This window comes from Chironomus tepperi, unplaced genomic scaffold, assembly GCF_022539635.2.
Source record: "Chironomus tepperi strain 1889 unplaced genomic scaffold, CSIRO-AGI_Ctep_v1 contig_158, whole genome shotgun sequence".
NCBI classification, from domain to species: Eukaryota; Metazoa; Arthropoda; class Insecta; order Diptera; family Chironomidae; genus Chironomus; species Chironomus tepperi.
Window position 1 is genome coordinate 104952 of NW_027226280.1, and position 70061 is coordinate 175012.

The following is a 70061-nucleotide window of genomic DNA, read 5'->3' on the forward strand; positions in this document are numbered from 1 at the left end:
AAATACAATCCCAACTTCATTATCCCTTTTGTCATGCATGTCGGTATTAAAAAAGTGAGACGTTTATGAATGAAAATAATATTATGATTATAATAGTAATTACAGTCAACCCTAGCTGGAACAAAGAGAATTCATCTCAAATATTTTTGTGTTGTGTGTGAGGGGAAATGGAAATAAAAATTTTGTATTTTTTATAGTACTAGAATGTAAGGGTGATAGGCATGGTGATGATAATTGAGATCTATGATGATGATATTTAGTTGGATAATTAAAAATAAATCTAGTCGGATAATTGAAGCAAAATCTAGTTAGTTCTAGTCAAAATTATGATTAAGTTCCTCAATTTTGAGATTATTTTTCTCAATTTTGAGTTTATGTTGCTTAACTTTGATGGTGAGTTGCTCAGTTTTGAGTTTGAGTTGCTCAATTTTGAGTTTGAGTTGCTCAGTTTCAATCTTTTTAGTTGCTCAGTTTTGAGATGAGTCGCTCAGTTTTGAGTTTGAGTTGCTCAGTTTTGAGATTGAGTTGCTCAATTTTGAGATTGAGATGCTAAATTTTGAAATTGAGTTGCTCAATTTTGAGATTGAGATGCTAAATTTTGAAATTGAATTGCTCAATTAAGAGATTGAGTTGCTCAATTTTAAAGTTGAATTGCTCAGTTTTGAGATTGAATTGCTCAGTTTGAGATTGAGTTGCTCAGTTGTGAGATTGAGTTGCTCAATTTTGACATTGAGTTTTTAATTTTGACATTTAAGTTGCTCAATTCTGAAATTGATTTGCTCAATTTTGAGATTGAGTTGCTCAATTTTGAAGTTTAGTTGCTCAATTTTGAAGTTAAGTTGCTCAATTTTCAATCTTTTTAGTTGTTCAGTTTTGAGATGAGTTGCTCAGTTTTGAGTTTGAGTTGCTCAGTTTTGAGATTGAGTTGCTCAATTTTAAGATTGAGTTGCTCAGTTTCGAAATTGAGTTGCTCAATTTTGAGATTGAGTTGATCAGTTTTGAGATTGAGTTGCTCAATTTTGATACTCAGTTGCTCAATTTTAAGATTAAGTTGCTCAATTTTGAGATTGAGTTGCTCAATTTTGAGTTTGAGTTGCTCAGTTTCAATCTTTTTAGTTGCTCAGTTTTGAGATGAGTCGCTCAGTTTTGAGTTTGAGTTGCTCAGTTTTGAGATTGAGTTGCTCAGTTTTAATTTTGAGTTGCTCAATTTCGAAACACTGTAAAATGACAGACAATGTATGAAAATAATTATAAAAACCCCAAATAAAATGCATCTCACATTGTGTGATTATTTTTATAGCTCAATTTTCAAACGAAAAAAGAGTTTCTTCATGCAATTAATCACGCAATTACACGCAGCGCGTGACTACAAACTATACATGGAAGAGAAAGAGTCAAGAAAAATTTAAATTTTCTCAGTTTTAATATTAAAATCAAATTATGTAACGCAATTAAGGTCAAAAATCCGAAAAAAAACTATTTCTTGAATGAAATTATATTTTTAAATTATTTTATATCACAAAATTACTAAGAAATGATGATCATTATGGAGTCAGGTCTGAGTTGATTCCAACAATGTACCTAAAATGTTTCTGTCGCTAATTAAATTGTCGGGTTTTGATCTTCTCGATGTTGCTTTATATCCAAAAAAAAGATAATAACAATCATCATCATTTCAAGACTGTTGTGGATAGCATAATCAGCGACAAAGACAGAGTGTATCGACATCGACCACGACTAAGTTGAAATGACTAAGTTAATAGAATTGGACATAAACGCGACCGAACTCTTACCCACAATTTGTTAATCATGCAAAAATGGAATAAAATGATGAGATTTAATTTGATTCTTAAATTTTCTCTTTTTTTACTTTACTTTGTGTTGTGTGGCTTAGATGTGTGAGTTTTGGTATGGACAGCTATTTTGTGGACAATTCAGAGGTGGATCAAGGTTAGAGAAAGTGAATGTAAAGTGGAATGGACTACGATTGGTATTATAGTAGAAGTGAATTCATGGTTAATTTCCTGAGACCTGAGAAGTTCATAAAGGCGCCCCTCGTTGGAGTCTTGCTTATACAATGGCAAACTTTCAATCGGAACAATAAAATCTTTCATCCAGATAATATTTAGTGGCGATGCCTTGCCTAGAATTACAAAAAATTTTGGCAAAGACCAAGCTCTAGTGATTGCTGTCAAGATTACCCGATGTATCGTTCTCAGTCCTGATGTATCAACAAATTCTCGAGACCGAGACTGTCTAGGAAGTTACAGTCCCAGTCTCGACATTGGGAACCCATCAAATGGTTCAAAATCATCGAGCAGAAAGTCATATTAAGGATCCTAGACTCTTTAATATCCATTACTAATAGATTTAACACCCACGCGGCAATGGGTCTATCCGTTACCGTTACTTAGACCGAGATGATACTTCCCGGATAGTCTCGATGTCGGTCTCGAACTTTATTGAGACTGAGGGTTCAAAGAATTTCTTTATAGTCTCCGTCTTGGTTTCAGTTTCGTCTCAATTCCGGTCTCGGTATCGAAAATTCGTTAAAACTGAGACTTCCTAAGGAAGCCGTAGGAGTCCCAATATTGATCCCATAAAAATGTCGTGGTCGGATAGCTCAGCACCGCAAATGAATCAAAATTCCGATCCCAGAATGACTTGACTCTGACTTGGTGCTGAATCCGGTTTAAATATGACAGCATTCTAGAGTCACACAAATCTAATGTCACTTTCTGAATCGATCAACGAACTTGTGATAATTCCAATTGATTCCGACAAAAATCTTCTTCCCACTAAAAAATCCATCTCTTGATGCTCTCTTTACTTCATTCCTCACATTCACGTTTCATTCTTTTTTTCTATTTTTTTTTTCAATTTTAAGCGATCGCCTCAAAGGCAGCACGAGCTTTGCGTGCTCAAAAGAATTCTTTTTTGTGTCTTTCTTTCGCCGTGGCTTTGACTTTTTCAACTCTTTTTGTGTATGTGTGTGTCTTTATTTATGGTCTCATCATGAGTAATTTTTTTATTATTGCTTGATCTACTATGTTTGTAGCCTTTATGAGCGTCTATCCAACTCTTCTTTATGCCTTTATCACCTATAATTAACCCGAAAAAACTGACGAAGAAGAAGACAAATGAGAAGAAATCACATCAAAAAATCATTTTTTTATACATTTTATTTCGGTTAAAGATGAGAATGAAATTAGAAGAGAGTCGCAGAGACACCCTAAATGAATATGTTGTGTATGGATGATATATTTATGAAATGTTATAAACAAGTAAATATCAAGAAATAACTTAAATAAAAATGATTAAAAAGAGAAAGAAGGAAGGAATGGAAAGGAAAGGATTAAATTCAGGGATTTGGGGAATGTTTTTGATTGATGGTGGCGCTTAATTGATGTACATAACCTTGAAATTATTTAGAATCTAGTACATAACCACAAATTGATTTGAAATCTAGTACTTAACCTCAAATTAATTAAGAATCTATATCATAATCTAAAAATTAATACAAATTTCAGTAAATAACCTCAAAAATTGAGATAAATTCTAGTACATAACCTTAAAATTGATTCAAATTCTAGTACATAACTTCGAAATTGAGACAAATTCCAGTAAATAACCTCTAATTTGAGACAAATTCTAATACATAACCTCAAAATTGAGACAAATTCTAGTATTTAACCTCAAAATTGAGACAGATTCTAGTACATAACCTCAAAATTGAGACAAATTCTAGTACATAACCTCAAAATTGAGACAAATTCTAGTACATAACCTCAAAATTAATTCAAATTCTAGTACATAACCTCAAAATTGTGACAAATTCTAGTACATAACCTCAAAATTGATTAAAATTCTAGTACATAACCTCAAAATTGAATCAAATTCTAATACATAATCTCAAAATTGAGACCAATTCTAGTCTATAACCTCAAAAATAATTAATAATCTAGAACATAACCTCAAAATTGAGAAAAATTCTAGTACATAATCTTAAATTTGATTCAAATTTCAATACATAACCTCAAAATTGAGATAAATTCTAGTACATAGCTTCAAAATAATCTAGAATCTAGTCCATAAACTATAAATTTATTTATAATCTAGTATTTAGCCTCAAAATAATTTAGAATCTAGTACTAGATTCTAGAATATTTTCAGGTTATGTACTAGATTCTAAATTATATTAAGGTTATGTACTAGATTCTAAGCCATATTAAAATCTAGTACTAAATTCTAGAATTTTTAAAGATTATGAACTAGATTTACAATCATTTTGAGGTAAAGTACTACATAACCTCAAAATAAACGACAATCTACTACATAACCTCAATCCGAGCATCCAATAATCCCAATAAATCCACAAATACCATCCTCAACCCCTGCTAACGATCAAAACTAGAGCCACAAAAACAAAAGAAATAAAAACAAAAAAAAAAATCACAAAAAAAAGGGCAAATCATCATAAGAAGACGATATCTATGGGACGTAACACGAGGGTGGAGTGGATAGACGAAGATGATCTCTCTCCGAATGATGATGAATTAATGGTACGGATTATTAATCAAACACTTTACACATGATAATCAACCACGTCTCCCTTTGATTCCGGACCAGAATTTCTATGAAAAATTTTTTTTTATTTTTTTTTTTTTTTTTTGATGCCAAAATTGATGGTTTGGCCGAGGCTGTTTGGTGCTTGCTCTTTAGAGACACGAAGACTCGACGAATTCGTGCTAATTTTGCTTCTTTGAACTCGTTTTGCGATTCCTTTCGTGGGAGTTTTTTTTTTTTTGTTGTTGTGCCTTTTTTTATGCTGAATGCGATTTATTTATTGGGAAATTCATGTTGTTGGATATGCCGCAATAGAAGCACTTTTAATAAATTTCACTCAATTCACTATAATTCAATATTTTATAAGGAACAGAGAGAGGTCGAAGTTGATTACTGTGCGGATATTATGCAGCATCAAGCATAAAAAAAGAGAAAATCCACACGAAAAGAAATTATAAGGAACTGCCAAAAATATGAAATTATGAAGCGTGTGGAGTTAAGGAAGACATGAAATAGACAGAATTGGATTAATTTGTGGGATATTTTGAGGAACTTTGAGAATTTAGTTCAAACTTCCAGGCGGCAATAGGCTTATCTCTTATTAAAAGTAGGTTTTGAACTATAAATTAGGTTTTCATACTTCCATGCGGCAATGGGTCTATTTGTAACAAATTGAAGGTTTTGGAAGATAAATTTGGTTTTCAAACTTCCGCGCGGCAATGGGTCTATTTGTAACAAATTGAAGGTTTTGGAGGATAAATTTGGTTTTCAAACTTCCGCGCGGCAATGGGTCTATGTGTTACCTTACCTTCATCCCGAACATTCCCCCATCCACATCCACAATCCTCCACACTCCATATCAAATTCATCATGCATCATTATAATTAGTATTGCATTTCATTTCATCATTCATTGCAAGTTGAATTGCAATATTTTGTGCATCAGCATAAAGGAATAAGTGAAAGATAAAAAGGAAGGCAAAGAAGCCAATGAGAATAAAACATCAAAAGAGAGATGGAATTTGAAGAAATTTAAAAAAGAAATTCTTTTGGCATTAAAAAAAGCCACAAAATGAATGTTGATGTGATGGACATGGCTTGGTGGTGTTGGGTGAGGTTGATGACTGGATATTGAGGAATTTGGGATGGAAAATTGGGAATTTTAACAATTTTTGGACTTTAATTTGTACTCCTTGATAAGGCACTTGATCCAAGAAGGGGAGGGGGTAGGGGGGTCAGGCTGATCCCACAATACATGACATAACCTCCAAAAATTCCCAAAAATTCACCAAAATCAAGCACATAACCTCAAAAGTTACACAATCGGATTCGAGTATCAAAACTGCTAATCCGACCCCCAATTCCTCTCCCTATGAGTCATGTAACTTCCGAAAATTTCCCAAAATTCCCAAAAATCAAGCACATAACCTCAAAAGTTACAAAATCGGAACTGAGCATCAAAACTGCAAACCCGACCCTCAACCCCCCCCCCCCCCCCCCCCTCTCTATGGGTCACGTAACTCCCGAAAATTCCCCAAAAATTCACCAAAAATCAAGCACATAACCTCAAAATTACTTAACATCCTCAACTGCCATTTCCCATAATTCATTAAATTCATTTATAGAATTGAATTATATAAGCGACCATTATGGACGGTCTTAAACTAGTTTATTTACTTTTTTTTTTGTAATTATCGTTTTTTTTTTCATTATTATGTGATAGCTTACAGCGTAATTCCTCACTTACTAATTCATTTCTTTGATATTCTTCGATATTTTATTTTATTTTTTTTTTATATTTTTTTTCTGTAAAATTGAATTCTTTTTTTTTTTGCATGTTGAAGAACTTGTTTTTTGGGTTATTTGTTCAGGTTATTAATATTTAAAATTGTAATTTGGTAATAGGAATATAAATGCAGTTGTGGATTGTTAAATAATGGTGAAGGTTGGCTGGATTTGGTTCCGGATTTTTGATTTTTATTGTTTTTTAATTTTTACAAATTTTTTGTTAATTTTTACAACTTTTTAATTTCTATTTTCAATTATTGTTAATTTATAAATTTTCTTAATTATTCTCCTATTTTTTCAATATTATTTTATATTTTTCAATTTTTTTTTAATTTTTTAAGATTCATTAAAATTTTCAATTTTTTTTTAATTCTTAAAAATATTCAAAATTTAATATAATTTTCAAATTTAATTCTTTAAAATCATTGAACTTTTTAATTTGTTTTTTAATTTTAAACTTTTTAAAATTTTTTTTTTTAAATTTTTTTAATTTTTTTTATATTTTTTTAATTTTTTTTTTTTAATTTTTTTTTAATTTTCATTTTTACTTTTTATTTCAATGATTTTAATTGAATTTTTTAAAAAATTTTTTAAAAAAATTCATTAAAATTTTTAATTTTTTTAATTTTAAAAAACATTCGAAATTTAATAATTAAATTTTTTAAAATTATAAAACTTTTAAATTTGCAAATTTTTTTAACATTTTAATTTTTTTTATTTTTTTAAATTTTTTGATTTTCTTTTGATTTTTTTAAAGATTTTAAAATTTTTGTTTTAATTTTTTTATTTCAATTAGTTTTTAAAATTCATTTATATTTTAATTTTTTTTAATTTTAATTCATTTATAAATTAATTTTTTTTAATTTTAAAAAATATTCAAAATTATTTAAAATTTTTAAATTTTTTTTTTCAAAATAAATTTAAATTCAAATTTATTAAAATTTTCAATTTTATTAAAATTTTCAAATTTATTAAAATTTTTAAATTTATTGAAACATTCAATTTTTTTTTTTTAATTTTTTATTTAAATTTTCATTTTTTTTTGAAATTCTCAAATTGTATAAATTTTTTAAAATTTTTCAAAATCATAATATAACCTCAAAATCCCAAAAACCACTTTTTATTCTATATAAAAATTCAAATTTTCCATCAATAACTTCACAAATTCCACCTCTAAAATCCCACATGCAGTCAGCATGAATAATTCACTCAACAATTAAATCGAACATTTCATTACAAATTTCCTTTATTTTTTTCTGTTAAGTTTTTCACAAATTAGCTGTGAATTAATAAATAATCGTGAGTAAGCATGTAAAGTCATGTACTTAGTAAATAATAACTGTCAATAGTTATTAAATCATCTCTAATAAGCCGTAAAAATTCACATTGATCTAGCGAATGCTGTGCATGGCTTATTATCATGCAGTGACATTAAAAGCATGCGGCAATGTAGCTATTATTGCTGCTTTTTCAATTTTCTTATGAATTATTCGTAGGAAAGAGTGTTGGAAATATCCTTAAGTTTACAGGCTTAGCAGGCTTATAGGTCATGTCTAGTTATAAAGGATGACAATTCGGATCACGACGGGATTATGAGATTGAGAATTAAAAGATGACAAATGCCGTCGTGACTTATTTTGATTGTCCTTATAGCTTGTCAAATGAATATTTATCCCGGAAGATTGCAACGGGCCAGAGCCGAATTCTAAGCCTTGCCTTATCTCTGGAATGGTCTCATGTACTCCAAAGATAAGGCAGCAAATGACTATATAATTGAATTAAGAATCAATACACACAATTTCATGCAATATTTTAAGAAGTTTTTGATAATGTTAATGCATAACATCAAATGCGTCATTAATTTCAGTATTAAAATGGTTCCAATGAATTTTATGCTGTTTAATTCAAATTAAATCAACAAAGAGGCAACTTAATAAGAGACAAGACACGCAATTATACTACAAAGTAAGGGCAAGTTTATTTGGCTTTTGGATAGGTGTGTAGGATGCACCTCAGTGTATTCTACAGCTTACTTATCTTCTCTAAAATAACCTTTTGTACTTAATATTAGATATTCTAGAATTACTAGAGTAGAATAAGTGGGGTGTACTAGAACATTCTAGGAAGGAATGGTGAGAAATTATAGATTGTCCTACCTACTCAGTAAAAGTACCTCGAGTAACTCTCGAAACCGAGCTCGGATTTATGCATAAGACAAATTGTGTCGACTCGACTTAATGCAAAATTCAAGTAAAGTACACGGCATGTGAAAAAGTCTGAAAATAGCTGACTTAATTTTAGATTCTAAAATACTCAAGTTGCAGCGAGTTAAAAATGCATTAGTATATCCATATAGCTGTGCAGAATTGGAGAAATGCAAATAACATCATTCATGACAAATCATAAATTACAAAACACAAATTAAACATATCGTCTGGATCTCTTCATTCATAAGTAACAAATTGTTATCAAAGAACTAATATTAAGATGTAATAAGCTGCTGCTTGAACTCTTAAAAAATATATTATAATTAATTAATTAATTAATTTTCCTTCTCCTATTTATTATTATAGTATAACCATCGATAACAGATAATGATTCATTACATTATCTATACCTTTATAGATAAGAAATCTAGTATATAAGTTTAGAATTGCATAACCAAAAAAGATAGTTCTATCTTGGCTTTGGTCAAGAATAGTCCCACGAATAATAATAGATAGGTGTCTATTTACCATAAAGGTATTTAACAATCAAATAGTTTCTGATATAAATCTAAAAATAATGTATTAAAAAAGACAGATTTGTGGTCAGACACTTGTAAATCACGTCTCGAGACCATTCCTAATTTGGCCGTTATTATATATTCTTGTAACTAATGTTATAGGAGAGAAATCAAAGAATTGCCTATATACTTAAGTATGGTTAACCTGGTAAACGTAGAAACTTGGTTCAATGGTCAATATCAACAAAGAATTTCGAGTCTATTAAATGTGGAATTCAAATTTATTTCTTGAATCATATGAAATGAAAAATCTGAAATTAGTGTCTTCTAGTTGTCATGACTCAGATTTTGAGTAGAATTTGACAAAATCTTGCCTCACTCAGAGTCACTCAGGACTGAAGAAACAGTTTTTCCGACTTTTTCACACCAAATTTCATTTACGACTTTGAACGGTTCCACAATGTATTGTTGTATTTCAATAAACTACAATTAATTCAATTTACTTACTATTTTATATGCTGTCAATCTGGAAATCAATACCCGTCTTTTAATTTGTTGGTATTTACAATATCAATTATCTACACTAAAAGGCACAATAATTCATTTAACTATGCACAAAATCTACAAAAAGTTTGAATTGGTTTATAATTATTTCCTATTGATCCACTGTCAATTGTAGGATGTCGGACATAAAGCTTAATTAATATTTTCTCAATTTTGAAGCAAAAATTCACTTTTTTAACTATTTTTTAATAATTATTTATTGGCAATTTAGTCAAAATTATTCAATTTTTTAACAATTTAATTGTAATTTTTTTCATGTAATTTTTTGAATTATTTCAATGCTTAACCAGTCTGAATCAGTATGAATCAGTATGAATTAGTCTCCAATTAAAGTTAAATTTCAATCAAATTTTTAATGTCTTTTTTTATAGTTTTATTGATGAGTAATTCTTATTGATCCACAGTGAATCTTACAGCATCAATAATATTTTTACAGTTTTAATTTGACTTTAATTGTCATGTAATTTTCAACATAATGTCTACATCTACACTACACAAATTCTACACAAAAATGTCCACAAAACATGTTCAATTCAAAAATTTGATTTTAAATTTGCAAAATTCAGCATCAATAATCAGCCATAGAGTCAAAATATCCCGAACCAACAACAAAAAAAAAAAATCAATAATTTTCGCAAAAGCTTGAGGACAGGCAATACTTCACGTCGCAACTGAACGATGTAATGTATACATAATGAATTGATATTGCTGGAAATGTGAAGCAGCAAGCAGGCAGGCAAGCAGCAAAAAAAGACCTTTAAGCAATAAAACAAGAAAATCAGGCACAAAACACAAAAAATTGTGAGAGAGCCAAAAAAAAGAGAGTAAAAAATTGTGCTGGGCGGAGTCTAAAAAAGCAGCAACGGCAGCATCATCAGCAGCAGCAGCAGTAAAAAAAAGTGGGAGAAAAAAAAGTAAATAAAAAAAAAGAATTTTGCCAGAAAATATGAAAGGCTGAAGGGAATTTGAATGTTGCTGATGCTGACTGTCGCTCGTACTCGAAATAATGTTCTCATTCCATATAGGCATAGGCAGGCATCAACTATACATAGAAATGTAATTAAGGTAGAAATAAAGCATAATAAAATATGAAATCGGACTGGGATGGAATTGAAGGGTTTTTTTGGGGTTTAGAGCGCATTTTTTGGGGGGATTCGACAGAATTTGGTTAACTGATCCTATGTCCTGCACCAAGTCAGTGTGACTTAGGGTCAGTGCTGGGCAACCATGTATTTTTCACGGTATACCATGGATTTAAGTCTCAAACAAAACCGCAAATGGCATACAGATTGTAGTATTTTCCAAATACGTCAAAAATTGTGTCGCGGCACACAGGTTGCTCACCACTGCTCCAAGTCATGGCGTAGTATTTGAACCAAATCCTATAATAAGTATGAGTCAAGTCGAACTGTGACAGTATTTTTGATCGACTGATTTGTGAAACTCGTGTGAGATTTTTGATTGAAAATTTGGATTTAAGGAACTGAATTTGGTCGTAGCTCATGGAATTAAACGATTTTTGGTCCGAATTTTTGGCAATTTTTGACAATTTTTATCGTTTTTTAGTCAAGGAAAGAATTTTTGACTTTTTGAAAAATCGAGACATTTTGAGGCTTTTTCGTGACACAGCAGCAAGGGTAAAAAGTACAGTAGTGTCTTGGCAAAAATACAGCAGATGGCCGCCCTATTTTAAGCCAAGTTCTACAGTTTATTCGGCAGATTTTTGGGTCATTCTGCCATTTAATTGACTAAATTCTGTCATTTTTTAGTCCAATTTTTCTGGATTTTTGTCAGAATTTCAATTATATAACAGAGTTTGTCAGAAGCCCAGCATCTATCAGCATTCTATCATCATTTTTTGGCCAAATTTTGCAACTTTTTTGCCAAATTTTCAACCGAATCCTACAATTTTCCCTAACAGACAATGAGCATATTCACCTAAATGAGCGTTCTTATGAGTGGACTTAATCATGTGAAAATGAGATTTCTTCAATTATTTCGCCTAAATCTGTCGTTTCTTTCGAATATTCCTAATCGAATCGTCAAAATTCATTAATTTGTTTGTCCAATTTTCATCCGAATTTTCGAGTTTTTGAGCTTAATTTGTGCATTTTATTTGGCCGATTTTCGGACAAATTCTAGTGGTTTTGGATGAATTTTGCCGATTTGTAGTCGAATTTCGGTTTTTTTGGACTTAATTCTGCATTTTTTTTGACCAATTACATGAAAAAATTTGCTGATTTTTGATCGAATTTGTCCTTTTGGCTAAAAAAATGCAGAATTAGGTCCAAAAATCATCATTTTTTGATCAATTGTATAAAAAATCTGCTGTTTTTGGACGAATTTGGTCGCTTTTTGTCCGAATTCTCAGCAGCTCCGCTTTGAGGTCAGTTATGTCACTTGATAGTTCTTCCAATTATTATAAATAAGGCTGATTCATACGAACCTTTTCCATACAATATCACAGTCTAATAGAATGTCAAACAATTCACTCAAAAACGTCAATTCCAGTCACAAAACTCAATCCACAATCCACAAACCAAAACACCCGACAAACTGCCTCTCAAACCCTCACAAAAAAATCCAGCTCACCATTTCACATTTTTACTTTTTTTTATATATTCACAATGCAAATGTTAGGAGAACAAAAGCAGCTGCTGAAACATTGTCAGTTGTGCCCTCGAGAAATGTTTTCTACTCTGCCTGAGCTTGCCTGCTTTTTGTTGCTCCTTCTGACTGTCACTATTTGCCTAAATGCAAAAAAAAATATGAAATGTAAAAAATAAAGGAAAAAAAGTTTAATAAAAGTAGTCATTGCAAAGTGAATGGGAAACTGTTGTGGATGTGAACAATCTTGGGGTGAAATGGAAGTTTTTGTTGATGGCTGTTGAGGATTGTTATGCGGATGTGGTGGGGTATTGGTGTGGATTGTAATGGATGTTGATGGATTTTTGGGTATATTAAATCGAAATTTGGTTCTTTAAAGTTTAAATTTAAGGAATAGTAAGCCAAAATTGGCAGGAATCCACTTTTATTGATTTTTGAGCTTCCAGGTGTAATGAACTTCCATCACCCAATTCAAATTGTTTCAGAAAAGTACAAATTTAAAATAGAAAAATCATTTAAAGTTAATTAAAATCTGTTGTCAAGTTGTTTCCAAACTTCCAGGTGTAAAGTCGCCTTATTCAAGACAAAATTGTGTCAGAAAAGTTCAAAATTAAAGGACGCAAAACATTCAAATTTAGGAAATATCCATATTTTCGAATTGTCCGAACTTCCAGGTGTACAGCCGCATTACTCTAATTGATTTGAGCCAAAATAGTTCATATTTAAAAAAGAAAACATTCAAAATTGGGAAAAATATCCATTTTTAAATATATTTCAAACTTCCAGGTGTAATGTAGCCTTACTGAAATCAATTTGTGTGAGAAAGTTCAAATTTTTAAAGACAAATCATTTGAAATTGACAGAAATCCACTTTTTATTGGTTTTTTGAACTTCCAGGTGGATTGTCGAATTACTCAAATCAACTAATGCCAGAAAATTTAAAGAAAATTGTTTAAATTTATCAAAATTCCATTTTCTACTATAATTCAAACTTCCAGGTGTAAAGCCGTCTCACTCAATTCAAATTGTATCAAAAAAACTTCAAATTATAATTAAAAATCATCAAAAGTTTACAAAATTTAATTTCTCACTCCTATCCGAACTTCCAGGTGGTCACCAGCATCTACTTAAATCGACTTGTAGCTACCCCATTAATCCAGTCAATATACTTAGTCACATCCGTAAATACCGAATAAGTATCAACATTACATTCACGATTTGCATTAAGTAACGACGATGACACAACACCACGAAAATAATAAGCACTTCCATCAGTCACAATCAATCCACTTCCACTGTCGCCATTACAAACTCCAATTCCAGTTCCAGTTCCACCACAAAATGTTCGTCTGCTGGATAATTTAGCTAATAAATAATTGTTAAGGAAGCAATCCTCATTTTTATGGATTGGAACTTCAATTATTTTTGGGATATTTTCGTGGACTTTTGTGTCATCCTCACTTTTGCCATATCCAACAACAAAACCTATTTCCACTGCTGTAATGTTTGAGTTAGGAAGACAAATCGGCTGAATATTTGTTCCAAAAATTACTTCATTTTCCAGCACCAAAACTGTTATGTCAGCATCAAATGACTCAGCATGTGGATTCCAATCAGGATGCATATTGATGCTTTGGACAGAGAAAATACCACGACCTGGTTCATAGTGATTGTTAAGGTTATAGACACCAAGCAAAACTAGCATATCACGAGCAAGAAGTGGACTGCTGATTCCTTTGTCTTGAATGCAGTGAGCGGCTGAAAATGGGAAAAGATTGAGGTTATAGGTAGGGTTTGAGGTAAATAGACTAAAGAAGTGCAGTCTGTTGATGCTTTAGACTGTAGACCTGTAGTTTTGGACGAACTATTAATTGCGGCTGGGAATTGCAGAGTTTACGCCAAGGATCAAGTATTCCAGTGTACAGTACTGTACTTACTGTTCTTTTTAACAAGTACAGTGAGTAAATACAGTAGGTACAGTAAGTCATAAAAATTTAACAAGTACAGTAAGTACAGCACAGTACTTTTGGAATGTCTGACCCTTGGTTTACGCATCTAAAATTCAGAAAATGAAAGTCTTCGGTTCTAAACAGAACCAGCGTTATAGATATATTGCTAGATGTATGTATATAGAGATATAGGACGCCATGGTGATATGTGTGCATGTCAGATAGATACGTTAGAGACATGAATGGACGCATATTCATCACCATGCCTTTCATATATCTCTATATCTACACAAAGGGTGCTAAACTGATCGTTTATATTTTTGACTAGTTCTACATCCTTGACCAAAAGACATAGACAACATTTGCACTATGCAGTATGCCCTGGGTTGCGCAAAAATTGTGCACATATTGCACATATATTTCGCACGTATTAAGCACATGTTGCGCATGAATTGCGCATAAAGTTTACATGCATTGCGAACAGGCTAGGCACCTATTGCGAACATGTTGCGTACCTAAGGCGGACATACATTACACACACAGCATTACCAATTCAGCTATTACCTGTTACAACTTTACGATTTGATACCAAAATTCCACCACAGAAGAATCGTCCATCTGATAAAACTAGAGCTGCATTCCTATCAAAACATAGAAAAATTATATACATGCTTAAGTGGAATAGACTGCGATTAGTGGACCGTAACTCTAGTTATATTGCTTAGATTTGTTACTGGATGTACGGTCGACTGTCACTTACCACGGAAAGTCACCACGCTTTGTATGCATGCCGCCAATAATGTTGCCATATCCAGTGACTTGCTTACCACATGACTCAGCATTCTTTTGACTCAAACTTGTGTTTTGAGGCTTACTAATCCTTGGTTCATAATTATCAAAGCACTTCCTCAGTTCCAACTGCGCAACATTCCTAGCTTGCAGTTCCAATGGACAACAAATGTTATTTGTCATATTTAAGTACGACACGGGTGACTGCTTCATGAATTTCTCATCAATTGAGTTGATTTTGTTGTCCTGGAGCCAAATTTTAGTCAACAGCCAGTGATTGCTGAACGAGTCCGAGTGGATTGTTGTCAATTTATTGCCGGCCAAGTTGAGTCCCAAAAGACCCTTAAGCTGACTAAAAATGCCAACTGGAAGTTCCGAAATTTGATTATTTTTAAGATTAAGGTTCTGCAGGTTGTAAATGCCATAAAAGTTGTCAGCATGTAAGGTGTCGATGGCATTGCCATTAAGCCACAACTTTTCTAGGCTGTACATTGTTATGAAGGCTTTTGATGGAAGTTCCGTAATTTTATTATTTTCAAGGCGTATCCAGCGCAGATTTTGTAAATTTTTGAACCATTCTGGATCTATGGACAGCAGCTTGTTGTCATTAAGCATCAAAGTTTCCAGCTTTTTTAGGGATTTGAAGATGTTGCTGGGCAGGAACTTGATTTGATTTTCTTGGAGTTCCAGGTGGGTCAGCTCGGTTTGGTGCCGGAATGAGTTTTCAGGCACAGTCGTCAGTCGATTCTTGTGCATCCAAATTCGAACCAATTTTGAATTTTTTGTCAATAAATTCTCGGGAAATTCACGAATTTTACAATTATCAATGTCAAAATTTTCCAAATTTTCACAATTTTCCATCGAATTTTCATCAAGATGTTCAAGATTTGTGAATGCAATTCTGACTGCTGCCAAATTTGAGAACTTCCGGCAAATCACCGACGTCAAATTTTTCACTTTTTTGTCCGCTAGCAGTTCCAGAAATTTGACTTTACTGTCGTCATGTCCATCAACATGCTGTCCATTAATGTCCTTAATTTGTGCATTTATATCCGCGGGTGTGATTTTGAGGTCGCAGGCATAGAAGTTAATTGCTGTCTTAATGCCATGATTCCAAAAGTATTTATTTTTATATTCACAATCAGCTGTTTGCCGTTCAGTCACAGCACATAGGAGAATTACAACAACAATGTGAAATCTCATCTTCACGTCTATACACAAAATTGAGAGAAGCTTCTCTTTTTTAAGCAGAGTTGCTAGCCAAGGATCAAAAAAGGTCAAGTTTATAGATTAGAAATTCAGATTTTTGGAGTTGACGGCAATCAGGTGACTTGAGGAGAATTGGATTTGGATTTGTGGCATAGATAGTCAACTCTGGATGGATATTAATGGATATTCTCTTATAAAAACAACAATTCTGGCCTATTTACTCAAAAATGTTCATTTTTAGGCTTCACTAGGTCACTTTTACTCAATTTAATTACACTAACTTGCTTTTAAATTGTCACAATTCTTAAATTCGACTTTTTATGGATCTTTTGGATGTAAAAACTACAAAATTTATAATTTTTTAATTTGATCACGATCTTCAATAATCTGCATACGTAGCAAATACTGAGAAAATACTAAAAAGTTGCAGAGAGTAAACCTGATTTTGCTGTCAAGAAAAAGAGAAGAAAAAATAAATGCCGTAAAGCTGGATAAAACCTCACTATTAAGCAGGTATTGTTAAAGTCCTATTAAATAAAAGGTAAATTCAGAGATAAATTAGCATTTAAAGCAAAAAACCTTTTTTCAACTGTCATTTTTTATTTGAAAAAAGTGTTATTTCGAAATTTCGATTTCGAAGAATAAGAACCAATTTCGAAGAATAAGAACTGTCGGCAGCCATTGGGTTAAAGTGTTTACATCAGGCTCAGCGGTAACGCTCTAGTATACTTTTCTAGCATATTAATGTACCGCGGTATACAGGTTGCCCACAACTGCTCTAACAAATTGATAAATTTTGTTCAAGTAAAGAGTATTCAGGCTCCTAACCAGCATAATCTCAGTATAGGACCTATTCTGTTAATTGCCAGGCTGAGAAACTAGGCGGTATTGGCGGTATTTATTTGGAATACCTCGGTATTTGGCGATATTTAGATGTATTTGTATGGATACAGCAGAGTTTCTCAGCCTGTTTTAGTTGACCCGAATTCGGGCATTAGACTTGGGTGACTGTACCTTAATGCCGGATTTAAATCGAATCTAATACTAAGTCAAAGTCTTATCAATCTAATCAATAATTGGCAAACAGTTGCCAGCAATAGAATCAGTTTCGGACGCAAATAGGACATGGATCATGGATCTAAGACAAGCGAATTAAGTAAGTAATTAGCCAACGTGTGCTATTTCAGATGTCTGACCATTGATACTAGAGCTTGAAGTCGACTCATTTCTATTGAGTCCTAACAGACAAAGAGCATGTCTTCAACAACTTCCTATTGAACCTAAATGTTAAATTAATATTATATTAATGTCCATAAGAAGTATCAATGTGATGAATATGGAGCATTTAGGTTACATGGGTTGCTCAAATTAAATATAGCTGAGCACGATCGCGAGCTTTACTTTCAGTTACTTGTTCAGCTTGCTCTTGGGAGCACCCCTTTTGCCTGCTAGGGAAGTCGAGTCGATTTTTCCTTACAAAATCCTAATCGACTTCAACCTCTGATTGATACATTCTTTCAAAAATATAAAACAGACACCAAACCAGCATATGACGAACATCTTCTAAGTCACATTCACAAACATATTTCGTAATGAAGTTCTTATCAGTAACCTGCGTTTATGATAACTGCTTGTTTTCATTTCTTTGCATTATTTTGACAACAATAGAAATGCACGAGCTATGTAAACAATCATGATAAGAAGCCGGTAAGGGGGACAATAAGTCAAGAGTGTGGAAATGATCAAAAATGGTCAGATAAGTACCAATTGACGGTTCGTGACATTTTCAATACATTTTGGCGACACACTAGTGTACCATGGCTCATAGGTTGCCCACCACTGCTCTGAACTATCTTCCTTTGCTGGTCTTACAGTTCAATTGTAATCCATGGTTTCAAAGCTTCTAAATGCATGCTGATAAGAACACTATGGCTTTAAATGCGTTGATCAGTCGGGGACAAAAGTCGCCCTGAATGCAAAGCGATGGGAACTGGCCGCCTGATATACGGTTGCCTATGGCCGAGTGCCGTTGTAGACATCAGCAGCCGGGGATATCGGCCGTCTATGAGCATCATCTGCCGTGGACAGAAAGTAGCGATGTACAGCCACTTGCCAAGACTGGTCCCAAAGTCCCCCATAAATAAGTGAACAATCAATTCAGAAATCATGCCTCAACACTCATCTGCTGTTCCCCTGTTAAAAGCAATCTTATCAAAAAGTACAGCAATAAGTTGTCAAAGAACCTGAAATGATAAGAACTTAATAGACCAATTTGTTATGTTTTTTGTCTATCTTATTCCCATTTTTACTGACTTGTTTTGAAGCTGAGGAAGCTACTGCACGTAAAATTAAACTCTAAAGACATCAAATTTAATTGAAATAAAATGGATATCCATTGCACATACCAAGAACTTACGTACGATACCGACGAGACATTCTACCGTTGTGTCATCTCCAAGCAGCCAATACCCGAGGAAGTCTTCAAACTTGTCGGCAGCCACAAAGATGATAAAACGAATGATGACGTCACATACATCGAGTTCCGTTACTGTACAGTCACACGTGTCCCTCAAGGACTCACAAAAATCTTTCCAAATTTAAAGTTTCTTGAGATTTTTGAGTCACAGCTGCACACAGTCACCAAGGCTGACTTGATTGAGTATCAAAATTTGGAGAAATTCATATGCAGGAACAACTTAGTCGAGTTCCTGCCTGGTGACTTATTTGAAGGATTCAGTAACCTCCAGTACATCTCATTCAATGGAAATAAGCTGCAAATTGTCGAACCAAACATCCTGGACGGTCTGGACAACTTGAAGCATGTCGATTTTTGGCGGAACTCCAACTACGACAAGTGCTACTCAATCTACAATAATACAAATGCTAATGCAACTCTCGATGAGGTCCATGCGCAGCTTTTTGAGAAGTTCTTCTCATCAGATCCGGAAAATGTTAAGAATTTCATCGACAAGCCACATCAGCCGATGGTAAAAATATTCAAGGAACTGCAGCAACTTAAAAATGCTGAAATTAAATTGAATCAAGTTGTTGAGGATTTAAAGAAGGATTTGGAGACTGTAAAGGTGGATAAATTGAGTATGGAGAAGAATTTGCAGGAACAGATTGATAAGTTGGTGGAACAGATGAATGGTGGGAAGGTTAAGGAGGCTGAGGAAGCTGAGGATGTTAAGGAGGTTGAGGAAGTTAAGGAAGCTGAGGAGGTAAAGGCAGTTGAGGAGGTTAAAGTAGCTGAGGAAGTAAAGGAGGTCAAGCAGATTGAGGAAGTTGTAGCAGCAGCAGACGAAAATGAGAGATTGTAAAATTTATAAAATTTTGTAGTTTAGTGACTAGTGGATATCCAAGTGGATTAGAGCTTAAAGACTAAGAGTTTCTGATGCCGAGACCAAGATCGAGACTTTCAGGGTAATCTCGAGAATTTGTCGAGACCGAGACTCAGGGAATCCTTAGATTATGCTGTGTATTAGTCAATTGGACGACCTACTACCATATAGGCAAAGAGACCGATTTTTAGGTACCGTAGTGGTCATTCTGTACCATAAAAGGATACTCTTTGTCTGTTAGGATTCATAAATGTTCTCAAGACCGAGTCCTATCATGGCCTCTTAAACTCTGTCTGTAGATTCTTTGCATTGTAGCCTCGGTCTCTGTTCGGGTTTTGGTTCTGGCGTTGATCGTGGTCTTGGTCCCGGTCTTGAAAATTCGTCGCAACTAAAGTCTTCAGGAAGTCTCATGTCTATGCCTTATTCATTTGAGTAAATTGGCATGAATTGTAAGGTCTGCAAGATATCATCCAGTCGACTAATTGCAGCTTAATCCACTAAAAAATTGTATAAATTTGGTGATGGTAAATAAAATAAAATTCAATACAAAATGATAGCAAAATGTTGAATTTCTTGAAGATAATAGCGATTTAGCTCAAGCATCAAGGAACGTAGTAAATGGAAGAAAGAGGATCCTCCTTCTATAAGAGCGTTACATAATTCTCTACTTGACTAGGGCGGTCATCTGCTGTATTTTTGCCAGGACGATGCTGTACTTTTCAGCCTTGCTGCTGTGTCCCGACAAAGCCTCAAAATGTCCCGATTTTTTGCGAAAATCCTCTGGCCACCCTATACTTGACCGGCTCTTTTTAGTGCTTTTGGAGGTAGATATGATCTAAATGCTATAGCTGAGGTGTGTCATATCAGTATTTTTTGTCGACACCTGACGTCATTGTTGATTTATCTTAGACATGATTTTACGACATGACTTTACGTTATCAATGAAATATTCTAAGATATTCACTTTTGTCACTAGATATTGATTCATTTTCTTTATCTTCAAATTTTTTTTGCTGCGATTTACAATATTTTTTATCAAATTGTGATAAAATATTTATTTTTTGTCATTAAATGTCATTTTTAGTGAGTATTTCAGTAAGATTTGAGGTATTTTTATTGTTGGAAGACGATTGTGATTATTTGTGGCTAATATTTTAGATCATTGTCAACTTACTAAAGCTATATTCTTGTGTGAAGCATAAATTACATCATAAAGCCTTTTCTGGATTCTGTTGCAGCCTCTGTCAACTGTTATAGATCATTTCATACATAAAAAAATACCAAGAACATTGAACAGTAAGTTTAAATAAAATGATACAATTGTACATTAGGTATGGCAATGTTGTATATCAGTGGTGTATCAATGGTACACTGGTGGTATGGTACTGAGATTCGATGGCATGCTATTGATGCACTATTGGCTAGTTCTATGGCAAAAGTAATACGGAAAAATTGAACTGTATTGTTTCATTTGTTCCTTACCATTAATACATTAATACTGTACAATCGCATAACTTTGCCTTAACACTAGCATCTCATCGATCCTGCATAGATAAACGTCTTTACCATACCAGGTGATCCATTGTTCCGTACCAATTGTGTACCTGTGGTGTACCAGTGGCGTATACCGTACTGCGTATACCGTGCTTTTTCGTCTTAAAATCTGAAAAATTGGCCCTTGAGGTTGCAAACCTTATTTTTCTTTGATTGACCTATTTGTCTCCAAGTCGACCTTCAGAGTATATTGCCAACTCCAGAGTTGTAAAACGTCCTGATTTTATCGGTCGACCAAAAAACGGAGGCAGATAAAAAACGGCGAGCGATAAAAAACAATGGCTAATAAAATCAATAAACGACTGGCCGATTCTCTTGGTCGCCGACATCAGCCATGACAACTCTGGCCAACTCCAGATAAAAATACATAAACATTAGCTTTTCAGACCTAAAAATCCATAGCTGGACGTTTATATGCATTTCATGACTATTGAATCAACAATCTCTAGAACCAACACTAACTAATCCTGTAATTTCCTTCATTTTTAGACTATGGAAGTTGAATGTACATTCAGTGACTGTGACTGGCCGTTCACCACAACAAAGTATTATCGCTGCTGTATCGAAAAATATCAAATTCCCGACGATATTGAGCTTATAATTAATGGCAAGCATAAGCTGCGAAAAACCCTCAATGACGTCACTTATGTGAAATTCTACGACTGTACAATCACTAAACTTCCAACTGGAATCATCAAAATATTCCCAAATTTAAAGATCCTCGAAATAAATTCATCAAAATTGCAAAAAATCACCAAAAATGACTTGACTGAGTACAAAAATTTAGAGAAATTTGTATGTTGGGGAAATGAGGTTGAGTTCCTGCCTGGTGACCTTTTTGAAGGCTTCAAGAGCCTCGATTCCATCTCATTTTATGGAAATCGACTGTGGATCATTGAGCCGAACATTTTCGACAACCTGGACAGCCTTAAACGGATCCAACTTGAACATAATCCAAATTATGACATTTTATACTCGGCATATTCAAAAGAGAAGGTCAGCACAACTTTGGGCGAGGTCAAAAATATTTTAGTCGATAAATTCTTCGCGTCCGATCCAAAAGTCATCAAAAATTTCATCCTTAAGCTTCAAAATCCAATCGATGAGCTTAAAAATTACACAAAACGTGTCAAAAGTGCCGATAAAAAATTGGAAATAATGGAAATAAGAACTGAAGTCTTTGAGGAACTGATGGACCGTAAATTTGAGAAGCTTGAGAATATAAATGCATCACTAGCCATTGAAGTCCACGAATTAAAGTCAAAATGTGAACTGGAATCAATCCTAACCTCAAATTTACAGCAACAAGTCAACATCCTTACATCCGGCGTCCTTGGTGACCTCAAAAGCTTCCTACAGAACCAAAACATCAGGAACATCAACATTATCATCGACGGACAGGAGTTCCTCGTCCACAAGCTCCTTCTAGCTGCTCGAAGTCCAACTCTGGCTGAATTAATCTTCAACAATCCAGCTGTGGACAGGCTCAACTTAGTCGACATTCCAGTTGACATTTTTAAGATAATTTTGAAATTTTTCTGCACTGATGAACTTCCAGGTGTAGATGGGGTGAACTACTTACATCTTTTAGCTGCTGCTGGACGACTAAAAGTCACGGAACTCCAAAATTATGCAGCCAAAAGATGCCTCAACGATGTCAATCCAGATAATGCATTTGATGTCTTCAACATTGCTAACAAGTACGGGAGCGATGAGCTGATCCAAAAGTCATTTGAGGAAATTAAGAAAAAGTATCCGTTGGTTGAGTTTAAAGACGAATGGAATAAGGAGCCTGAAAAAATGATCAAAGTCATTGAAGTGCTGAGGAGGAAAGAGGAAGCGATTAGGAAAATTGAAGAGGAAGTTGAAGGGTTGGTGAGGTTGGATTAGGGATGGAGGGCATTATAGGCTGAGTATGTCGGATGGCACCATGACGTCAACTTGAAGTCAACTTGATGACAACTTGACGGCACAACTTGATGACAACTTGAAGGCACAATTTGATGACAACTTGAAGGCACAACTTGATAAAAACTTGACGGCGCACCATGACGACAACTTGATGACAACTTGACGGCACACCATAACAACAACTTGACGGCACAACTTGATGACAACTTGACGACAATAAAAATTGGTTAAAATCGGCTTCCAAGACACATCCACATCTAGCCGTCAACATGGCAACATAGCGTCATCCTAGTCACTTCCTTGTGCTGTTCAAGCCCCACCAGCTCTCACCCAACGTTCCTTACAACACAACATAAAATCCAATTACCATTAAACTCTTGTTCATGTCGCTTAAAATCGTTTAATTAGCAAACCAAGCGACAGCCATGCATGCACAAAAACCTTCACAATTTCAATAACTCACAGCAATTTAATAAAAGTAGAAATACGTTTAAATGTAAACAGAACAACACACACACACACACAAGACTGTAGAGTAAATAAAGTAAGAATCGAAGCATAAAATGAAGCATAAAATCTGAGAATTGAGTCGGACTTGTTATTATTAAACAGCATTAGATGGCAAACAACAAAGAACAGATTCGTATTTATTTGCACAAAACTGCTATGCTGTGCTGTATGTGTGTGTGTGTGTTGTTTTCAGCTTTCATTGCTCCTTCAGGCTATATTCGATCCAATACTTCTTAAATTTTCTCTTTTTCTCCTTCTTCTTTGCAATTTATATGCATTGAACTTTGGATTTGATTCTTTTTTTTTTTTGTTGTAAGATTTGAGGATCTTTTATTTGAAGATTTAGATATGATGTGCTGTGGATGGGGACCTCTTCTAACCCCAATTTTGGTGAAAGGTTCTTGATGTGCTTTGATGTACCCAAGATGCACCCCATCCTGATAAAACAAAACGAGGAAATGCTGAAATAAGAACGAATCCAAGGACAGTCAACTGTTTAGTTAATGACGCTTGCAAGGAAGCTGTAAGCTGAGTTAGAAGCAGAACTCCAATGTGAAAGCGCATCCCAAAGAAAAGTGGAGTCGAATTCATTAAGGTCCGGACTCCATGAAGTTTTCCACTTTTTTTTTGGAAGCGACTTCATAGTGGAGACGCCTTTTTGCACTTCCAGACTCCCAAAGTTCTGCCTACTCTGGCGAACTAATCCCAAAGTCCATCTCAACTTACAAACGCTGAAATTGGATAAAATAGACAACTGAGAGTTAGATGTAAGGGCTTTCATTGTTATTCAGAGCTACTAGGGTCGATAGCTAAGATCAGTACTGTGGCACATCAAAGTGTGTCTTTTTTACTTACTTACTTCCTTGGCTGTAGCCTTTTGCCGTGCGGATAGAACATTTAAAACCGACTGTATCCTTCTATCTGTATCCTTCCGATCTTCAAAAGGTGGAGAACGCGTAATATATGCTGATGTAGCCGCGCCTAGCTTGACTCCACCATGCACCAACTTCACCTTCTCGCGGTCAAGACCATTAATCCAAGCCACATAGTTAGGCGGAGTCAAACGAGGCTCTGGTTAATAAAGGGTGCGTTGGCCTAGCAAGCCGCCACCTTTAACAACATTCTAAGAAACCAATGGGAGGTCATGGATCACAACTGATCTGTACGACCAGCGAAGTAAGTAAGTAAGTATCCTTCTATAACGTCTGCTTGTTCGGAATCTTAAGGACTTGAACGTCCATTTCTGCACATTCAACACATGAAAAGTGTCTTAGCTCAAAATGAATTGGACAACACTAATTAGGATGGTCATCAAGCTGGCAATTAGTCAATTGCTCATTTTTTAATGCTAGCAGGTCGAGTACCAACTCCAGAGTTTTCTTTGAGATTTGTTCCTGCTGGATACAATTTCTAGTTCCTTTTCTTGAGTAGACAACTTGACGTAATGTCTAGTTAATAACTATGTTGATCTTAGGTCAACTTATGACTCTTTGTCTAGAGCATGCTATCATGTTACAACCTACTATCGTACCTAAAAGCGGTCATTTTCCCTGTTTGGGTTATTAACTAGACATCATGTCAAGTAGTCCACTAGGGATATTGAGATTGATTAGTTCCCAGGGTAAACGAATAGAAAAATTGACCGTTAACTTTGTACGGTTTTGCACGAATTTGTACTGTTTTTAACACCCGAAATTTGAATAAAAAGTTAACGTTAAAAACATAAAAATTTTTAATGTTAATTTTAATTGATATATGCTGAATTAATCAAGTAAATTGATTTTATTTCTATAAATTATCAACTAATTAACGTTAAAAATTTAAATTTGTGTTTTAAATTCAATTAAAAATCAATTAGATTGTAATAATTTCTAACGGTTTTTGAAAATTCAAACATTAATGCTAAAAGCAGGACACTGACCGTTTAACCTGGATTAGTTCAAAAGTCCACAATAACCCATCCAAAAAAACCTTCAAATTCCCCCTTATTCTTCCTCTCACTGCAAAGTAACCATAAGAACCGAAATAATTTTACATTCCTTCATCTCATTTCATTTCATTTTGCATTTTTTATTACTCGATTTCTGATTTCAGCATTTTTTTCATTTTTTTATTTGGTAAATGCCTTGCGGGAAATGAAGGGGAACAAAAAGAAGATGGAAAGAAAATCTTTAACAAAAATAAAAAAAGAAGAAATGAAATTGGAAATCAATATGGAAATGTAAAATGAAATCTGTAAATTTAATCAAATATTTTTAAAAGAGATTTGTTGAGAATTGAGACGTTGAGGAAGTTGAAGGGAGTCTCGGTTCCATGTAAGGTTTCAAAATTCAACAAGGACGTCGGCAAACCCAGTTGGAACTTGAAGTCAACATGGTTTTCGTAAAAAAAAATTTAAAAATAAAAAATACGTTACAAACTTTTCGGACGGGGTGGTAAAAGGCATTAAGACACGGGGATCCAACCCCCACATCCCGGGCTACGCCCCTAATTATCAGTCAGCGTGACTCTAACGTGAGTTCGGATCTAAACCAAATTCGGCACCAACTCAATGACACTATGGCTTTATTTCTCTTGGCAGGACACCTTGGAGAGCTCTTTTGCGACGTAAATAACTAGTGAATAACTAGCTGTCGATAATGACAGTTCTAGGTTATTACAAAAGGCCTTTCATCTGACTCTGTTACTGGCCATATCACAAAGCTTGTATAAATTCTCTGTTTTGACATCTAATTGACATTCCTGCATTACTGTTCTAAGCCAAGTTGCCTTTGGAGCACCAGGGCGTCTCTTTCCTTGTGGATTCCATCCAAGCGCGGTGAAACAGGCTTGTGTTTCTATCCCATTTACGACACTTTCTCTAGTGTTTCGTTTTCGTAGCGTTGTGTCCTATCCATCCATACTTTCGTTTGAGGACTTTCCGATTAATGTCTTCCTGACCAGCTCTTTGCAGCAGTACTTGGTTTGACGGCCAATCAAATGGATCATCAGTCCACCATATTCTGCACCTGTTATTAGTAATTGGCAAATGGCAGCTAGCAATAGAGACAGTTTAAGACACCAACGGGGAGAAATTGGCTGCACATTAGAGTAACGCGACTCACAGTTTGGACAACAGAGTTGGCTGGACTTTAGAGTCCGGACTCCAAAATTCCCAAAAGTCCGGACTATGAAAGTGTTTACGGACTTTTCGGACTTTACGGACTTTTCGGGCTTTAGGAACTTTTCGGACTCCCAAACTCCACTAAAGTCCGGACTTTGAAAGTCCGGACTCAACTTTAAAGTCCTGCCAACTCTGGTTTGGACAACAGAGGCCGTAGCAGTCTTCAATTCCTGGCCATAATGAACAATCATCACCAACTATTCAGGCTTAGAAATTAGACAATATAGCGGCATTTGCATGAATACCGCAGTATTTAGTGCCATTTAGAGGCATTTCCATGAATACCCCTATATTACCTCCTAGTTTCTCAACCTGCACCAAAATACACCAACTCTTCCATTCCAAACAAGAGAAAAATCAACATAATTTAAAATTCTTTACTTTATCCCTCTCATTTGTTCCTCCTTTCTCTCCATTATTACACTTGACAAACACTGCATTTTTTATTAATAAAGTTCTCCGTTTTTTTCTCATTATTATTGTAATTATTATTATTTCACGACAATGACAGGACATTGTTGTTAAATTGATACTGCTACTAATGATTTGTGTGCATTTATGGGTTTTTGTATAGAGCAGTGGTGGACAACCTGTGTGATGTGGCACGCTATAATTCACAATTTCTTAAATATGCCATGAATTGCATGCTGTGTGTAGATTCAGTTGAGGATCAAAATGAAGGTGTGTCCCGAAAAAAAAAGGTTGTCCAACACTGGATGTGATGCGTAGGGGAAGAAATTAAGAATTTTTAAGGTTAAAAAAAGCCGGAATTCTTTAAGAATAATCATAAAAAAAATATGAACATTTGTGCATTAAACGAGGAATTTTGTGATTTGTTTGACATATAATATCATAATTCAGGCACATCAACCACACAATGACTGGATATATGTTATTTATGCTAAATATGTTATGCGGTTCCGTTCATTTTTTATGAATAACAGGCGTGAAATTTATATCCTGTGGGCAATAATCTATGAAAACGATACACAATGATTAGATTAAGGAACTGAATATAAAAAAGTAGGAATTTTTGTAGCTGAATATGTTAAAAAATTGATTATACATTAGACACGTGCGTGATTTTTTTGGGATACTTGAGGGGATTGTTTGGAAGTTACATAACCCTTGCAGACCCTCCGTAGTAATGCATTGTAGCAAAATAATGGACCAAAATTAGGAATCAGGAACAAAATTGTAGCTAGTCACTTTCCTATTCAGACTATTGAGATCCAGAGCTGCATTAAGGCATTTCGACGGCTAATGATTGAATAATGAGTCAGGATGCACCAGACCACAGCACTCAATAGACCTACAGTTTATAGTTGGTTCAGAATCACTTCTATTGATGACCTTATTGTCTTTAGCCTACAAATTGAGACTGTGAGTCGCATTTCCACTTCATATGATTCGAAACAAGACAAATGTGAAGTTTCTCCTGCCGATCCTCGAACCAATGTCATTTGGGGATCAGAGGATTTTCGCAAAAAAATCCTGGAATTGAACCCCGACATTCAAAATTAAAATGTTCAATATTTATCCAAAAATTCTTCCAAATTTTGTATTGAGTTTTTGACTTGAAAAATTGGGACATTTTGAGGCTTTGTCGGGACTCAGCAGTACGATTAGAAAGTAAAGCAGCGTCCCAGCAAAAGTACAGCAAATGACCGCCCTTACATTTGAATATGCTTTTACGAAATTTTTCCGGGACAGTCCCGGGATTTCTCCCGACTGCTATGGTCGATATCACAATAATTAGATACTAAATGACGATTCCATTCCAACTTCAAGCTACCTCAACTCACTTCCCCTCATAAACGTTACGTAACTTCCGAATAGACCCTGATTATTGAGATTTTTTTATGCTGATGTTTTGTTACTTGAGACTTTTTATTACTGTTGATGGATATATTTTTGTAACAAAAAATTTCATTTAGGGATATTTAATTCTATTAATTAAGAAACATTATATTTCGAGTGTTTTTTTTGAGTATTTCAATTTTTTATTTGGGTTGTTGGAATGAAAATTGGTGGATTTTTTGATCATTTCTACTGTGTAATTTGACTTGGTATTTTATCCCAGACTTTGTGGATTGCAAGAGTCTCGAGGAAGACCAAAGGGATTCCTCAATTGGATTTGTTGAATAGGATGCAGATTTTCATGAAAAATCATGAAAATTATTACGAATTTGTACGGTTTTTGCCTGTCATAGATGCCTGTTTTGCAACTCTGTACTAGAGTTCTTAATATCTCGAATTAACAGAAGGTTTCGAAGGATAGAGCTGTCTTTAGACATTCCCTCCGCACAGCAATGGACTCTTATGCGCCCAAACCAAGGAAGTAAGTTGTATTTCAATAGGACAAGTCGGCTAATTAATCCAGAATCAGGCACTAATCCGACTTGACTCTGGAATTTAGCCAAGTTTGGCATCATGTCAGAGACTTGTCGTCCTTTTGGGTTGGATTTTGGAGCGATTACCTGAATAGTGTTGTTCAGGGTAACGTCCCAAGGCGTAGTGGATATTATCAGAATTTTTAGGGAGAATTAAGAAGAGATTTGGAATTTTTGTATTAAAATATAATAAAAATTGAAGAATTTTATTCCAAAATGACATCAATCTACCCTGAATTCATCCCTTTGAATCATATGTAAGGTTTACCTGAGCATTGAGTTCGGTGAGGAATATCCGAGAACGAAGCCGGGAGGGAACTAAGATCGTGAAGCTAAGAGAGCTTTTCAATTCATAGAATAATTTAGAGTCTTCATCTCAAAATTTGTCGAAACTGGGAAGTCTAGGTATTAGTCTTGAGAACCATTATTGACTTACTTACTCGAATGATGCGCTCAAATTTGGAGCCAAGGTTATTACAAACGATTACAGCCATTATTACACCATAACTGACCAAAGCATCCAAAAGAATCCAAAAGTCCGGACTCATAGAAAAAAGTGGACTTTTTGGACTTTTAGAGTCCGGACTCCAAAGTTCTGCCAACTCTACCCAAAAATTCTCACAAAACTCTCAAAATTCCCAACAATATCGAACTCAACAACCCAAAAAAAATACAAAAAAAAGCGATTCTATTTAATAATCTAATTTTGTCTTAAACATCATCAAGTGCATAAAAGCAGCAAAATAAGCAACACGTTACCTGATACTTGAAACTGCTACTTCAACATCATCATCAAAAAATCTAAAAAAAAACTGCACAATGTTACAAAAAGAAAAGAAGGAGAAGCTAAGAGGCGGAAAAGCAATCATATTCACACCAAATTTTCAATTTGGGTGAATATATTGCTTTTGGTATTTTGAAATTTCAGTTTTTTTAATTTCCTGCATCAGACTTACAGAATTGACAAATATTTCCAATGGTGGAAAGTCTGTGCCTGAAAATACCAATCCAACAGTGAAAACCGCATCTTGATTGGTGCTTCCAGTGCCGAGAAATCGCAAAAAAACACTTTCTGTTATTTAGTTAGTTAGTTAGTTAGTTAGTTAGTTAGTTAGTTAGTTAGTTAGTTAATCAGCACGATATCTCTCTTCAAACTCAATACTAAGACTTCGGGTTTTTTGCTTCTGGTAGGGAATGGGTATGGCAAGAACTGTATTGTTTTTGGAGCCTTAAGATGCTTCCAGTGAGGCACAAGATGTAAAAAACTGTCTTTTTTTGGGCCAAATTATAGCCGATTATTGCAAAATACATTTTTGTAAACAAACAAAAAAATAAATTGAACTGAATTTTACTGGATCTCATTTCAATGGTCTAGAAGTGAACTGGATCCTACTGGATCTTGTTTTTATGTGCCTGGAAGTTATATGGATCCTACTGGATCTCATTTTGATAGTCTGGAAGTGAACTGGATCCTACTGGATCTTGTTTTTATGTGCCTGGAAGTTATATGGATCCTACTGGATCTCATTTTGATAGTCTGGAAGTGAACTGGATCCAACTGGATCTTGTTTTTATGTGCCTGGAAGTTATATGGATCCTACTGGATCTCATTTTGATAGTCTGGAAGTGAACTGGATCGTACTGGATCTTATTTTTATGGGTCAAGAAGTTATTTGGATCCTACTGGATCTCATTTTAATGGTCTGGAAGTGAACTGGATCCTACTGGATCTTGTTTTTATGTGTCTGGGAGTTATATGGATCCTACTGGATCTCATTTTGATAGTCTGGAAGTGGACTGGATCCGACTGGATCTTGTTTTTATGGGTTTGGAAGTTATATGGATCTTACTGTATCTCATTTTGATAGTCTGGAAGTGAACTGGATCCTACTGGATCTTATTTTTATGGGTCAAGAAGTTATTTGGATCCTACTGGATCTCATTTTGATAGTCTGGAAGTGAACTAGATCCTACTGAATCTTGTTTTTACGTGCCTGGAAGTTATATGGATCCTACTGGATCTCATTTTGATAGTCTGGAAGTGAACTGGATCCGACTGGATCTTATTTCTATGGGTTTGGAAGTTATATGGATCTTACTGGATCTCATTTTGATAGCCTGGAAGTGAACTGGATCCCACTGGATCATATTTTTATGGGTCTAGAAGTTATATGGATCCTACTGGATCTCATTTTAATGGTCTGGAAGTAAACTGGATCCTACTGCATCTTGTTTTTATGTGTCTGGAAGTTATATGGATTCTACTGGATCTCATTTTAATGGTCTGGAAGTGAACTGGATCCTACTGGATCTTGTTTTTATGTGTCTGGGAGTTATATGGATCCTACTGGATCTCATTTTAATGGTCTGGAAGTAAACTGGATCCTACTGGATCTTATTTTTATGGGTCAAGAAGTTATTTGGATCCTACTGGATCTCACTTTGATAGTCTGGAAGTGAACTGGATCCTACTGGATCTTGTTTTTATGTATCTGGAAGTTATATGGATCCTACTGGATCTCATTTTAATGGTCTGGAAGTAAACTGGATCCTACTGCATCTTGTTTTTATGTGTCTGGAAGTTATATGGATTCTACTGGATCTCATTTTAATGGTCTGGAAGTGAACTGGATCCTACTGGATCTTGTTTTTATGTGTCTGGGAGTTATATGGATTCTACTGGATCTCATTTTAACGGTCTGGAAGTGAACTGGATCCTAATGGATCTTGTTTTTATGTGTCTGGGAGTTATATGGATCCTACTGGATCTCATTTTAATGGTCTGGAAGTTAACTGGATCCTACTGGATCTTGTTTTTATGTGTCTGGGAGTTATATGGATTCTACTGGATCTCATTTTAACGGTCTGGAAGTGAACTGAATCCTACTGGATCTTGTTTTTATGTGTCTGGAAGTTATATGGATCCTACTGGATCTCATTTTAATGGTCTGTAAGTGAACTGGATCCTACTGGATCTTGTATTTATGTATTTGGAAGTTTCATGGATGCTACTGGTTCTCATTTTAATGATCTGAAAGTGAACTGGATTCTACTGGATCGTAAAGTGATCTATAAAAGTACTGTAATCTACCCAAGTCGGGCGAGCGAAGCTCAGCCTGGCTCGTATAGTGATCTATAAAAGTACTGTAATCTACCCAAGTCGGGCGAGCCAAGCTCAGCCCAGCTCGTATAGTGATATATAAAAGTACTGTAATCTGCCCAAGTCGGGCGAGCGAAGCTCAGCCCGGCTCGTATAGTGATCTATAAAAGTACTGTAATCTACCCAAGTCGGGCGAGCGAAGCTCAGCCCGGCTCGTGTAGTGATCTATAAAAGTACTGTAATCTACCCAAGTCGGGCGAGCGAAGCTCAGCCCGGCTCGTGTAGTGATCTATAAAAGTAATGTAATCTGCCCAAGTCGGGCGAGCGAAGCTCAGCCCGGCTCGTATAGTGATCTATAAAAGTACTGTAATCTGCCCAAGTCGGGCGAGCGAAGCTCAGCCCGGCTCGTGTAGTGATCTATAAAAGTACTGTAATCTACCCAAGTCGGGCGAGCGAAGCTCAGCCCGGCTCGTGTAGTGATCTATAAAAGTAATGTAATCTGCCCAAGTCGGGCGAGCGAAGCTCAGCCCGGCTCGTATAGTGATCTATGAAAGTACTGTAATCTACCCAAGTCGGGCGAGCGAAGCTCAGCCCGGCTCGTGTAGTGATCTATAAAAGTACTGTAATCTACCCAAGTCGGGCGAGCGAAGCTCAGCCCGGCTCGTGTAGTGATCTATAAAAGTAATGTAATCTGCCCAAGTCGGGCGAGCGAAGCTCAGCCCGGCTCGTATAGTGATCTATAAAAGTACTGTAATCTACCCAAGTCGGGCGAGCGAAGCTCGAAACTCGTATAGTGCGAAGCTCGAATAGTTCGAACGAAGTTCGAAGTTCCCAAGCAATAGAAACTGCATATCTATGAAAATATATTACCGAGAGGAGAGAAATAGTTCGAGCGAAACTCGGACTTGGTTGAGCGAAGCTGCACATGTTATACTCTATTTAAATAATTTTAGTTAATGTATAAGTAATCATAAGTTATCACATTTATTTCATAAATCTGTTATTTTGTTCAAGTTGTGTTTTAATTCTTACATTCTGTACAGTTTTATGATCTACGTATGGTGTGAATATTCCCATGAAGCGTGATCTGCTTCATTACTAGTTTTCCAATTATTTTTCATCATTCGCGTGTGCCTATATACAGCAACAACAACAACATTCAGCATATATGTGAATCATTTAATTAAAAATAAGAATAAATAATAAAAAAAAAAATGTAGAGTAAAATTGGCTGTTAGTTATAATATGTTTATGCCTCTTACATGCCCTGGTTTTGGCACGTGCGATTTGATGGTTTAGAAGTAAAAAAAGTGAAATTTAATGAACTCAACCATTCGAGGAGGGGTTGTGCTAATTTGTTAGACTTTGACTGTCAAAAATATCATCATTTTTGTGATATTTCATCCGTAACATGGACAAATAATGTCATATATTGTACTTTATGAGTGTCTGTGTGTGTGTGTGCTGATGTTTACTGTGAATATTATTATGATATTTGTCAAGAGGGGGTTTGGTATCGGGCACTTGATTGTTGGTATGTGAATTAAATATTTATTAGGGTAAATCAAGGGTGAATAGCATTTCATGTATTTTTAGCTCCTGTCCTCAATATTGAAGCTTAGCTTTAGTTTTTTTATTGACGCTCATCTCTAATCTTTAAAAAATTGACGCTTAGCTTTACTCGTCCAAAAAAATGAACGCCTACAATCGAAATTGACGCTCAGCTCTAGTCTTACAAAATGACGCTCAGCTTTAGTCTTAAAAATATTGAAGTTTAGCTATAGTCTTAAAATTTGACGCTCAGCTTTAGTCTTCAACATATTGACGCTCATCTTTAGTATTCCGAAAATTGACGCTCAGCATTAGTCTTCTAATAAATTGACGCTCAGCTTTAGTCTTCAAATTTGACGCTTAGCTTCAGTCTTCAACATATTGACGCTCAGCTTTAGTCTTAAAAATATTGAAGTTTAGCTATAGTCTTAAAATTTGACGCTCAGCTTTAGTCTTCAACATATTGACGCTCATCTTTAGTATTCCGAAAATTGACGCTCAGCATTAGTCTTCTAATAAATTGACGCTCAGCTTTAGTCTTCAAATTTGACGCTTAGCTTCAGTCTTCAACATATTGACGCTCAGCTTTAGTCTTAAAAATATTGAAGTTTAGCTATAGTCTTAAAATTTGACGCTCAGCTTTAGTCTTCAACATATTGACGCTCATCTTTAGTATTCCGAAAATTGACGCTCAGCATTAGTCTTCTAATAAATTGACGCTCAGCTTTAGTCTTCAAATTTGACGCTTAGCTTCAGTCTTCAACATATTGACGCTCAGCTTTAGTCTTCCAAATAATAAACGCTCAGCTTCAATCTTAAACATATCGACCCTTAGATTTAGTCTTCAATACATCGACGCTCAGTTTTAATGTTCCGAAAAATTGACGCTCAGCTTAGGGCTCGCAAAAAACTGAAGCTTAGCTTTAGGCTTGCAAAAAATTGACGCTCAGCTTTAGTCGCTCATGTCAACGTTCAGCTTCCACAAATGGACGCACAAATTGTATTTAATATTTAAGTAGCATTTCCAAAAAACTCAATATATTCCATCACGTCATACCCAACCCCTGTCAACTCACATCCAATAATATTCAACTAGCCACTAGGCATGTAGACGCACACATGCCATAATGTAAATAAATGTGGGTGAAATGCAAAACAATTCGGATCAGCAGAAATTCATCAACATCATTTATAAGCAACAACAAGAAGTGTCAACAATTGAATTTGATGCTCATTTTTTGGTATTTTCCGTCTCAATTGACATTGTAGTCATCCTCATGGGGACGCAATAGCCGGATGTCATAGAGACTGTTGTGAATTTCCTTCAAATTTGATTATATCCAGCACATAAAAAGGTGGCAACAGCAATAAGTTTCATCGTTGACTGAACTCAAAATGTAATCCAATTTTTGTGCTGTATATAGCATGGATATTTAGGAAAGGAGAGAGAGGAAGACAGAAATTGAGATAATCTGTTGAAATACCGCATAAATACCTCTTGATGAAGTCTACTGTATTAATTTCATCTTCTTCCTTACTTTACTTTATTGTTGTCCTAATCTTCAATTTCCCGGGCTATATGAGATCATTACTGAATTTCTGTGAGTCTGTAAACACTTTTTTTTTTTGAGACGTTCTTGATGTTTTTGGGGTTGTTTTATAGTTGCGTCATGTGCAAAATTTATTGTTTGAACTATGTGCTGCATGTTTCTACTCTCACCGTACCTAAATGTCAATTTAAAGACAATTTCAGTGGTTAAGGCGCATTCTTCGTTAAAAAAAACCAGGCAACAAGTTAACCAGCCCTAATCACCCCTATTACCCGATTCCCTGACTTACCCGACTGTCCTGACTGTCCAGACTGTCCTGACTGTCCTGACTGTCCTGACTGTCCTGACTGTCCTGACTGTCCTGACTGTCCTGACTGTCCTGACTGTCCTGACTGTCCTGACTGTCCTGACTGTCCTGACTGTCCTGACTATCTGAACCTTCTTGAATACCTGCACGTCCCCGACTTCTCTGACTTAACCGATTTCCCTGAATTACTTCCCTGACTGCATTGACTTCCCTGATTTCGGTGACTTCTTCGACTTTCCCGCTTTTCTGTCATCCCCGCTTACCCGACTTCAGTGCTTCCATGTCTAACCTGCTTCTCTATTTCCCTTTCTACCCTTCATCCCAGCGTCCCTTCTTTCTTTTTTCCCTGCTTATCTAGGGTAGCCAGAGGATTTTCGCAAAATATCGGGACACTTTTGGAAGAATTTGGACATTTCTAAGTTTGGCACTTTTGTGACTCTTTTGAGTGTTAATATTAAAAGAACTAGTTAAATTACGTTAAAGACTTGCAAAAAAAGTGCAGAAAATAATTAAAATTCCGAAAAAAATATTTTCAGTCCTGGGCTTGAACCTGGACCTTCAAAAGGAAAATGTTCAAAATTTGTCAAAAATTCCAAAATTTGTATGAAGTTTTCGATTTGTTGAAAAATCGGGACATTTTGGGGGTTGGTCGGGACAAAGTAGCAAAGGGTGAAAAGGACAGCAGCGTCCCGGTAAAAATACAGCAGATGGCCGCCCTAGCCTTATCCTACTTCCTAGTTTCTCCTCCTTCTACATTTTCCCCTCTTCTTCCATCTCCCCGTCCAATCCCCTCTCCCAATCATCTTTCCATCCTTCCCCTCCTCCCCAACCAAAATACCGTTACGTAACACCTGAACGCTCCCCACCTTTACCCCCCATTTTTTCATTCATTTTCATTTGTAACATTTAGAAGTAAAAATAAAGAATTAAATGGAATATTTTGTTGTTGTTAGAAAAGTTTTTAATCTCATTAAGGAACAGAAAATAATACTCGAGATGAATTTTTTACTCCTTTTTTGTTACTTTCTTTTGTGTTGTTCTTCTGGTTGTTTTAGATTTGAGACAGGGCAGGGGTAGAAGATGAGTAATTTTTATGGTCTAATTTTGAGATTGTTGGGAAGGTGTGTGGAGTGGGTTGGTGGGTTATGAGGAAGAATTGGATTTGCAATTTATAGGTTAAGGAAGAGCTAGTGTGGTGTTGAGAAACCTAAACTGAGCCACTCTAAGCTCCGGGTATTTGACCTAACCCTGCTTCGCGAAAACCCTCTTCTCTATCCTTGCTGCACTGCTAATTTTCGCTTCTCAATTGTTAAAAATTACAGTAGTTCCTCGAATAGCTTATATATTAGCTGAACGACCCCACACCTGATGGTCTAACCAAACCCTTACTATTGAATCCGCCCTGGTTCTCTAACCTTGCTGATGATGTACATTATTTTCAGTCATTATATGCATTACTGTCTCGCGGAGCTTATACATATTAGTTGATTCATCCTAAACCCGGGTATTAGGCCAATCTCCAGGCTGAGAAACTAGGCGGTATCGGCGGTATTTATATGAAATACCGCGGTAATACCGCGGAGTTTCTCAGCCTGGACCAATCCACCATTATTAACCCAAAAGTCATATGTCATTGAAATGGAACAAAATTAAGTTCCAGGCCAAATTGACTCATGGAGCCAATGGATGGATTATACTTGATTCAATGAAATCCGGTCTCAGTCTATATTCAAGTCGACCTTGGGCTGAATTTTCGATCGTTTTTTTATAATTTCTGGATACGTCCTGGTGATGCTAGTGAATTAGCACTGATTAGTGATGATCCATGTGAATTATTGCTGCTTAGAAATTGTGTGCTGTGATGAAATTCATGGGTCATGTGGAGGGAACAGTTGTCAGTTTTGAAATTTTGATAATTCCTTGTATGGATCGCAATAAACAGATATTTCCAAAAAACTGATGAAAATCCGAAAATGAGGATAATCCACTTGAATGAAATCGGCCGAATAATTTTACTATTCCATGCATAACTACAATTTACAACTAAAACTATCAATCTCATCCCCTACCCACCAAAATTCAATTCTATTCCTTAACCATCTCCTTTGATCAAGTCAGTCAAATTCAGTTTATAAATCCAGCAAACACACGTCTAATCATCCAGTTCATTTATAATCGCACATTCTTACAATAAAGACATTCCAACCCACAATTAACAAAAAAAAAGTTCCTGCGTATTTCAGGATGAAAAAAGATGAAAGCAAATTTGTACGTGAATGTCACAAACAACAAAAGGAAAATTGGAAAATGTGAAAAACGACAAATGCACGAAAAAGAAATTGAATTAAATATTTTTTGCGGTTTTTATCCATCCAGGTACACGGAACCGAATAAAAGGTGAACGAAAATGCAATGAAAATATTTACACAACCTGAAATGTATAGTCAGGACTGACTGACTGTTGTGTTTGTTAGAAAGAAAGAAAAAAAAAAGAAACTTTTAATTAATCCATTTGGGTGATCCCATTTCTCTGCAGTGCCTCAGGCTGCGTCCTCGTGAAACATCATCATCATCATTAATGCTGCTTGCTCTCTCTTCAGTTCTATTTTTGGTCTTGTGGACGATGAACAACATGAAAATGTTTTGATATAAAGGAAGAAAAATGGAAAATCGATTTTTAAGAGATGAAGAATTGAGAGAGATTTTGGGGTTGGAATGAAGATATAGCGTTTTTTTATGGTATTATTCAACATAATCCGCGGATATTCTGCAAAATTTGAAAAAAAAAATCAATATATGCCTTGAATTACGTTTAGATACCAAATTTAATCCACAAAATGTCATAATAATCCATGAATAGTCTTCATAGTCTGAAGATAGTCTTTATACTCCGCGAATTGTTTTCATAATCCGCAGGTAATTAATTTACTCCGCATTCATCCACTTTAATTTGTCAATATCAATCTAAATCTACGGAAATATAGCATAATCCTCCAACAGACCTGAGCGATTATCTTCATAATCCTGATACAGTCTCCATGATCCGCGGACAGCCATGATAATCCGCGGACAGCCACTATAATCCGCGGACAACCTTCATAATCCGCGGATAATTTCCATAATACGTGACATTCAACATAATCTATGTATATTCATACTTTACAAATTCCAATCATAATTTACGAAAAACGACCATAATCCGCGGATATTGATCACATCCTACAAGTTTCCGTCATAATACTCGGATGGATATCCAGCCATCTTAATCCACGACTCGTAATTTGTTTATGTAATCAAATTCCATTTAAACGACCATAATCTACAGCTCAATTCTTCACGAACAGAGACAAAAATCTATTAAAATAATCCAAATTCCTAAAATACTTCAAAACCTTAATGGAACATGCCTGCCGCTCAATTATCGCCCACAGGCCAAGGAACAGACTAGAAAAAAATGAATGCATTAAAAACTAAACAAACATCATCAAGTGCAATTATTACATCCATAAATATCAATTTTACAAACAAAAAAAGTCCACAACAAAGCCTCATGTGGAGCATTAAGTTGAGAGATTCCATACAGCACACACAGTTGGTGATCGAGTTAAGGTCGAGTGGCGATAAAAATTGAAATATTTTTTTTTTTTTGCGATTAATGGCTCGTGCCTTTACACATAAATTGCCTTAAAGATTATTCAATGAAATCAACCGTGAATGAGTTTTTCGGAACCGAGCCATCAGCTATATTAGCGGTGCTTTGAGGCTGTCAATTAGGCTCTGTTGGAATTTCTCTCTCATTTTTTTTTTTTTATTTATTAATTTTCGTGTGGAGAAATTTCATTCAGTCTTTTTTGCTGGTTTCGGTAGTGAATCCTACGGCATATACGCTCGACTCATTCATAGACTTAGATTTAGTTTTTATATCCATTTATGTCGCTGTGGGCAACTCTTTTTCTTTACCTTTTTTTTTTTGTTTTTTTGTTTCTGCTGATGTTATTAATATTAGTTGTGTTGCTGCTTTGTTATGTTCGTTTTTAAATTTTTATATTACTAGGATGGAGGGGTCGTCAAGTATGACGGATTAGGATCGTATTTACTTTAGACAGTGAAATAATATCAAGACCGAGCGACTAAAACCGAGTCCAAGCTCAAGTGACTGAGCGACAGAGCGATTGAGAAAACTGTGCGACCGAGAAGATCGAGCGACTTAGAAGACCGAGCGACTTAGAAGACCGAGCGACTGAGAAGACCGAGCGAAGGAGAAGATCGAGCGACTGAGAAGACCGAGCGACTGAGAAGACCGAGCGACTGAGAAGACCGAGCGACTTAGAAGACCGAGCGACTGAGAAGACCGAGCGACTTAGAAGACTGAGCGACTGAGAAGACCGAGCGACTGAGAAGATCGAGCGACTGAGAAGACCGAGCGACTGAGAAAACCGATCGAGCGACTAAGAAGACCGAGCGATGGAGAAGACCGAGCGACTGAGAAGACCGATCGACTGAGAAGATCGAGCGACTGACAAGACCGAGCGACTAAGAAGACCGAGCGACTGAGCAGATCGAGCGATGGACAAGACCGAACGACTAAGAAGATCGAGCGACTGACAAGACCGAGCGACTAAGAAGACCGAGCGACTGAGCAGATCGAGCGATGGACAAGACCGAACGACTAAGAAGATCGAGCGACTGACAAGACCGAGCGACTAAGAAGACCGAGCGACACAAAAGATCGAGCGACACAAAACATCGAGCGACCGAGCGACTGAGAGACTGAGCGACGGAGAAAATCGAGAGATAGAGAGACCGAGCGACCTTGATCAAGCGACCGTGAGTGACACTTCAACACAGCTCGATCCAACGAGACACTCTCTCGTGAACTCATAAATCCATCTAAACACTCATCTATTAAAAACTATAGCACAACCCATAATACATATGTGTAAAATCTAAGGTCAATGAAATTTTAATGAGAATGAATCTCTCATGTCATCATCAACAACATCGAATGAGTCTCAGCTCAATTCTTCTTATTCTTTTATTTCTTGTACCTGAGTTTTGTAATAATAGAAAACTATAAACCCATCAAAGTCTCATCTATTTTTGGGGCTAATTTGTGCCCACGAGGTTTGTTGATGAATAAAAAATTATTTTGAGATTTGTTGAAGAATTTACACTGTGAGGCTTTTATCACTGTTTGATTGAAATGTTGATGAGATTATGCGAATTTAGGATGATTATGAGGGGTTGTGTAGTTGTACTAAATTGTTAAGGATATCTGAAAATTGTATAATGATATCCGCGGATTATAAAATACATTTAAGAATTATGGAAAACTTTTTAGAAATTGTGAAGGATATTTGCGGATTATAAATGATATCCGCGGCTTATAAAGGACACCCCCGGCTTGTGAAGGACATCCGCGGCTTGTGAAGGACATACGCGGTTTTATGAAGAACATCCGCTTGATATGACGGTCATTCATAGGTTATGAAAAATAATAGTGAATTATGAAGGATATCCGTGAATTATGAAAGACATCTGTAGATTATGAAGGATATCAGTGGAATATGAAGGACATCCACGGTTTATGATAAGTATCCGCGGATTATGATCGGCACCAATAAGTTATGAATGATATCCGCGGGTTATGAAAAATATTTGCGGGTCATGAAAAATATTTGAGATTTATGAAAGACATCAGCGGGTTATGAAGGACATTCATGAGTTTTGAAGAATATCCGCGGATTATGAAGGGTATCCGCGGGTTGTAAAGTAAATCCGCGGGTTGTAAAAAATATCCACGGATTAAAAATATTTTAACAAATTTTAAAAAATCTTCAAAAATTCCAAAAACAGTCCATGACAATGGATCATGATAAAATTCCTCCAAATTTCATCCTCAACCCACAATTCCAATTTCAGTACCAAAAGAAACTCAACCAGCATAGCAACAAACTCAATTGTTATTACAATAATTTGCTATCAACGAATAGCACGAGAGCAATTTCTTTTTATATCCACTTTTTTGCATGACATAGCCTGAAATATTTCATCTCTTTATACATCAAATGCCTTTACATTTTTTATTGTGATGAGAAGGAAGACTAAAAAAAGATATGAAAACGCCTTTTATGTGCCAAATACGATAGATATGATAAAGAGCAGTTGAGGATCTTATTTGATGGATTCTTGGGATTGTTTTGAGAGATGCAATGTGATGGTTTGTGGATAGTTGTGGTTGGTGCCCTTGTGGTGATGTTTTGAGGGATTTTGAAGGGTTTGAGGCAGGAAAAGGTTGAAAAATTGGGGAAAAATTGAAAATTGACCTAAAAACTCATGAGCAGGTCCAAATCAATTTCTAAAAGGTCATGCCTATGTAAGCACGTCTTAGCGTCCTCAGATCCAGTAAGTACCCCAACATCAACCCCCAATACATCCCAATAATCCCCACAAAATCATCTCAAGTTGGGATTCTCAACACACCGCAAAATATTTCAAGTCACGATTCCTTTCAGGCCACAAAAAAAAACTTAAATGATTAGCAACAAGATGAATAAAAAATAATAAAATTGTAGGTGGTTGTTTAACTAATTAGGGCATTAAGTTTTTCTTTTACGTATCTCATGCCATGCACTGTTTATGTGTACGCGATTATAGAGCTTGTGATGAGAATATGAAATGCCTAAATCAAGCCACAATCATTTTTTTTTTTTTTATTTTCATGTTCGAGATCGCTAATGACAGAGTTGAAGTATATTTTTTTATGTATTTTATTTCTAAGTCTGTTGATAGCTTGTGGCGTGTTTTATGTTGTGCTTAATAGAAATTGTATAGGAAGAGATGTGGATGGTGATTGGATGTGGTTGATGAACTTCTGTGGTGGGAATGTATTGGAATTATTGAAGAATGCAATAAATGGTGACTGAAATTCAGTAAAATTTGACCGAAATTTGAATCAATTGTCTTAAAATTCATAAACACTACACCTATTTACACCTGGAAGTTGACTAAAATTCAACAAATTTGTCAAAATTTCAATAAAAAATGTCAAAATTTCGGCAAAATTTCTTAAAATTCAGATAAACTAAACCTATCTACACCAGGAAGTTCACCAAAATTCTATAAATTTGCTAAAATTTCTTCAAATTTGACAAAACTTCTGCAAAAATTCACTAAATTTTGCCAATATTTCTTATAATTCTGAAATGACACCACCTGGAAGTTGACCGAAGTTCAATAAGTTTGCTAAAATTTCTACAAGAATTGACAAAATTTCATTAAAAATTGTCAAAGTTTTTATCTAAAACTAAAATTCAACAAATTTTCCAAAATTTAAACAAAAGTTATCAAAATTTCGACAAGTTTTCATAAAATTTAGAACCTTCACACATAAATCCACCTGGAAGTTCCCCAAAGTCAATAAAAATTGTCATAATTTCTACAAAAATTGTCAAAAATTTGATCAAGTTTCTTAAAATTCAGAAACGTCGCACCTATATCTCCCTGGAAGTTGACCAAAAATCAGCAAATTTGCTAAAATTTCTACAAAAATTCTTTAAATTTTGACAATATTTCTTAAAATTTAGAAACTTCACACCTATTTACACCTAGAAGTTCACTATATTCAGCAAAAATTGTCATAATTTCTACAAAATTCAGGAATGCCACACCTATTTACACCTGGAAGTTCAACATAATTCAACAAATTTGCTAAAATTTCTCTAAAAATTGTCAAAAATTCATTAAAAATTGCCAAAATTTCTTCAATTTTTCTTAAAATTCAGAAACTTGATACCTATAGCCACCTGGAAGATCCCTGATTTTAGCAAAAATTGTCAAAATTTCTACAAAATTTGACAAAATGCAGCAAACATGGTCAAAATTTCAACAATTCATCTTAAAATCCAAAAACATCACACCCATATCCACCTGGAAGTTCAACCCGTTCCCATCTCATCAAAGAAATGTCTCACAAAAAACGTCTATTTTCTTGCGGCGCCGCACGCGATCCTCGTTCATAATCTATGAACGAAATTTTGAAATTAAATGAAATTGACACTTTTTGTAATGAAAAAAAGTTTCAATCCTTAAACCTTAAAATAACTTTTAATTCAGTCTTCGTTTACCAAAAAGCAATAATTCATTACATTCAATATATTATGACTTGTACCTGAATATGCAGCATTGCACCGAATTTACATAATTGGTATTTCAATCGAGATTGGAATTTATTACTTGCTGTACACAAATACAATCGTAAGTCCAAACAAAAAAGGCAGATATTGGCATTTTTAACATCGAGTACAAGATACATGCTGTAAATTCATCGAGTGTAGTAAGTCAGTAAAAAGGGATAGCGGAGGAAAGAGATGAGAGTGGAAGGCAGTAACAAGCTGGAGGCGATAAAAAAAAAGCGAATAAATTATTCAAGAAAAATATTCAAACGAGAAATGAAAAGCACATATACGCGTATACCACAAATGGATGGCTGATGGAATTGCCAAATTGTGAAGATTCGCCAATTTTATTGAGGTTTTGGATCTCGAGATCGAGACTGTCTGTTGAATCAGAGTGTGGCCGTCTCAAATTCGAGTTTTTCGACATTAGATTGTCGAAAAATTCGAACAATTCGAACTCAACTTATTTTAAAATAAAAATTGCCGTTACGAAGAAAATTAAAAATAACGGTCAAAAAAAATTTGAATATTTTTTTTTTTTGAAGAAATTTAACGGTCGCTTTTAAGAAAGTCACAATCTGTGTTGAATATTCTCTTTAGTACCGCACCGCTTGAGCATCTTAACATAGCCAGGAATGCACCACAGACAGGCGAAAGTAGGTTCTTGGGTAGGATAAGCTGAGGACGTTGAACACCTGCATTGTACGTAATTATCTTGTGCAAATCCTAGTGTCGGTCTCGCAACCTACTCGCTACAGCAAATTGGTGTGTCTTGGAGGATGCTTGGAGCTGCCAACCTTCAGACAAGGAGGGTTTGGATAGGCGTTTACTCTATAATTTAATGTACTTATTGTGGTTCATTGCTTGGTCGCCAGCGATGTATTTAGGGACTAATAAGAGAAGGCATACACTTGACATTTGGTCAGCTTCGGAGTCAACCTTGAACTTCCCCAATTCCCCTACTTATCAACAGCCATTCTCAATCCTAGACATCGATGTCACACAATAAACCCACACCAAGCAGTAAGTTCCCCAAAACTGCTAATACAACCCAAATATTTTTTTGGATAATCCACACAGTCACCCACATGACCAAGCATTAAGTGTATATATTTTTTAATGACAGAGAGGAAGTTGAATTGGCAAAGAATAATAATTTTTATCATTTTCTTCTTCACCTTTTTATATTTTTTGTTGGAATTATTCAAATCCACAAATCGCATGTGAAATTGTATTTAATTTCTAGTGTCAATTTCTTTTTGATGAGATTTAAATAATTTTTGTGATTTTGGGTATCCATTGCTTACTACTTTCTTGGCGAAGGCAGATGAGGGTCAATTGCCACATTTAGAGTTCGTCGGAAGCTGGATCTGTCTTTAGATAATTTCTGACAGTTTCTAATTTCAAGCATTCTTGGATTGATGATTACAAAGTAATCATATGAATCCCGGGAATCGAACTCTAAATGACACTCAATGTGCGACTTCAATGCAGTGCTGCTCACTCTGTGTGCCGCGATCTCGAGGTAGACATCTCATTCCATACTGAGTTTCATTGTATAACCATAAAGTATTATGTATCGAGGTACAGAGAGTGAGTAGGACTGCAATGGAGTCGTAAATTGAGGTTCATTTAGAGTTTGACTCCCGGGGTCCATTCAGGCTCCATTCAGGCATCATTTATGGTTCATTCAGGGTCCATTCAGGGTCCATTCAGGGTGCATTCAGGGTCAATTCTGGGTCCATTCAGGATTCATTCAGGGTCCATTCAGGGTCCATTCAGGGTCCATTCAGGGTCTATTTTGGGTCCACTTGAGGTCTATTCAGAGTAAATTCAGGGTCCATTCAGGATCCACTTGGGGTTCATCCTGGCTGTTGGCAGTATTGGCGACATTGTAACAATTGATCCAAAATCAGACACCAAGTCAGAACCAAGCTGTTCGGGTACTGGAATTTCAATTGATTAACCGCTTTGTGGTATTTGGGATTGCTTAGCTTGGAGTAGAACCTGGGGTATATTCAGAAAGAGAGGGCTACTAGGGGTCAAAGTTTGCAACTGACAAAATTGACATAATGGTCTGAAAATCACCAAAAAATGCAGAAAAATGCTATAAAATGCCAAAAAATTGTCAAAAAATCCAAAAAAAAATTTACAAAAAATTCACCAAAAATTTCCCTACAAAATTCCCATATCCAATTGATCCAAAACCATGCAAAAATTTCACTTTTCATATCCATCCACACATCCCATAATTTCCTTCCGCAACTCTCAATATCCCGCTTATAATCTTCATCAAAACCCAAAAACATTTCCCATTATTCAAAAATTACTCATTTATTTACACAAGGGATCATTTAAAATGCATTCATAGTCAACGATACAGCATGTAGATATAATGTGTAACTCTATAAAAATTTAAATAGGGTAATTTGAATAAAAAAAAGTAGTGACGATAACAAGGCATAGAGAGGGGTTGATGCTTATTGCCTCTATCTCAAGTATCAGTTAATCCATTTATTGTCATGCGCGCGAAATATGAAATTTTATTCATCATTAGTTTTAGTTATCTTATGCTGAATATAATTGCTGGAACAATTTGGATTAATTTTTATCGGATTTTTTTTGGGAATTGTTTGACTTTTTATGCTCATTTTAAGGCTGTTCTTGATGCTTTTGTTACTTTTAGTTCCTTTCGAGTGTCAGCAAGTGTCCATGGAGGCTGTGGCTTAATGGCAAGCATTCTCAAGGTTCAGAATGAGGCTTTCCAGTCTCGGTCTTGAGATTGGACTGAATTATCCTAAATGGACACTTCCAAATTCTGATTTTAAGTACAAACCTTAAAGACTCTCCTACTTTAATATCTGAACCATAAATTTACAAGCAAATTGCGATGTATAGCTGCATATTGATGCATAATTTCATGTCTCATTCATTATTTTGCCGTAAAAATGGATCAGTTTGTCATGTCTTTTTAGTAACGATATCCTGAGCGTGTCTATATGCTGAATGTCGCGCTCTTTTAATTTAGCTTGGAGTTTTTGAAGCGAAAAGACGCTAGAGTCCTTAATATCTCGAACTAGCAGAAGGTTTTGAAGGATAGAGCTGTCTTTAGACATTCCCTATGCGCGGCAATAGACCCCAGCAAAGAAAGTTAGTTAGTAAGTTTTCGAAGCGTTTTATGCAAACAATTGAGTGCGATTGTACTGCTCAGCAGGAGCCAGAAACTATGGATTCCACAAATTAATTTCCATAATATCCATAGAATCCATCAATTCCACCAAAAAATCCACAAATTTCATGATTTTCAAAGATTTTTCCATGGATTCCTTAAAATCCATGTATTCAATGGAATTCATAGTTTCTGCCAGATGATCCACTCCCTAACAAGAGTATATCCAACACATAAAAGGGATATGAAGACCCACCCAATCCCTCTTCTGAATACATCACTGCCACTCGACGTGTATACTTACTTACTTGCTGGAACCATGCTCTGACTTGGAACCTAGGTTGCTACAAAATGCTGTCCATCTGAATCTGTTGCTGGCTGTATCACAAAGCTTGTACAAATTCTCAGTTTTGATAGCTTACTGGCAATTCTGTATTACCACCCAACGCCATGTTGTACTCGACGTGTATGTAAGGTAACAATTATTAGGTATCATATTGCAGTCAGTTGATTATTAAATATTATTTCCTTTACCGACAGTAGAGTCATCTATGAATTAATACTGAAACTACTTGCTACTGATTCATAGATGTCGTACTAAAGCAATTGATTCAGGGTTGAGCATAATTTCAAAAATTTATTTAAAATAATAGCACAAACTAGTTTATTGATCTCGAAGATCCATCATTATGCCAGCATGACTCAGAATCACTGGTTGAATTCGGTTTAAATCCGGTACCATGCCAGAGTCACGTCGGCTTGTGGCGATCAATTAATCGACATTATCATTCTAGGAACACAACATCATCTAAATTCTAAATTTCACTGCTTGAGTTGTCATGCAGAATCCAAGTCTACTTTGAGATCTGGCATTATTGACATTTTTGGACAATTTGCATCAGTAATTGAGAATTGGTATCCAATTATAGATTCAGCTACAGACGCCAATTAAAGAGGTCATAGTTCACAATTGATCTGCATGGTCAGTCTATGTATGGAATTAATAATATGCATGGATTGCACTTACTTAATCACTTAGTTCACCGTACAGATCAATTCTGATTCCAAACGTGCGAAGAGCATGCAATCATGGTTCTGTGGTACATGAATTCCACTGCAGTACTTAACTGCGGTCTCTTTATCTGTTTGGGTATCCATGACATCCCATAGATGTTGCACTGAAGCTGATTCTATCACAGGCTTCAATTTGCCAATTCTCGATTCCTTTGCAATGTTAAAAACAGAATCTGGTGTGTATTGAAAATGTGACACATGTAATAATTTGTAGATATTCGTGGAAAATGTGGGAATTTCCAGATGTATCCACACATATCCTTTCCATTTTTCCCTGTGCTTACATGAATTATGTGGACAAATTTTGCAATACAGAATATGCTTTAACAACCCTGGACGTAGGAATTACAGATACTAGCTTACTTCGCTGGCCATCCCGATCAAGTATGATTCATAGCCACCCATGGATTTACAGACACCGCTTAATAAATTCAGAATTAGGTCACAAGTTTATTTATGTTAATCATGAGCACGTGACTGTCGCATAACGAATATCAACAGAACCATGTGCTTTGATTATGGAAAATTCCAATGATTTCATCTTCTTTCCTCTATGTCCAATGAACCAAAAAATCAAGTTCTGTTTTTGTGCCTTTCTTCTCTCTCAGTGTTGGTTCTGTGTGCTGATTATTAAGACGTGTTGTGGATTAAAAGAATGGATTTAAAATTTGTGTCAATTTTTGTGATTTTCTGGTTGATGACATCAAGCGATGCTCAATTTACCACAAGTGCTACCTGCTCCTACGGCACGGAATGGCTGAAAATGTCATTTATTGCCCTCAGAAATAATTCTTATTATTCCTGCAACCTTAATACAAGGCAGTCAAATGAGAACCTTAAAATCTCAAGAATCAATGGACAGCACCATCGGGGATACAACGACAATTACGTCAACCTCCTTACAATCAGCTATGGCAATAAATTGAAACTTTTTTCACCATTTTTTTGTCAAAAATTTCCAAATCTTCAAATTATAAACACAGTCAATGCCAATTTGCTGACATTTGACCGCGATTCCTTAGAAAAATGTCAAAATTTGATCGCATTTTCATCGTCCGGGAACCGACTGCATGTCATCAATGGCTATGTCCTATACAAAAATCCAAAATTAATTTACATATCACTCGAGGGCAATCAACTCAACTTAATACCTGAAAATTTGTTCCTTAGTCAGCGGGAAGTTGTGGAGCTGAATATGAGGAACAATGACTTGACAAGAATCCCAATGAAGGCATTCAGCTCACTGACTAAGCTACAATTTTTGACATTAGAGAATAATAGCATTTATGAAATTCAGCCTAGCTGGTTTTATAGCCTACAAAATTTAAAGATTCTGATCCTGGCCATGAATCGACTCTGGAAAATTCCACAAAATACTTTTATGGACTTAGTCAATTTAGAGAGCCTGTCAATAAGTTCCAATTCCGGTGTTGACCTTTACTCCGGTTCCTTCACAGGACTTAAAAGTCTAAGAAAATTAGGCATTGACAATTGTAGTCTAACGGAACTGCCAGAAAATATTTTCACGCCATTGGTCAGCTTAGAAATTTTAGGAATGGAAACGCAGGAACTGACGACCATCCATTCCGACTCATTTGGATATCACAGGAACTTGACATTAATTACATTACGTAGCAATCCAATTGACTCAGTTGATGAGCGGATCCTTGATAAGACAGCACTAAGTAAGCTGTTTATGGCCTATACTTTATGCAGCAATGCCGACAGCTACAACAGGAATCAGATAAGAGAGAATTTGAGGACATGCTTCAACAAGTATCAGCCAAGATCAAGCGAATCTGAGTCTTATGCAACAACTTCATCTCCATCTACAGTGCAGACATTCCTTCAACCTTCTATCCCTCCTATCCCTTCTACCCCCATCACTCCCAGCTACTCTTGTGGACATCGAATGACTGGACATGGAAATATTATTGGTGGAAGTCAAATTGCACGTGGGGATCATCCATGGTGAGAGTCACAATATTTTAGTTACTATACCTACTTAATGTCTCAATATTTACAGGTTGGCAGCTTTGGTCATGAAAAATGGAAAGTACTTTTGTGGTGGGAATCTGATAACAACACGGAAGGTGTTATCTGGTGAGTATGGGAAACTTTTCTATAGTTCATATCATCCTGCAAATCCTCTAGACTTCTATTGACAAATAAGGGATGGGATTTACCCCAATGTGTCATTTCTAACTCTTCCTGATACTTCAATTCCATCTGTTCATAAGCAAATTAGAGGTAGAATTAAAGGAAATTTCAATTAAGGGGAGGGAATCAACCCCATTCTGTCTTTTAACCCTCTAGGGTTTAGGCTGATGATCAGGGTCAGGATCAGGGTCAAGGTCAGAGTCAGGGTCAGGGTGAGAGTTAGGGTCAGGGTCAGGGTCAGGTTGAGGTTCATGGTGAGAGTCAGGATGAGGGTCAGGGTGAGGGTCAGGGTCAGGGTCAGGGTGAGGGTCAGGGTGAGGGTCAGGGTGAGGGTCAGGGTGAGGGTCAGGGTGAGGGTCAGGGTGAGGGTCAGGGTGAGGGTCAGGGTGAGGGTCAGGGTGAGGGTCAGGGTGAGGGTCAGGGTGAGGGTCAGGGTGAGGGTCAAGGTCAGGGTGAGGGTCAAGGTCAGGGTGAGGGTCAAGGTCAGGGTCAGGGTGAGGGTCAGGGTGAGGGTCAGGGTGAGGGTCAGGGTGAGGGTCAGGGTGAGGGTCAGGGTGAGGGTCAGGGTGAGGGTCAGGGTGAGGGTCAGGGTGAGGGTCAGGGTGAGGGTCAGGGTGAGGGTCAGGGTGAGGGTCAGGGTGAGGGTCAGGGTGAGGGTCAGGGTGAGGGTCAGGGTGAGGGTCAGGGTGAGGGTCAGGGTGAGGGTCAGGGTGAGGGTCAGAGTGAGGATGAGAATGAGGGTTTGGATCAGGTTCAGGGTGAGGGTTTACCTCAATCTATGGCTCAAGTCTCCTTCAACAACTCTAACAATTCTTAGACATGATCTATGCTCACCATCTTCCCCAACCCCCCAACCCAACTCCACCAAGATACACCTCTCCATAGCTTCAAACCTAATCTAACCTAATTTACTCATTTCAGCTGCCCATTGCATCCAAGACAAGCACACAGCCATTCCAACATCACCGCAGAACATTACTGTCCTCTTGGGAGCATTTGACCTCGACAAAACTGTAGAAACAGGAAGACAATCACATGCTGTACAGAGTATCAATATTCATCCTGATTGGAATACATTGACTGAATCATTTGATGCTGATCTTTCAGTTTTGGTGTTGGAAAGTGAAGCTTTACTCAGTAGATATATTCAGCCTGTGTGTCTGTTTAGTTCCTTACCAAATTTTGTGTCTGGTGTCGTTGTTGGATATGGAAAGAGTGAGGATGGTACAAAAATCCATGAAAATATTCCAAGAATTCTAAACAGTCAAATCCACAACAATCCGTACTGTTTCCAGGACAATCGAGCACTTGCGAGAATATCCAGTGGACGAACATTTTGTGGTGGACCTGGCAGGGGTATTGGAGTCTGTAATGGTGACAGTGGAAGTGGATTATATGTGACTGATGGAACTACTTATTATCTTCGTGGCGTTGTGTCATCGTCATTAATTGGTGGACCTTATGGATGTGATGTTGATACTTATTCGGTATTTACGGATGTTTTGAAATTTGTTGACTGGATTAATGGAATTTAAAATTGAAGAATAAATAAATATACCATCCCTATTCCACGCGGAAGTTAGAAAATTGCATTTTTTTATTCAATTTAAATATTTATTAATTAATTAATAAAATGTATGAAATTTGATCAATTTTTAATATTTTCCTCGTCGTCGATGGACTCAACACTTAGCGGGCCGATGATACATCCTAGAAGTCCACTCAGCATCACGAATACCCCACCAATATAAAATGAGTCATCCCATCTGTGAAAATAGTGAATTTTATTGATTAATTCCAGGGCTGTCCAACCTTTGTGCCGCCGTACTCTAATAGTGTGCCGCCATTGTACCATGAACCGCATGCTGTGTGCGGTTGCACTTTAGAGTTCTCAATACTCAATTTGTCCAAACCCTACAAGACACTTACCTACTAGTCATATCATATATAAATCCAGCCAAAGGTGGTCCAATCAGCGATCCAATTCCTTGAACTAACAGAATCAATCCATAAGCTAGTGTAAAGTCATCCATATCAACCAATCTGCTTGTTATCATCGGAGTAAATGAGAATGAACTGCCAAAAGTGACTCCGAAAAGTACACAAAGAATCATGAGGAAGGCGTAGCTCCATGTTGCAAGGGGAATCAGGAACATTGATATACCGCACACTAGATGAGAGGATTTAATGGATTTTTTTGAGGTTAGGGTTTTGGAAAAAATAATGTAAAAATTCCTTGGGATTCGTTCAATTATTACGTAACGCTTGACTTTTTGAGTTACGCTCGACTTTTCGAATTACGCTCGACTTTTCGAGTTACGCTCGGCATTTTTAGTTACGCTCGGTTTTTTGAGCTACACTCGACTTTTCGAGTTACGCTCGACTTTTCGAGTTACGCTCGGCATTTTTAGTTACGCTCGGTTTTTTTAGCTACGCTCGACTTTTCGAGTTACGCTTGACTTTTCGAGGTACGCTCGACTTTTCGAGTTACGCTCGGCATTTTTAGTTACGCTCGGTTTTTTAGCTACGCTCGACTTTTCGAGTTACGCTCGACTTTTCGAGTTACGCTCGGCATTTTTAGTTACGCTCGGTTTTTTTAGCTACGCTCGACTTTTCGAGTTACGCTCGACTTTTTGAGGTACGCTCGACTTTTCGAGTTACGCTCGGCATTTTTAGTTACGCTCGGTTTTTTAGCTACGCTCGACTTTTCGAGGTACGCTCGACTTTTCGAGTTAGCCTCGACTTTTCAAGCTACGCTCGACTTTTGGAGTTACGTTCGAATTTTCGAGTTACACTGGACCTTTCGAGTTACGCTCGACTTTTTGAGTTACGCTCGACTTTTCAAGTTACGCTCGACTTTTCAAATTACGAACAACTTTCGAGTTTCGCTCTACATTTTGAGTTACGCTCGACTTTTTGAGTTACGCTCGCCTTTCGAGTCACGCTCGACTTTTCAAATTAAGCTCGACTTTTTAAATTACACTCGACTTTTCGAGTTACGCTCGACTTTTCGCGTTACGTAATAACTGAACGACTACTTACAAAACATGCACAATCCATAAGTCTTGGTGACTTTACACCATGGCTGATCACCAACCCATCCGAGTCCAATCATTCCAACCGTATTTCCAATTCCAATTATAGATATCAAGTAGGCACTTTGTTCTTCAGAAAAGTCATGAACTAATAGAAATTCAGTAATGTAAAAGTATGGGATGATGTACCTGTGGGAAGGAATAAAGATATGAAAATTTGGTTTAAAATTCAATCAAGGAAGAGTCAAATTTGATGTCGGACATTGAGGAGTGGTTGACAATTTGGGGTAACATCCAATTGAGGGCATTAACCCTAATTCAGTGCTGTTCAAGCTGTTTTTGTACCACGACACACATTGATGATAAGCTACGACCGAAACCGTGCACGCTATGTGGTTCATCATGCGGATCAGCAAGTGTGCTTGAGTACCTTATTTACATACGTGTTAGCCGACAGCATATCCTACACACAGTTTGAACAGCACTGTACTAATTCATCATTAAACTTACCAAACATATAAGAACAGTGTAGATAAAGACATCATTCCAAATTTATATTCCAAAAATAGCGAAAAATCAAATATTGACTTGATTATGTCGATAAAGTCATCGTACCAAACGTCCTAGAAAGAATCGTACAATAATATGATTATTAATGAGAATTTAAAGGCATAAGATTGGTCTGATTGATCCAAAATCTGAAACCAGATACATGTGACTCTGGAATGGTGTTAGGTTCTAGATTTACATCGAGGCATGGAGCCTTGCAGCATGTCTTGCACCATGCCTTGCAGCATGTCTTGCACCATGTCTTGCACCATGTCTTGCACCATGTCTTGCACCATGTCTTGCACCATGCCTTGCACCATGTCTTGCACCATGCCTTGCACTATGTCATGCACCATGCCTTGCACCACGTCTTGCACCATGTCTTGCACCATGCCACCGTTTAAATCTAGAACCTTGCATCATGCCAGAGTTAAAATTGCCCCGGGTCGGATTATTGATCGGATAACTGGTTATCCGAACATCATAAGTCCCAGGTCGCAATGACCTTGCTGTGGTTTACAGATTCATGCTGTTCGGGCAAGTATTACCTTAGTATTGGACTTAGTAATGGGAATTGGGTGGATTTTTGTCCAAATAAGGTTAAGTAGGGGAAAAAGACCCCGATTACCCCTGGAGTAGATTCCTCTGGTTGTCGAATGGTACAGCATGATACTGTGGTTCACCTTCCATGACATACATGTACCGTACCATTGTACCATCATGTCTTCCAACTAAATCATACCACTGATGACCTATACCATACCGTACCATTCCACCACCAGGTTAATCCTCCCCTACATCCAGCATAACCCCTAAAACCCTTCCTAAAATCCCAATTCAAATACCAACCTGTTCTTCCTTAGCAATAGTCGTCATTGAATTGCGATATATATTTGGACATGATGATGCTTTAAGTCTATAACGATGTGTACTTAGTAAGGCACCACGATGATGCATCAAATTTCTATGAATCTTCATATTACGTAAGTAGTTGCTGTACTTAAGTGATTGAAAATTCTTTAAATTTCCAACAGGATTAAAGTGAGTCGGTCGTCGTGTGACAATTCGTGTCTTGGCTGGTGTTTTAGGGATTGTCGTTGACTTTTTATATGGATTGTCATTTTTTATGGTCAGTATCAATGGGGACGGTGGTGCTATAACTGGAATTTCAATCTGCTGTGTTATGTCCAGTGTATTTCGTCTTCTTGGCGGTTCCTTTACTGACTCCAACATTGACGGTTTAATCAAAATATTCTCATTAAGTGAATATCGACTGCCATGGACACCACTTCTTGGTGTTATATCATCATCTGATGGATCTTGTGGTATTGTTGGATTGACATCAGATGCATTTTGGACACTTGATGCTTCCGATATTAATATTACAGGCTTTGAAGCGAATCCAACAACTTTTTCAGGATTTTTTAGTAAATTTTCCTCAATTTTGAGTCGATTTTCTTCAATCATTGCGTCTCGGATGTCCTCATACTCAGCTTCCTCATAATATGGACCCAATGATCTCTTACTTCCATATTTACGTCCTCGATACCCTTCCGACTCAACACCACGATTTGATATAAATGTTGGAAGTAAAATTTCACTTGTAAATTTTTTAGCATTTACAATTTCAGGATCAACAATTTGCTGATTTGCTTCCGTGTTCAAATTGGTCACTAAAGTGTCCAGCAGGTCTTCCTTGGGTGCACCAGTCACAATCATCTTCTTAATCTCATCCAATGCAACACTTGAATTTGAAAACGTTTGAATACTTTGTGATCGACTTTCGATCTTATTTTCCTCAATTAGCCAGTCAGGGTCGATCATTAGGGCACCAAAGACACTAAAGTTGAATAAAGTTCCACCGAGAATTAGGGTCGCACCCCTCCATCCATAATAACTTATCAGCCATTGAGTGAATGGTGCATATAAGAAGGTTCCGATGCCAGTTCCACTTGCGCCAATTCCTAAATTCAAAATTATTAATTTTTTTGGAGTTTTTAGTCCAGGGTTGGTCAAACTTTGTGCTGTGGTACGCTAGGGTCGTGGTAAATTGTCATGATCACCAAGGTGTGCCCCATGCTGACCACCAAGGTGTGCCCTATACTGACCACCAAGGTGTGCCTCATGCTGACCACCAAGGTGTGCCTCATACTGACCACCAAGGTGTGCCCTATGCTGACCACCAAGGTGTGCCCTATGCTGACCACCAAAGTGTGCCTCATGCTGACCAACTAGGTGTGCCTCATGCTGACCACCAAGGTGTGCCCTATGCTGACCACCAAGGTGTGCCCCATGCTGACCACCAAGGTGTGCCTCATGCTGACCACCAAGGTGTGCCCTACGCTGACCACCAAGATGTGCCTCATGCTGACCACCAAGGTGTGCCCCATGCTGACCACCAAGGTGTGCCCTATGCTGACCACCCACGCATACCATGTCACACAGTTCACCTAACCCTGACTCATTCAAATTCCCGACCAACTCACCAATAGCAAATGTCCTTTTCGTCTCAAACCAAAATGCAATTGACACAACAGCCGTGACATAAATGACACCAAGTCCAAGACCAGCAATAATACCAAAAGTCAGATACAACATTTCGACAGAATTCGAGAATGCCGACAGTGTAAATCCAAGACATCCAACAAGTCCACCAAGCATTGTCATCTTCCGACATCCATACTTGTCGACTAGATTCGACATGACTGGTCCAGACATGAGTGGAACAGCCAAAAAAAGTGATCCAATCCAGGCCGTTTTTGTTGGACCTTCTTGAAAATAGTTGAGAAGTTCCGTGTAGATGAGACCGAATGAGAATGAGATGCCGTCGGCGATTAGGGATACCATTAGGGATGAAAAGACAATCACCCAGCCGTAGCCACCTGGTGGAAATTGGAAGAATATACAGGCATTATCACATGATCAATTAGATGTGTAGTCATACTTTATGAATGCATTAAGATTACATTTTACTATATTTACAGTCGACTATCTATAGATTGTAGTTTGTTCACCCTTGTAGATAACAATCTTATTAGATTCTGATTTGATAAAGTAATTATTACCTACAAAGTTGCGGTTTGCGTCAGTTATAAGCTATCATAGATAGGTAATTCATGATGAGTCTAGTGCTGTGGTGAGCACACACACACACACACACAAACATACACACGCAACGTTGCACACAAGTTACTCAGGCTACTAGAACGCGGACCCATCAAGAATTTTGCTATTCTCATTTCAAAAAGCCTTGAGATGCTGAAGAGGGTGAGAGAATTGCCAACAGAGAGAGAGAGAATAAAGAGAGAATGGAGAGAGAATGGAGAGAGAATGGAGAGAGACTGGAAAGAGAGACTGGAGAGAGACTGGAGAGAGACTGGAGAGAGAATGAGAGAGACTGGAGAGAGACTAGAGAGAGAATGAGAGAGACTGGAGAGAGACTGGAGAGAGACTGGAGAGAGAATGAAGAGAGAATGGAGAGAGACTGGAGAGAGAGAATGGAGAGAGACCGGAAAGAGAGACTGGAGAGAGACTGGAAAGAGAGACTGGAGAGAGACTTGACAGAGAGACTGGAAAGAGAGACTGGAGAGAGACTTGAGAGAGAGAATGGAGAGAGACTGGAGAGAGAGAGACTGGAGAGAGACTAGAGAGAGAGAATGGAGAGAGAATGGAGAGAGACTGGAGAGAGACTGGAGAGAGACTAGAGAGATACTGGAGAGAGACTGGAGAGAGAATGGAGAGAGACTGGAGAGAGACTGGAAAGAGAGACTGAAGAGAGACTTGACAGAGAAACTGGAGAGAGACTGGAGAGAGAGACTGGAGAGAGACTAGAAAGAGAGAATGGAGAGAGACCGGAGAGAGAGACTGGAGAGAGACCGGAAAGAGAGACTGGAGAGAGACTGGAAAGAGAGACTGGAGAGAGACTTGACAGAGAGACTGGAAAGAGAGACTGGAGAGAGACTTGAGAGAGAGAATGGAGAGAGACTGGAGAGAGAGAGACTGGAGAGAGACTAGAGAGAGAGAATGGAGAGAGAATGGAGAGAGACTGGAGAGAGACTGGAGAGAGACTGGAGAGAGACTGGAGAGAGACTGGAGAGAGAGAATGGAGAGAGACTGAAGAGAGACTAGAGAGAGACTGGAGAGAGACTGGAGAGAGAATGGAGAGAGAATGGAGAGAGACTGAAGAGAGACTAGAGAGAGACTGAAGAGAGACTGGAGAGAGAATGGAGAGAGACTGGAGAGAGAATGGAGAGAGACTAGAGAGAGACTGAAGATAGACTGGAGAGAGAGACTGGAGAGAGACTGGAGAGAGACTGAAGAGAGACTAGAGAGAGAATGGAGAGAGAATGGAGAGAGAATGGAGAGAGAATGGAGAGAGAATGGAGAGAGAATGGAGAGAGACTAGAGAGAGACTAGAGAGCGACTAGAGAGAGACTGGAGAGAGACTGGAGAGAGACTGAAGAGAGACTAGAGAGAGACTGGAGAGAGGGACTGGAGAGAGAGACTAGAGAGAGAGAATGGAGAGAGAATGGAGAGACTGGAGAGAGACTAGAGAGAGACTAGAGAGAGACTGGAGAGAGAATGGAGAGAGACTGGAGAGAGAATGGAGAGAGAATGGAGAGAGAATGAAGAGAGAATGTAGAGAGAATGGAGAGAGACTAGAGAGAGACTGGAGAGAGAATGGAGAGAGAATGGAGAGAGAATGGAGAGAGAATGGAGAGAGGGACTGGAGAGAGAGACTAGAGAGAGAGAATGGAGAGAGAATGGAGAGAGACTGGAGAGAGAATGGAGAGAGAATGGAGAGAGACTGGAGAGAGAGACTGGAGAGAGAGACTGGAGAGAGGGACTGGAGAGAGAGACTAGAGAGAGAGAATGGAGAGAGAATGGAGAGAGACTGGAGAGAGAATGGAGAGAGAATGGAGAGAGAGACTCGAGAGAGACTGGAGAGAGAATGGAGAGAGAATGGAGAGAGAGACTCGAGAGAGAATAGAGAGAAAATGAGAGAGAATGAGAGAGATTACTCACCATCAGGAATCGTTCTCTTATTGCGACTTAATACTGAGGATGAAATTGATTCAATATCTGAGCAGTCAGACGATGATCTCCTTAATGTGCTTTTCTCATCATCATAATCCTCTTGAATTTGAAATTTAACTTCAGCAGGATTTAATAAACTTTCTTTCAATTCAGCCAGTTGGTCACGGAAGTGATCATCATTGTCTAATTTAGACTGAATTTGAAGATTGTTGACCATTTTTTTGAAAGAATTTGTAGAATTTCTCAAAATTTAAAGGATATTAAGGTAGATTAAAGTAAATTTTCAGCTTAAGTCGACACGTTTAGACACAAATCTGTTCAAGATTGAGGATCTGATCCTTCAGACGTGGATCTCTGGATGAATACTGCCCAAATATTTTCACAAATTTTAAACAACGTTTATTTGTTCGTGAGGTTTTCATAAATGATCGGTCACTTCTGCTCGTTTTCACTGATTTCGTTTTAATTTTCATCAATTTTAATTGTTTCAGTTTTTTTTTCACTTTTTTATTGTTTTTTTTTTTTTTAATTTAATTAATTTTAGTTCTTTTTTTATTTTAATTTTCACTACACTTCTCTAAAAGATTTTACTATGCGTGTATCACATTTTTAGTTGGAATTTCTAGAAATAAATAAAAAAAAAAAACATTTTTTAGTTATTTAAAATTTAAAAAAAATTATATTTTTTAAATTCATAATTTTTAATAAAATTTAAAATTTTCACAATTTCTTTTAAAATTTAAATTTATTTAAATTTAAAAATTCAAATTTATATGTATTTAAAATTTAAAATTTAAATATTTCTAACATTTGAATTTGTAAAAGTTTTTATATTAATAATTTTTAAAATTTAGAATTTCTCAATTTTTAAAACTCAAAATTAAACTCTTTCAAAACTTGGATTTTAAAATTTTAATTTAAAAGATTAAGAAATTAAAATAAACATTTTGAAGATAATAAAGTTTAAATTTTAAAAATATTTAACCTTTCACATTTTAAATAAATTTTTATTTTAATATTTTCAAATTTAAATTTTATTATTTTTTATATTTTTATTTTTTTAAATAATATTTTAAATAATAACTATTATTAATTAATTATAATAACAATAATTATAATATTTAATCAATATATAATGTTTTCACAAATTTTAATAATTTGGATTGAAAAACATAATTTTGAAATTAAATTATTTAAAATTTAATCAATTAAATTAAATTAAATTATACTAAATCATATTAAATTGTAATAAATTATATTAAAATAATAAATATTAAATTAAAATTATTTTAATTTAATTAAAATTCAATTTTTAAAAACTGAAGCTAATTTCAATATTTTCACTTCCACCTGTTCCATTTGTCAGTTAATATGATTATCACTTATATCATTGCCATATGTCATGACAACTTACACAAAATAACACAAAAAAGCCAAATTTAAATTCAATAAAATCAAATAATTTAATTAAAAAAATGAATTTCCAAAATAACCTTCAAGTTTTCAACATTTTTTTTCACTTTAATTAATTTGTTTTCACTTCAATTCAAATTAAATTCCAATTAATTCCAATAAAAACTTATAATTGATGCTATTTTCACATCTAAATAGCAATTAAAAAGTATAAATTTCAATTTAAAAATCAACAACAACAAAACAAGTCAGCTGTTGCAGGTCTTCTCAATCTATATTCACGATACACACCAAAAAAAATGTATTCAGCACCAACAACAACAACAACAACAACAAAACCGGCATTCAATAACTGATCACTGACCTGCACAACATTAACATACTTCACACACATGCTCAGTTCCTCTCTTTGTTGTTGTTGTTGTTGTATCGGCCAATACTCACGCAATTTAATTTGTTACATATTTTGAGACTTACAGGCAGACAAGGCCGTTTGGCAGCAAAAAAAAATTGACATAAAAATTGTGCCTTAATTTGTGCCTTCTTTTCTTATCAATTTTTTATTATCTGATAACTTTTTTTTTGTAATTTAGATAAAGGAACTTATTGTAAAATTTAGTCATTCTTATGGGATGATCAATGTCTAAATCAGTGGTGGACAACCTGTGTGACGCGGCACTTTAGTCCTCATGAACCGTATGCCGTGTGCGGTTATTGTAATTTAGATAAAAAAACTTATTGTAAAATTTAGTCATTCTTATGGGATGATCAATGTCTAAATCAGTGGTGGACAACCTGTGTGATGCGGCACTTTAGTCCTCATGAACCGTATGCCGCGTGCGGTTATTGTAATTTAGATAAAAAAACTTATTGTAAAATTTAGTCATTCTTATGGGATGATCAATGTCTAAATCAGTGGTGGACAACCTGTGTGATGCGGCACTTTAGTCCTCATGAACCGTATGCCGCGTGCGGTTATTGTAATTTAGATAAAAAAACTTATTGTAAAATTTAGTCATTCTTATGGGATGATCAATGTCTAAATCAGTGGTGGACAACCTGTGTGACGCGGCACTTTAGTCCTCATGAACCGTATGCCGTGTGCGGTTATTGTAATTTAGATAAAAAAACTTATTGTAAAATTTAGTCATTCTTATGGGATGATCAATGTCTAAATCAGTGGTGGACAACCTGTGTGATGCGGCACTTTAGTCCTCATGAACCGTATGCCGCGTGCGGTTATTGTAATTTAGATAAAAAAACTTATTGTAAAATTTAGTCATTCTTATGGGATGATCAATGTCTAAATCAGTGGTGGACAACCTGTGTGACGCGGCACTTTAGTCCTCATGAACCGTATGCCGTGTGCGGTTATTGTAATTTAGATAAAAAAACTTATTGTAAAATTTAGTCATTCTTATGGGATGATCAATGTCTAAATCAGTGGTGGACAACCTGTGTGATGCGGCACTTTAGTCCTCATGAACCGTATGCCGCGTGCGGTTATTGTAATTTAGATAAAAAAACTTATTGTAAAATTTAGTCATTCTTATGGGATGATCAATGTCTAAATCAGTGGTGGACAACCTGTGTGACGCGGCACTTTAGTCCTCATGAACCGTATGCCGTGTGCGGTTATTGTAATTTAGATAAAAAAACTTATTGTAAAATTTAGTCATTCTTATGGGATGATCAATGTCTAAATCAGTGGTGGACAACCTGTGTGATGCGGCACTTTAGTCCTCATGAACCGTATGCCGCGTGCGGTTATTGTAATTTAGATAAAAAAACTTATTGTAAAATTTAGTCATTCTTATGGGATGATCAATGTCTAAATCAGTGGTGGACAACCTGTGTGACGCGGCACTTTAGTCCTCATGAACCGTATGCCGCGTGCGGTTATTGTAATTTAGATAAAGGAACTTATTGTAAAATTTAGTCATTCTTATGGGATGATCAATGTCTAAATCAGTGGTGGACAACCTGTGTGATGCGGCACTTTAGTCCTCATGAATCGTATGCGGTGTGCGGTTTTGGGTCATGTAATGGAGCTAATGTCCCAAGGTGTGTCGTAGACCACAAAAAAAAAGGTTGTCCACCACTGCTCTAAGTCTTGAAAGATTGATGAGATTGGAATCTATGGGAATATCCCGAAAGACACAAGTTGGTTAACAGATCCAAAATTCGACTCCAACTCCAAAACTGGACGATACAGCGAACCTCAATTTTTTGCTGTCCAAATGAGTCGAAATTAGCTAATAAGCCACTGTCAGGACAACATTGAGTCTTAAAAGCCTTTTGTTGTAACCTTAGCTCTACTTACTCACTTACGTACCACGGCACATCTTGGTGGTAAGTCACAACCGAGGAGATTGCCCCTAAAACCCACACTTTCCCATTCCTTCCTGAATGCGTCCCTGACACATGGCTCCGATGGGCTGGACACGTTATTAGAAGACCTAAAGAAGCTCCACTAAATAAGGTCTTTAAGTCAGACATTGTGGATTGTAAAAGAGCTCATGGAAGACCGAGGACCTCCTGGAAGGAAGCTGTCGATAATTTGGTATTGGCAATTGACAGGCGGAAGAACCAGCTTTAAGCGACATCTGAGTGGAGGTCATGGATCACAGTTGATCTGTACGGGCAGCGAATTAAGTAAGTTAGTATTAATGCGGCCCGCAACACACATGTTGGACAGCACTGCTATAGGGACAAAGGAATTGATTCTGAAAATTATGAAATTTCTGCAAATTTCCCTAACAGACAGACATACAGACCACCTTTAGGTACCATAGTGGCATGTCCATATCATATAAGCATGCTCTTAGCCTATTAGGCATGTCTGAACCTTGATTGAATCTTCAGTTCTATTTATTTAAATAACAGAATAATTTGAGAAATGTTTAGGTAATCAAACACCGTTCCTACATGATTCTCATGAATTTTTGTTTACTTTTTTTTGAATGAAATTTAATTAATTTATTTTTAAGTAATATGAAGCACCAGAGTATGGCCGTCTCAAATTCGAATTTTTTGACATTTGATTCTCGAAGAAATTCGAACATTTCGAACTCAAGTTATTTTAAAATAAAAATTTACGTTACGAAGAAAAATATAAATAACGGTCAAAAAAAAATTTGAATTTGAGCGACAAAAATTTTTTTTTTTTTGAAAAAAATTAACAGTCGTTTTTGAGAAAGCCACACTCTGTGAAGCACATGCTCTGACTTACTGACATTGTATAACAAGTTCCTATAAATAAGCACTTGATATTGGTAATTGGTAAGCTATAGAGCCAGCTTTAGACGTCATTTGAAGGATGCTATGGATCAAAGTTGATCTGTACAGCCAGCAAAGGAAGTAAGCAAGTGAATCTGTATCATGCACCTTGACACTAGGTCCATTGCTGGGTACATCAGGTCTTATGACGTACTCGTGTCTTTGTAATGTGCAAAGCATGCAAGTTGCTCGGATCTGACTATAAACTGTAGGTCTAGTGGATGTGGTTCCAACAGATTTAAATTGCAGTGCCTCCAGCTCATAAGGCTGGTTCCTTCAAGCCATATGGCTTTCAGCAATAAAGCCATATATCCATGAAGTCATCACTTGGTGTCAGGGCTGTAATTACTTCAAAAGTACAAAACAGCGCCTGCAATATGGAGTTGCCTTCCAAAAACCAAAATTAGAGTCCGGACTCCATTAATGGCACCTTCACATTGGAGCCCTGCCTACTCTGGTTGATGTCCAACCATACAGATCAAGCTAGACACAACAGCACAAGAAACTTGCTGTCCAACTGTTGCTTTATTAATGTCTTACGATTCACAGTTGATCAATAGGAACTAATCATCAATATAGCCATAAGTTGAGTCACAATAGACAATTTCAGGTGTCATTTGGGTATGGACATGAATCACAATTGAATCAGCAGTAGCCATACTCAATAGATGACTTAATGTCCAAGAGTCATTTATCTTAGTGCTTACTTACTGGAACCAATGCTCTGACTTGAAGCCTAGGCTTCACATGCTTCACTGTCTTTAGTGGACGGCAGCCTCGACACACCTTGGCGGCAAGCCTGAATCGAAGCAGCACATGACGTTCGGTTCTTGGCATCTTCAAGCACTTTTAGTGATACACAGGTTGTCCAGCACTGCTGTATCTTCTATAATTGGCAGAGGTTATCCAGGAAGTCATCCACAAGTGCCACAACCAAGGAAGTAAGCAATTGGTACAACAGATTAGCATTCGCAGTGACCCTAACTCATTAGGCTCGGTCAGTTCTTACTAGTTAAGAAAATGTACAGTTTTTGCCTATGGCATGTGCCTACTTGGCAACTTTGATTCTGAATAGCTAGAAATCGATTCAAAAGTTGGTCCTATATAAGCGTAAGCCTGCAGAGTCAGAGCTCAGGCAGGGACATAGCCTAGAGGGACCAATGAAGGCACGGACAGTTAGAAAACCGTTTATTTTGTAACGTTTTTTTTATTTTTGAATTTATTATTTTCATGGGCATGGGCAAGGCTTTGCTCCTGCATGGTCCATTGGAGGCACGGACCCCCCTGACAATTGGAAAACCGTTTATTTTGTAACGTTTTTTTTATTTTTGAATATTTTTTTTAAAAAAAATTCAAAAAATAACGGTCGCTACCCTATATGTGAAATTTTCAGGCTTTGCTCCTAGACTTTTGGATTATTTAACTGATTATGAAGCCTAAGAATCCAAGAGTACATCCAAAAAACATCAAATAACCTCGACATCATAATGACTTATATGAAACTTATTATGGAATTTATTTATAGACATTTACAAAGTCTATTTAAAGACATTATATCCAAAATTTATTCAACACACCTCAATTTCTTACATTATTTTAACTTTTTTTCAACTTTTTTTTTTTTTTAAATTTTTTTAATCCAAAATTTTAAAATTTTAAAATTAATAAAAAAAAAAATTTTTTTACTAAATTTTAATCAAAAACACATCACAATCTGAACTGCTCATAGGCACAGTAACGTAAATACTAAATCACAACACAATCTCAAAAAAAGAATGTGAAAAAAAGAGAGAAAATACAAAAAAAAAGAGCGACTGAATGCGACTCGATTTGTGCGTTATTCTTTCAATGAGTGACAAATACCAAATGAATAAATGTTCGATAAAGTCTACGATAAATTCCACAGCTGGAGTGAAGCACAAAATAAAAATATGAAAATGTAGAAATTTTTACGCTGCATTTCAGACTTTGGACGATTTTATTTCTGTGTCATTTTCTGTGTCATTTTAGGTTAGGTGTAGGTTAGGTGTAGGTTAGGTGTAGGTTAGGTGTAGGTTAGGTGTAGGTTAGGTGTAGGTTAGGTGTAGGTTAGGTGTAGGTTAGGTGTAGGTTAGGTGTAGGTTAGGTGTAGGTTAGGTGTAGGTTAGGTGTAGGTTAGGTGTAGGTTAGGTTGTGCCGATTTTGGATCAATTAACCCACACGTGGTATTCAGTTCAGATTTTTGAGAATGAGATTAAATTGAGAGTAATCCTCTCTGAGTATTATTGTAGCTTATAACTGAAGAGAGTAAAATTCTTTGGATGTCCACTCATCTACATAAGACAATTTGGCAATAACCGTGACTGTATTAATATTAACATCTACATTTGCAACAGATCAACACATTGATACACAGAATTTGATTCTACGACATTTAAATGCCAAAGGATCATTCTAACAGCCATGATCTTGACATTGAAAAACGGATAAAATGTATCATCCTCTATTCCATGAATAGCATATAGTCTGAGAAATGGTAAAGGAACAATCGATGCCTTTAATTTGGAATATATTTCAGAGAATTGAATGCTGGATGTAGAAGGAAGAGAATACACCTGAATGCGTTACTTAATCAGCACATGATCCCATATATGAAAAAATCTCCAAAAAAATGAATTGAAATGCCAAACAAAAAACATGTTATCGACCACATCTTCTGTTTTTGTTGTTGTAATCTTGTGTTTTGAGATTTTTTTTGCTGTCCTCTCTCAGTTTTCGTGCTGCTTACCGACGGTAAAGATCGCTGCTATTTAGTCGAGTTTGAATAAGAAGAAGTCAAAAATGAATGTGAATATTTTGATAATTTTCTGTGGACTTTTGTGGATGCAAAACTGTGCTGATGCTCAATCAGCTGACTGTGACTATCGCATACTAAATTATTGGACTGTTGGTTTCTTAAGTCAGAACAAAAGCCACTATTCCTGCTTCTTAAGCACAGAATTGCAAAGTTCTATCTACACAGTGACAACAATCAACGGACAACATGAATTTGGATATACTGATGATGACGTCACATACTTGTACATTAGCAACGGTAGCAGCATCAACACATTTTCATCAATTTACTGTGAAAAATTTAAAAATCTTGAAGTTATAAAAGCAGACGCTGTTTACACAATTGATGGAAATTCATTAGAAAAGTGTGAAAATTTGGATGTTTTGGATCTACATGGAGTTCAGCTTAACTCCATCCCTAATGAACTGCTCACCAGAAATTCAAAACTTTCAAAAATATGGATAACAGACAGTCAAGTGACAACATTGCCTGAAAATTTATTTTCATCCCAAAATAATCTCAAAGTATTAAGTTTAGACGGGAATCAAATCAACTTTTTGCCATCAAATATTTTTAATCCACTGATTCAACTTGGACATCTTGATTTATCCAATAACAAGCTTCAGTCAATTGACTCAAAATGGTTTAGAAATTTAGGCAATTTAAAAGAACTGTATTTATTTGAAAACCAAATTTCATCAGTTCCAGATAAATCCTTTGAGATTTTGACAAATTTAGAGGAACTTGCCCTTAATAATAACAGGATCAAGTTCCTAAATTCTGATTCCTTTGTTGGTCTACATAACCTCAAAAAACTGCTCATCTTTAACAATGAAATCTCAGAACTGCCACACAATACTTTCAAATCTTTAAGAAATTTGGAATTTTTAAGATTGGATAATAACAAATTAACTATAATTGATGATGCATCCTTTGGTGTTCATAAGAATTTATATATAGTTGCTCTGGATAACAACAAAATCAATCAAATTGATGAGAAATTCATTGATAATACAGCAATTAATATAATATCCATATTAATGACTGGCAACATATGTAGTAATGAAGAGTTTGTCGGAATTGTAAACATCAAAGTGGGTCTGAAGACCTGCTTTGAGAATTATAAAGCAACAAAGGAAGTCACTCGTACTTATCAATGTGGACGGCCTGTCAAAGGAGCTGGAACTATTATTGGTGGCAGATATGCTCCAAGGGGTAACTTTCCATGGTGAGTACAGCATGTACATTAACAAAAGTCATAAAATGTCGACTTTCATTCTTTTCAGGGTTGCAGTCCTGTCTACTCCATCTGGTGACCTTTTTTGTGGAGGAACGCTTGTGTCTAGCCGAAAAGTGGTGACTGGTAAGTCTAAGGATATATGCTTTGGGCCCAGAGTCTTAACCAACCTTCTCTTTTCCCTCATTGCAGCCGCACATTGCATTCAAGATAAAGAAAAGGAAACGCCGACGTTGGCACGTGAAATCATCGTTACACTTGGCACTTACAACCTGGACAAAAAAGTTGAAGTCGGAAGAGCTTCTCATGCTGTTCAAAGTATCAATATGCATCCTGATTGGAATACGCTCACACAGGCTTTTGATGCTGACATTGCTGTGCTGGTTGTGGACCGAGAAGTCACATTGAGTGAATATATCCAACCAATTTGTATCATCCAAGCTACATCTGCATCAACTGGTGTCGTTGTTGGATATGGAGTAAGTGAAGACGGTACAAAAAAGCATGAAAATATCCCCAAAATACTCGAAACTCCAATTCACAGCAATAAAGACTGTTTTAAGAACAACGAGGCACTTGCGGGACTTTCCAGTGGACGAACATTTTGTGGAGGAACTGGAACTGGAATTGGAGTTTGTCGTGGTGACAGTGGAAGTGGATTGATTGTGACTGATGGAACTACTTATTATCTTCGTGGAATTGTGTCATCATCATTAATTGGTGGACCTTATGGATGTGATGTTGATACTTATTCTGTATTTACGGATGTGACTAAATACATCGATTGGATCAATAACGTGTCCACAAGTCGATTTGACTAATCACAGTCATGACATGTCATACAATTGCTGTCCAGTCTATTATATTATGGACATAAATATATTAATCTTGGTACTTTTGCTAACATTTTTGTAATAATTTGGGTGATTGGAAATAAAAGTTATAAAATTTTAATAAATTAATTGACCGTCGTAGTCACTGTGTAATCCATGTAATGCATTTTCAGCACTTTTTGGTTCCTTTTATCACGACCTGAATTAATATCGTTAAAATATTTAATTTTTTGCTTTTTTTTTCAATGAATGGATTTCATGCAGAGTTGCGAAGGCCGATGTCGGCGGCCGAGAGAATCGGCCAGTCGTTCGCCGTTTTTATCGGCCATCGTTTTTTATCGCTCACCATTTTTTATTGGCTAACGTTTTTTTAAAAATTACAAAAGTCCTCGTGTTATTGATCGAGCGACTTAAGCACATTTTTGTCCCAGCAATCAGTAATTGATTAATAAGTCACTTTAAAATCTACAAAACGAGATTCAGTAGGATCAAAGTCACTTCCTAACTCACAAAACGAGATCCAGTAAAATCCAGTTCACTTTCCGGTCCACAAAACGAGATCCAGTAGGATCCAGTTCACTTCTAGACCATTAAAACAAGATCCAATTGGATCCATATAACATCCAGACCCTTAAAAACATGATCTAGTAGGATCCAGTTCTCTTTCAGACCTAAATAACAAGATCCAGTAGGATCCAGTACACTTTCAGACCTAAATAACAAGATCCAGTAAGATTTAAGTCACTTCAAACTTTGATCGGTAAACACTGTAAAAACATCGAAAACATATGAAAAACACTGAAAAACAATGAAAATTCGTGTTATTGTTTTTGTTGTTGTTGTTTATGAAAATGAAAAATTGTTAATTATAGCATATATGCGTTGATTTGAAACTTTTAAACGCCGTTTTTTATCGACCGCCATTTTGAAAAAATAAACGGCTCGCCGTTTTTATCGCTCGCCGTTTTTGGCCGGCCGATAAAATCAGGCCGTTTCACAACTCTGATTTCATGCTGATTGTCAGGAACTCCACAATGAACCAGAATACCACCTGACTGAACATTCACTTCCTCAATCATCTCTAAATGCTTTAATTTATTACAAATTTTCAGAATTTTTACAAATTATGGCTGGATACATTGCATTGATATACCCTGGGCCATGCAACTGTGCAGAGTTGGAAAAGAAGCACAACATCATTAAGAACAGCTCAACGTGCATATTTTGGGATTACAGATTGGGTCAGAGTCATGGAACATGACTGCTGTGGACGAACAGCATTTTTGCGTCTTAGTAAGGAAGATTCTCAGATTCATTTTAGGACCTAAGATGATAGTTTACCTATGTAAAAGCAGGAAAAGCATGGAAGTGTATCAGCTTTTTAGTGACGCTGACATTCTAAAGCGAGAAGCATCTTCGATGGACAGGACATGGAATTAAAAGACTTGTGGAAGCTCCAGTAAGTAAGGTATTAAAGGTGGACATTGTAGATGACTAAAGGTCACTTGGACGGCCAAACAACTCATGGTAAGAAGCTGATGGTATTGCATTTGGAATCGGGAATTGGCAAACGATATCCAGCAATAGAGCTGGTTTTAGATCTGATACAGCATGTGCTTAGTTAGTCCTTTACCATCTGTAACGACTGCTCCTATGCTTATTTGTGTTACTTTATTGGATATTGACTAAGACTCAATTAAACACACT

The 70061-nt window shown here is 36.3% G+C and overlaps 6 protein-coding genes across 6 annotated transcripts; 4 read left to right on the forward strand and 2 right to left on the reverse strand.

Moving 5' to 3' along the window:
- Positions 1-13152: 13152 nt before the first annotated feature.
- Positions 13153-16581, reverse strand: LOC139087981 (uncharacterized). Its single transcript, XM_070636965.1, has 3 exons — positions 14959-16581; positions 14763-14839; positions 13153-14007 (listed from the first exon to the last, which is right to left on the reverse strand). Exons 1-3 carry the CDS (start codon positions 16188-16190, stop codon positions 13373-13375), a joined length of 1944 nt encoding a protein of 647 aa, XP_070493066.1. The 5' UTR covers positions 16191-16581; the 3' UTR covers positions 13153-13372.
- A 1999-nt stretch (positions 16582-18580) lies between these two features.
- LOC139087986 (uncharacterized) lies at positions 18581-19516 on the forward strand. The gene has a single exon (XM_070636972.1). The coding sequence runs from the start codon at positions 18581-18583 to the stop codon at positions 19514-19516; it is 936 nt and encodes a 311-aa protein (XP_070493073.1).
- Positions 19517-20632: 1116 nt separating this feature from the next.
- LOC139087984 (uncharacterized) lies at positions 20633-23497 on the forward strand. Its single transcript, XM_070636970.1, has 2 exons — positions 20633-20833; positions 21581-23497. Exon 2 carries the CDS (start codon positions 21584-21586, stop codon positions 22979-22981), a length of 1398 nt encoding a protein of 465 aa, XP_070493071.1. The 5' UTR covers positions 20633-20833; positions 21581-21583; the 3' UTR covers positions 22982-23497.
- Positions 23498-48627: 25130 nt separating this feature from the next.
- LOC139087975 (uncharacterized) lies at positions 48628-51725 on the forward strand. The gene is made up of 3 exons (XM_070636953.1): positions 48628-49967; positions 50023-50099; positions 51078-51725. The coding sequence occupies exons 1-3, from the start codon at positions 48652-48654 to the stop codon at positions 51689-51691; spliced, it is 2007 nt and encodes a 668-aa protein (XP_070493054.1). The 5' UTR covers positions 48628-48651; the 3' UTR covers positions 51692-51725.
- Positions 51726-51741: 16 nt separating this feature from the next.
- On the reverse strand, positions 51742-59325 carry LOC139087974 (monocarboxylate transporter 14-like). Its single transcript, XM_070636951.1, has 7 exons — positions 58766-59325; positions 56227-56622; positions 54590-55704; positions 53702-53814; positions 53199-53380; positions 52086-52326; positions 51742-51922 (listed from the first exon to the last, which is right to left on the reverse strand). Exons 1-7 carry the CDS (start codon positions 58992-58994, stop codon positions 51805-51807), a joined length of 2394 nt encoding a protein of 797 aa, XP_070493052.1. The 5' UTR covers positions 58995-59325; the 3' UTR covers positions 51742-51804.
- A 6910-nt stretch (positions 59326-66235) lies between these two features.
- LOC139087976 (uncharacterized) lies at positions 66236-68483 on the forward strand. Its single transcript, XM_070636954.1, has 3 exons — positions 66236-67512; positions 67571-67647; positions 67714-68483. Exons 1-3 carry the CDS (start codon positions 66290-66292, stop codon positions 68340-68342), a joined length of 1929 nt encoding a protein of 642 aa, XP_070493055.1. The 5' UTR covers positions 66236-66289; the 3' UTR covers positions 68343-68483.
- The last annotated feature ends 1578 nt before the right edge of the window (positions 68484-70061 follow it).

Coding starts and splice junctions, on each gene's coding strand:
- LOC139087981 (XM_070636965.1), bottom strand. CDS start 16,190: ATGAGATTTCACATTGTTGTTGTAATTCTCCTATGTGCTGTGACTGAA. Junction 14,840..14,958: donor AAGCGTGGTGACTTTCCGTG/GTAAGTGACAGT, acceptor ATGTTTTGATAG/GAATGCAGCTCTAGTTTTAT. Junction 14,008..14,762: donor AAATCGTAAAGTTGTAACAG/GTAATAGCTGAA, acceptor TCCCATTTTCAG/CCGCTCACTGCATTCAAGAC.
- LOC139087986 (XM_070636972.1), top strand. CDS start 18,581: ATGGATATCCATTGCACATACCAAGAACTTACGTACGATACCGACGAG.
- LOC139087984 (XM_070636970.1), top strand. CDS start 21,584: ATGGAAGTTGAATGTACATTCAGTGACTGTGACTGGCCGTTCACCACA.
- LOC139087975 (XM_070636953.1), top strand. CDS start 48,652: ATGGATTTAAAATTTGTGTCAATTTTTGTGATTTTCTGGTTGATGACA. Junction 49,968..50,022: donor GCACGTGGGGATCATCCATG/GTGAGAGTCACA, acceptor CAATATTTACAG/GTTGGCAGCTTTGGTCATGA. Junction 50,100..51,077: donor AACACGGAAGGTGTTATCTG/GTGAGTATGGGA, acceptor TACTCATTTCAG/CTGCCCATTGCATCCAAGAC.
- LOC139087974 (XM_070636951.1), bottom strand. CDS start 58,994: ATGGTCAACAATCTTCAAATTCAGTCTAAATTAGACAATGATGATCAC. Junction 53,815..54,589: donor CTATTGCTAAGGAAGAACAG/GTTGGTATTTGA, acceptor GATTCTTTCTAG/GACGTTTGGTACGATGACTT. Junction 51,923..52,085: donor ATATATGATATGACTAGTAG/GTAAGTGTCTTG, acceptor CTATTTTCACAG/ATGGGATGACTCATTTTATA.
- LOC139087976 (XM_070636954.1), top strand. CDS start 66,290: ATGAATGTGAATATTTTGATAATTTTCTGTGGACTTTTGTGGATGCAA. Junction 67,513..67,570: donor CCAAGGGGTAACTTTCCATG/GTGAGTACAGCA, acceptor CATTCTTTTCAG/GGTTGCAGTCCTGTCTACTC. Junction 67,648..67,713: donor TAGCCGAAAAGTGGTGACTG/GTAAGTCTAAGG, acceptor CCCTCATTGCAG/CCGCACATTGCATTCAAGAT.